We start from the raw sequence: 69,553 nt of genomic DNA, 5'->3' as shown, positions 1-69,553 counted from the left end.
TTTCTCTTCCGATCCTTTTGTTGCATACTTATATATTGCTTATGTATGTATTGTCTGTTGTTTGGCTTGTGCATAGAGATGCCGTCCTATGTCATGTACAAGGGTAAGGTTCCCGGAGTCTACGACGACTGGGAGGAGTGTCGGAGACAGGTTCACCGTTTCAGCGGTAACAGTTACAAAGGGTACACCACTAGGGCGGAGGCGGAATCTAGATACGCCCGCTATCTAGCGGGAGAGAGGAGGGAGCGTTGGAGGAACCGGATGAATACCAGTTTCATCGCGATGATGCTCATCGTGATGACCGCAGCTCTCTTCTATGTGATGGTAGTTTAGATGATCGATATCGACTTGTAATGTGAAGACAAACTCGATACTCGCGGTCTCGAAACTTGTAATGTTTTATCTTTGTTCGGTCTTTTGAATTCGGAGACTAATATGATGAATTGTATTCGAAGACTAATCTTCTATTGTATTCGATGAATCTGCTGTTGCTGTGTGCTACTGTCTATATTCTGTCAAATAATATATTTTGTAACCTGTGCAAAAATCAGAAAAGTAAAAAAAACCTAATATTCATACTAATGGCGCATCACTACAGAGTGCGCCATTAGTATGCCAAAGTATACTAATGGCGCATCACCAAACAGTGCACCATTAGTATGCCAAGCATACTAATGGCGCATCCATCCGCAGTGCGCCATTAGTGTGCCAAAGCACATGGTTAAATATGGCCCCTGGGAGGCATACTAATGGCGCATGGTGTTATATACTAATGGCGCACCAGTTGTGCGCCATTAGTAATAAATACTAGTGGCGTGATACTAATGGTGCACCAGTGATGCGCCATTAGTAGGCAAAACTGGTGCGCCATTAGTAGGCCATTTCCTAGTAGTGATAGTTATATGATCCAATTATGTTATAATTGTTGAGAGAACTCGCACTAGTGAAAGTATGAACCCTATGCCTTATTTCCTAGCATTGCAATACCGTTTACACTCACTTTTATCACTTGCTACATTTCTGTTTTTATATTTTCAGATTACAAAAACCTATATATACCATCCATATTGCGCTTGTATCACCATCTCTTCGCCGAACTAGTACACATATACAATTTACCATTGTATTGGGTGTGTTGGGGACACAAGAGACTCTTTGTTATTTGGTTGCAGGGTTGCTTGAGAGAGACCATCGTCATCCTATGCCTCCCACGGATTGATAAACCTTAGGTCATCCACTTGAGGGAAATTTTCTACTGTCCTACAAACCTCTGCACTTTGGAGGCCCAACAACGTGTACAAGAAGATGGTTGCGTAGTAGACATCAAGCTCTTTTCTGGCGCCGTTGCTGGGGAGGTGAGTGCTTGAAGGTATATCTTTAGATCTTGCAATCAAATATTTTAGTTTCTTGTTTTATCACTAGTTTAGTTTATAAAAGAAAACTACAAAAAATGGAATTGATGGTGCCTCATATGCTTCATATTTTTAATGTCTTTCGTGAAAATAAGGATTTCGATAATTGTGCCAAAGTGTTAGAAGAAGAATGCATTAAAATGTTTGGCACTAAATATTTAAATGATGAGCATGATTGCAATGTTGTTAGTATGAATTCCTTGGATATCCATGATGCTAATGATATGCAAAGCCACAAGCTTGGGGATGCTATGTTTGATGAAGATGATATTTTCCCCCCAAGTTTTGATGAGCAAATTTACTATGATGATAGCATGCCTCCTATTTGTGATGATTATTATGATGACAAGTATGCTATAAAGAATAATGATATCCATGAAAATTGTCATCATGATTTTAACTTTCAATTGGATTATGCCTCACATGATAGTTATTTTGTTGAGTTTGCTCCCACTACTATTCATGAGAAGAAATTTTCTTATGTGGAGAGTAATAAAAATTCTATGCTTGTAGATCATGAAAAGAATGCTTTATGTGATGGTTATATTGTTGAATTCATCCATGATGCTACTGAAAATTATTATGAGGGAGGAATATATACTTGTAGGAATTGCAATAATATCAAGTTTCCTCTCTATGTGCTTAAAATCTTGAAGTTATGCTTGTTTTGCTTTCCTATGCTAGTTGATTCTTGTTCCCATAATTTGTTTGCTCACAAAATCCCTATGCATATGAAGTGGGTTAGGCTTAAATGCGTTAGTCATATTCTTCACGATGCTCTGTTTATGTTTCAATTCTTATCTTTTATGTGAGCATCATTGAAATCGTCATTCCTAGCTAGAAAGGCATTAAAGAAAAGCGCTTGTTAGGAGACAACCCAGTATTTACCCCTACTGTTTTTGTGTGTCCACATGATTAAACTACTGTAGTAATCATGTTTTATAGCTTTTTTTTGAATAAAGTGCCAAGTAAAGCCTTTAGGATCTTCTTGGATGATTGTTGTTTGATCTTGCTGATAAAAACAGAAAGTATATGCTCACAAAAATAATTATCATTTTTTATCAGAGAGCGATAAAATACCGGTTCCAACTGCAGTAGATTAATATACTTTTTATCCTGGTCTTCCTAATTTTTCAGAATTTTTGGAGTGACGGAAGTATTCGAAACATCCAGATTGCTATAGGCTGTTCTGTTTTTGACAGATTCTGTTTTCTATGTGTTCTTTGCTTATTTTGATGAATCTATGAGTAGTATCGGAGGGTATGAACCATAGAGAAGTTGGAATACAGTAGATATTACACCAATATGAATTTATAATGAGTTCACAACAGTACCTAAGTGGTGATTTATTTTCTTATACTAACGGAGCTTACGAGTTTTCTGTTAAGTTTTGTGTTGTGAAGTTTTCAAGTTTTGGGTAAAGATTCGATGGACTATGGAATAAGGAGTGGCAAGAGCCTAAACTTGGGGATGCCCCAGATGGCATCCCCTCTTTCGTCTTCGTTCATCGGTAATTTTACTTGGAGCTATATTTTTATTCACCACATGATATGTGTTTTGCTTGGAGTGTCATTTTATTTTATTTTATTTTATTTTGCTTGCTGTTTGAATAATATCCCAAGATCTGAAATTCTTAAATTTTAGAGAGTCTTCACATAGCTACATAATTATTTAACTACTCATTGATCTTCACTTATATCTTTCGAAGTAGTTTGTCGTTTGCTCTAATGCTTCACTTATATCTTTTAGAGCACGGTGGTGGTATTATTTTATAGAAATAGATGATCTCTCATGCTTCACTTATATCAGTTTGAGAGTCTCTAAATAGCATGGTAATTTGCTTAGGTTATGAATTTATTTCTAATATGATGGGCATCCAAGAGGGATATAATAAAAAAAACTTTCATATAAAGTGCGTTGAATACTATGAGAAGTTTGATACTTGATGATTGTTTTCAGATATGAAGATGGTGATATTAGAGTCATGCTAGTTGAGTATTTGTGAATTTGAGAAATACTTGTGTTGGGGTTTGCAAGTCCTGTAGCATGCACGTATGGTAACCGTTGTGTAACAAATTTGAAGCATGAGGTGTTCTTTGATTGCCTTCCTTATGAGTGGCGGTCGGGGACGAGCGATGGTCTTTTCCTACCAATCTATCCCCTAAGAGCATGCGCGTAGTGCTTGGTTTTTGATGACTTGTAGATTTTTGCAATAAGTATGTGAGTTCTTTATGACTAATGTTGAGTCCATGGATTATACGCACTCTCACCCTTCCATCATTGCTAGCCTCCTCAGTACCGTGCATTGCCCTTTCTCACCTCGAGAGTTGGTGCAAACTTCGCCGGTGCATCCAAACCCCGTGATATGCTACGCTCTATCACACATAAGACTCCTTATATCTTCCTCAAAACAGCCACCATATCTACCTATTATGGCATTTCCATAGCCATTCCGAGATATATTGCCATGCAACTTTTCACCGTTCCGTTTATTATGACACGCTTCATCATTGTCATGTTGCCTTGCATGATCATGTAGTTGACATCGTATTTGTGGCAAAGCCACCGCTCATAATTTTTATACATGTCACTCTTGAATCATTGCACATCCCGGTACACCGTCGGAGGCATTCATATAGAGTCATATTTTGTTCTAGTATCGAGTTGTAATTTTTGAGTTGTAAATAAATAGAAATGTGATGATCATCATTATTAGAGCATTGTTCCGTGTGAGAAAAAAAAGAAAGGCCAAAAAATAGAAGGCCCAAAAAAACAAAAAAATGAGAAAAAAGAGAGAAGGGACAATGCTACTATCCTTTTACCACACTTGTGCTTCAAAGTAGCACCATGATCTTCATGATAGAGAGTCTCCTATGTTGTCACTTTCATATACTAATGGGAATTTTCATTATAGAACTTGGCTTGTATATTCCAACAATGGGCTTCCTCAAAATGCCCTAGGTCTTCATGAGCAAGCAAGTTGGATGCACACCCACTTAGTTTTCTTTTGTTGAGCTTTCATACATTTATAGCTCTAGTGCATCCGTTGCATGGCAATCCCTACTCCTCGCATTGACATCAATTGATGGGCATCTCCATAGCCCGTTGATTAGCTGCGTTGATGCGAGACTTTCTCCTTTTTTGTCTTCTCCACACAAACCTCCATCATCATATTCTATTCCGCCTATAGTGCTATGTCCATGGCTCGCGCTCATGTATTGCGTGAAAGTTGAAAAAGTTCGAGAATACTAAAGTATGAAACAATTGCTTGGCTTGTCATTGGGGTTGTGCATGATGGGAGCATTTTGTGTGATGAAAATGAAGCATGGACAAACTATATGATTTTGTAGGGATGAGATTTCTTTGGCTATGTTATTTTGAGAAAACATAATTACTTCGTTAGTATGCTTGAAGTATTATTATTTTGATGTCAATATTAAAATTTTGTCTTGAATCTTTCAGATCTGAACATTCATGCCACAATAAAGAAAATTACATTGATAAATATGTTAGGTAGCATTCCACATCAAAAATTCTGTTTTTATCATTTACCTACTCGAGGACGAGCAGGAATTAAGCTTAGGGATGCTTGATACGTCTCCAACGTATCTATAATTTTTGATTGTTCCATGCTATTATATTATCCATCTAGGATGTTTTATATGCATTTATATGCTATTTTATATGAATTTTGGGACTAACCTATTAACCTAGAGCCCAGTACCAGTTTCTGTTTTTTTCCTTGTTTTTGAGTTTTACAGAAAAGGAATACCAAACGGAGTCCAATTGATTTGCCAATTTTTGATGATTTTTTATGGACCAAAATAAGGCCCCGGAGTGAAAGAGTTGGGCCAAAAGAGTCCCGGCCGTCCATGAGGGTGACCCCCTGGGCGCGCCCCCCTATCTCGTGGACGACTCGGAGACCCCCCTGATGTGAGACGTATGCCAAAAATTCCTATAAATACCCAAACCTCCAGAAAATAACCTAGATCGGGAGTTCCGCCGCCGCAAGCCTCTGTAGCCACCAAAAACCAAACGGGGCTCTATTCCGGCACCCTGCCGGAGGGGGGATCCCTCACCGGTGGCTATCTTCATCATCCCGGCGCTCTCCATGACGAGGAGGGAGTAGTTCACCCTCGGGGCTGAGGGTATGTACCAGTAGCTATATGTTTGATCTCTCTCTCTCTCTCGTGTTCTTGATTTGGCACGATCTTGATGTATCGCGAGCTTTGCTATTATAGTTGGATCTTATGATGTTTGTCCCCATCTACTCTCTTGTAATGGATTGAGTTTTCCCTTTGAAGTTATCTTATCGGATTGAGTCTTTAATGATTTGAGAACATTTGATGTATGTCTTGCATGTGCTTATCTATGGTGACAATGGGATATTCACGTGATCTACTTGATGTATGTTTTGGTGACCAACTTGCGGGTTCTGTGACCTTGTGCACTTATGCATAGGGGTTGGCACACATTTTCGTCTTGACTCTCCGGTAGAAACTTTGGGGCGCTCTTTGAAGTTCTTTGTGTTGGTTGAATAGATGAATCTGAGATTGTGTGATGCATATCGTATAATCATACCCACGGATACTTGAGGTGACATTGGAGTATCTAGGTGACATTAGGGTTTTGGTTGATTTGTGTCTTAAGGTGTTATTCTAGTACGAACTCTAGGATAGATCGAACAGAAAGAATAGCTTCGTGTTATTTTACTACGAACTCTTGAATAGATCGATCGGAAAGGATAACTTTGAGGTGGTTTCGTACCCTACAATAATCTCTTCATTTGTTCTCCTCTATTAGTGACTTTGGAGTGACTCTTTGTTGCATGTTGAGGGATAATTATATGATCCAATTATGTTATTATTGTTGAGAGAACTTGCAGTAGTGAAAGTACGAACCCTAGGCCTTGTTTCCTAGCATTGCAATACCGTTTATGCTCACTTTTATCACTTGCTACCTTGCTATTTTTATATTTTCAGATTAAAAAAACCTATATCTACCATCCATATTGCACTTGTATCACCATCTCTTCGCCTAACTAGTGCACCTATACAATTTACCATTGTATTGGGTGTGTTGGGGACACAAGAGACTCTTTGCTATTTGGTTGCAGGGTTGCTTGAGAGAGACCATCGTCATCCTACGCCTCCCACGGATTGATAAACCTTAGGTCATCCACTTGAGGGAAATTTGCTACTGTCCTGCAAACCTCTGCACTTGGAGGACCAACAACGTCTACAAGAAGAAGGTTGCATAGTAGACATCAACGATCAACAGGTGGTTCTATCTCAACATCATTATCTGGCTCTTTATCATTGGTTGGTTGAGAGTCTTCATGAACCTCATCATTATCTTTTTCATTAACATTAGGTGTGTGTTCATTACCAGATTGAGTTTTAGCATCAGAGATAGAAGTTTCATTTGTATTATCAGGAGGTTTTTCTATTTCAGGTTCACTAGAAGTGTGCAAAGTCCTATAATTTTTCTTTTTCTTTTTCTTTTTCTTTCTAGAAGGACTAGGTGCACTAGTGTTGTTTCTCTGTGAATCTTGTTCAATTCTTTTTGGGTGTCCCTTAGGATAAAGTGGTTCATGAGTCATTTTACCTCCTCTAGCTGCAACTCTAACAGCAAAGTCATGCATATTATGGTTCATTTCATCAAGAAATTCTCTTTAATATTTAGCAACTTGTTCTAACTGATTTTAAACCATGGAAGCATGTTTTCCAACACCTCTAACATCATTTGAGATTCTAAACAACAAGTCACTCAAGCGAGCAATCATATCAGAATTATATTTCAACTGTTTCATAACATTTGCATTGAAGTGATCTTCTTTTCTAATATAGTTTTCAAACTCATAAAGGCATTGGCTAGGATGCATATTGTGAGGATTATCATTATCATTAAACTTCATAAGAGAATTTACCTCTACCAACTTAGGCATTGGTGGTGTATTAAGCCCATGTATTTCTTTAATAGGAGGTAAATTTTTAACATCCTCACCTTACCTTTTTCCTTCATAGATTTCTTTGCTTCTTGCATATCTTCAGGACTGAGATATAATATACCCCTCTTCTTCAGAGTGGGTTTAGCCGATGGTTCAGGAATAGTCCAATCATCATAATTTTTCAATATGTTATTCAATAATTCTTCAGCTTGAGCAATAGTTCGTTCCCTGAAAACACAACCAGCACAACTATCTAGGAAGTCCCTAGAAGCATCGGTTAGTCCATTATAGAAGATATCAAGTATTTCATTTTTCTTAATAGGATGATCAGGCAAAGCATGAAGTAACTGGAAAAGCCTCCCCCAAGCTTGTGGGAGACTCTCTTCTTTAGTTTCACAAAGTTAAATATTTTCTATAAGGCAGCTTGTTTCATATGAGCAGGAAAATATTTTTCAGAGAAGTAATAAACCATATCCTGGGGACTACGCACACAACCAGGAGCAAGAGTATTGTACCAAGCTTTAGCATCACCCTTTAATGAGAAAGGAAATAATTTAAGAATAAAGTAATAACGAGTTTTCTCATCATGAGTAAAAAGGGTGGCTATATCATTCAACTTAGTAAGATGTGCCACAATAGTTTCAGTTTCATAACCATGGAAAGGATCAGATTCAACCAAAGTAATTAACGCTGGGTTGACAAAGAATTCATAATCCTTATCAGCAATACAGATAGGTGAAGTAGCAAACTTATGATCACATTTCATTCTAGCATTCAAAGATTTTTCTTTGTACTTGCATAGTAATTTCTCTAGATCATCTCTATCATTGCAAGCAAGAATATCTCTAGTTGCTTCTTCACTCAGAACATAACCTTCCGGTACCTTAGGCAATTCATATCTAGGAAGGCTAGTTCTAGCAGGTGTTTCAGGAGTTTCAGTTTCAAGCTCATCATCAGATTCAACAACATCATGTTGTATAACTCTAGCAATTTGTTTATCAAGAAATTCACCAAGTGGCACACCATCATTATCAAGCAAGGTACTAGCATCATCATAAGCATCATTCATAGTAGAAGTAGCATCATCAATAATTTGCGACATATCAGAGATAGCATGTGGTGGTGGTGCAAATTTACTCATAATAGAAGGTGAATTTAAAGCATAATTGGATGACAATTCCTTACCTCCCCTCGTCTTTGAGGGATAAATCTTAGTCTTTGGATCCTTCAGATTCTTCATAGTGATAATATGATAATAATCCCAAGTGACTCAACAAATATAGCTATGCTCCTTGACAACGGCGCCAGAAAAAGGTCTTGATAACCCACAAGTATAGGGGATCGCAACAGTTTTCGAGGGTAAAGTATTTAACCCAAATTTATAGATTCGACACAAGGGGCGCCAAAGAATATTTGAAGGTATTAGCAGCTGAGTTGTCAATTCAACCACATTTGGAGATTAATTATCTGCAGCAAAGTGATCAGTAGCAAAGTAGTTTGATAGTTTTGATAATAGTAGCAGCAACAATAGTAACAGTAATAGTGATAGCAGTAATTTTGTAGCAAGTGTAACAGTGATGATAGCAGTTGTAACTTAGCAGAAACAATATAAGATAACTTCGTAGGCATTGGATCCGTGACTTGTTGGATGATATTCATCATGAGACAGTTATAACCTAGGGCGATACGGCACTAGCTCCAGTTCATCGATATAATGTAGGCATGTATTCCGTAAATAGTCATATGTGCTTTATTAAAAGAACTTGCATGGCATCTTTTGTCCTACCCTCCCGTGGCAGCGGGGTCCATATTGGAAACTAAGGGATATTAAGGCCTCCTTTTAATAGAGAGCCGGAACAAAGCATTAACAGATAGTGAATACATGAACTCCTCAAACTACGGTCATCACCGGGAGTGGGCCCGGTTGTTGTCACTCCGGGTTTGCCGGATCATAACCGTAGTAGGTGACTATAACTTGCAAGATCGGATCTAAAACATGGGTATAATGATGATAACATAAACGATTCAGATCTGAAATCATGGCACCCGGGCCCAAAGTGACAAGCATTAAGCATGGCAAAGTCATAGGAACATCAATCTAAGAACATAGTGGATACTAGGGATCATGCCCTAACAAAACTAACTCGATTACATGATGAGTCTCATCCAACTCCTCATCGACCAGCGAGCCTACGAAGGAATTACTCACTCCCGGTGAGGAGCATCATGGAATTGGCGATGGAGAAGGGTTGGTGATGACGAAGAACGAAGATCCCCCTCTCCGGAGCCCCAAACGGACTCCAGATCTGCCCTCCCGAAGAAGAACAGGGCCTGACGGCGGCTCCGTCTCGTGGATCGCGATAATTCTTTTTCCCTGATTTTTTCTAGAAATATGTGAATTTATAGTACCAGGGGGTCGTCAGCGGGGCCACCAGGTGGGTACAACCCACCTGGGTGCGCCAGGAGAGGGGGGCACGCCCTGGTGGGTTGTGCTCAACCAGGGGGCCCTATCTGGTGGTTGTTGGCTCCAAAAATCCTTATTTATTCCATAAAAAATCGTCAAAAAGTTTCGTTCCATTCCAAGGACTTTTATTTCTGCACAAAAATAACACCATGATAGTTCTGCTGAAAACAGCGTCAGTCTGGGGTTAGTTTCATTCAAATCATGCAAATTAGAGTCCAAAACAAGAGGAAAAGTGTGAGAAAAAGTAGATACGTTGAGACGTATCATAGGCTTGGGCATGAGGGGTGGCCACATCAAGATCAAGAAACAAAGGATGGGCATATTCCGTGTTTCGGCCATAATACTAACTTCTGCTACATCCAACAACCGACAACAAGTAAGAAGGATGGATTCTACATCATCCATCACATGCTGGAGTTCAGAAAGGATCACCAAGAACTTCACATGCCATCTACAGCTGATGCCCACATCCGCAAATGGGCCGCAACCTTAGGAGCCGAATCGGATGAAAAGCTCAAAAATGACTTTCATCGCATCCAACATGACATTGTGACTATCATCATCAAAGACGTCGTCGAAGAAAATGGGATGTTCCATGGCCTGACGTCCGAACTCGCATAGGCCTACAACGTCAGGACATGACGCCTTTCACAAAGCTAGGGTGCATCCTCCCGGATATGGACGAATGAACCTATAGTGATTGACGATGATGATGTCCACTCAATTAGTACTTTCTATAGGATGAAACTTTGAATTTATGTACGACGAAAATTTGTGATGTAAACGGTCCTCCTAAACTTGTGTAGCGCTCTAGTTAGTTTGGATACGATGAACTTCGTTAATTATGTTTACTATATGTTGCTTCTATTTGCTAACTCTTTCTCTTCGCGTTGCTTACGTATATTATGTTGCATATTATCGATGAATTCGCCTGATGAAGATGCATATCTGTCAGGGATATAGATCGATAGCGAAGAAGTGCTAGGCCATGTACATAGGGAGGATTCCAGGAGTGTACGATGGGTGGCCAGAGTGTCAGGCCCAAGTCAACCGCTTCCTAGGCAGCAGCCACAAAGGGTTTCAAAGTAGAATCCACCGAAAGCTAATTACTTGAGGTTCACGCTAGCGCGAGAGAGGAATCATAACCGGCTTAAGAACTACTTCATAATCCCGCTCTTGCTCACGGTGATCGCTCTTCTCTTGTATATCATAGTTTAGATCAGTGATGAAACACGTGTATGTGGCCATGTAGTTGCATGTGTTCGAGACTTGTAATAACGTGTATCACTATTTCGAGATGATGACGAGACATTTGTATTGGATCATTATGATGATGAGGCTATGTTGTGGTACTTCGATGATGATGATGATGATAAGACATTTTTGTCTCATATAGTTTCAATGTATGTGTATGTTGCTATTGTATAAAATCTGTATAAATACCATGTAAATATGTAGAAGAAGAAAAAAATACATAAAATCTTAGCAGTGGCACGGGGTAAGAGAATACTGCTACACAGACTTGGCAATTTCACGGCATTCATACCAGCGATGCAGATAGTTAGCAGTAGCGCTGGATGGACCCGCATTACTGCTAAGTTTGTGTAGCAGTAGCAAGGGGTTGTACCCGACGATACTGCTAAAAGTTAGTTGCAGGGCGCTAGCAATAATGCGGACACCCGCGTTATTGCTAGACCTTTACCCTGCGCTATGAATAGGTTTTTTCTAGTAGTGTTACTGGTGTATGGACACTTCATAGAAAATGATGGAGAGTTTTTTTTGCCCCAACTTTCCAGTAAACAACGGTTATTTAGAGAAAGAGGAGTTGTTGAAGTTGCTCTAAGCACAACGGGGGTCTTAAACATTTTATTTATTTTCTCGTGTACAACCGTTTTTTAACGAATTCCGGTGCACACCCACTCCATTTCACACATGGACGGCGCAATAATTTTGGGCAGAGGAGCCCTGTGCGCTGTGCGGTTCCCCAACCTTCGACGCGAAGGAAGCATCCGGCAGTTGGCATCCGGAGCATGACGCCGAGTCGCCGAGCAGACGGAGACCCACCACCGTCGCCCACGCGGTTACCGCCTTGTATATAAACCCTATCATTAGCCCCAAACGTGCCACCCAAATCCCTCTCCCAAAACAAGCGGCATAAACCACGACCTCGACCCGCTCCGTCTCCGCTCCCCCGCTTCCAGTCCACTCCCCTTCCTCCCCCTCCGCTCCGCCCCCTCAAGCGAAAGCACCGGATGGCGGCGTCCCCCACCCCCGGCGGCGGCCTCGGGGCCATCCTCGCCGCCGGCGACAGGGACTACCTCGTCCGCAACTCCGGCGAGCAGGTCGACCCCTTCCCCCTCTCTCCCCCGCACTGTGCCTGTGCGATCTCGCGATTAGTCCTTCCCCCTTGGCCCGATGCTGGTCGCGTCGCGCTCCGTGTGCGCTTGTTTAGCATCTCTCCTGTTTATTTCGTTTGATCGGTCGATTTGGAGCTCGGGCTGTAGTTATCAACAACAGCATAGCTAGCGCGAATAAGATGAGACGGGTTCTCTTTTTCAGCATGGATTCTGTCGGATTAACAGTACTAGAGTGAACGATTCGGCCTGATCGAGTTGTCAATTGATTGTTAAATAATATCTGCGATGATACCGGTGGTGTGTGACTGGCTTGTTCTAACTTGAAATAGCATCTCGCTTGTTTATTTCGTTTGATTGGTCCATTTAGAGTTCGAGCTGTATTTATCAACCGCTAGTGCAAATAAGATGAGATGGGCTCTTTTGTTTAGACGAAAGATTCTATTGAATAAATAGTACTACTAGAGTGCACGATTCGGCTTGATCGAGGTCAATTGATTATCAGATAATATCTTATATTAGTGGTATCTGATTGGCTTGAAATAGCTGCTCTATGGTCAACTTTCACGGGTGGGTTGTTGTAATTTCTGTTCCTTCGTGTCTGTCTATCTTACTTTTCTATTTCAATCTAGACTCCAAAGTTGACTCGATTTGTCTAAAGTAATATACTCACGAAACTGTAAGGTGTATTTTGATCTGTTAAGACAACTACTAGGATTTTTTACCAACAAGGCAACAACTACTAGACTAGTATGTGGTTTATGTGAAACAAAGTCGAAATCATAGGTAACTAAAATTTAATTGAAATTTAGTGATATCAGTTTTATGTCACATATATCACATATTAGCAAACAAATTGTTGGTCAAAGTCTTTCCACAACGAATCAGCATACGCTTTACATTTTGGGATGGAGGGAGTAACATGTTTTTCTTGTATGGATAGAGATTTAGTGTATATGTAATGGTATGTCTTTCGGGAATAGTTTTGTTCAATTTTCTCTTGTGTTGTGAATTTGGCAAGTTCATTAACATAACCCTGATTTGAAAAAGGAGGTCGGTTATGACATTTCATAGGAAGTACATTAAATTGATCACATAAGTGATGCAAAGTGGTCAGGTTGTAGGGGAGGAGTTAGATGGTGGATCCTCAATTTCGTTATTATTAGGCAGTGTGCATCAGATTCTTTAAATTTGTGTAAGCAAAAGCAAAGAAAGACAGTTGCATGATATGAATGAAAACATGTGTAACTAACTTTGTTCGCACGGACCAAACTGTAGTAGCTGAACCTGACGCTGTGCAACTGTTCCTTCTGTCATCTTTCAGGTGAAGATCAGCAGCATTGAGGGAGACACTGTAGCTATCTATTTCTGGGCCTCATGGTGCCCGCCATGCCAGCGGTTTACACCAAAGCTTATTGAAGCATACAAAGAACTTACCTCAAATGGCAAGAGCTTTGAGGTGATCTTTGTTTCAGGCGACCAAGATGAGGAAGCATTCAATGCCTATTTTGCAAAGATGCCGTGGTTGGCAGTTCCTTTCTCCGACTCCGAAGGCCGTAAAAGCCTTGATGAGCGGTTTGAGGTCAACGGTATTCCACACCTTGTTTTCCTTGATGCAAAAACTGGCGAAGTTCTTACTGATGAAGGAGTTGAGTTTGTGAGTGAATATGGAATAGAAGCTTATCCTTTTACAACTGAGAGGATCAATGAATTGAAGGAACAAGAAAAGGCTGCTAAGGATAACCAAACTATTCATAGTGTGCTTGCTACACCAAATCGTAACTATGTAATTTCAAACACGGGGGAGAAGGTAACTGATCAACCACAGTTCTTTTATTGTCTATATTCACGCTTTTACAGATCTAGACATTCTTATGATCTAATTTGCAATGTTACTTGTACCCAGGTACCCATTGTTGATCTTGAGGGGAAGTATGTTGGTATATGCTTTGTAGTGAACGGCTACCCTCCAGTTGAGGAATTTACCCCAGTGCTTGCCAAGATATATGCGAAACTCAAAGAAGTGGGGGAGAAGTTTGAAGTTGTAGCTGTATCCTTGGACAGTGATGAGGAATCATTCAATAACAGTTTTTCAAGCATGCCTTGGCTCGCCATTCCCCATGGCGACAAGATGTGTCAGAAGCTTGTCAGTTACTTTGAGCTTAGTGATCTTCCTACACTAGTGCTGATTGGTCCTGATGGGAAGACACTGAGCAGCAATATTGCAGACATAATCAATGAGCATGGTTTGGATGCATGGGAGGGGTTCCCCTTCAATGCAGAGAAGCTGGAAATTCTAGCTGAGAAGGCAAAGGCTAAAGCAGCCTCACAGACATTGGAGTCCCTTCTGGTTACTGGTGACGTGGACTTTGTCATCGGGAAAAATGGAGCAAAGGTATTTCTTATATATGCTTGATTCCATAGATTAAAGACTCTTTTTGTTGGCAAGAATATCAACACTATTTCTGTTTGAAGTATCTTAGAGTATTGCATCGGAGTAAATTAACCATATTGATCTGAATGTTGACTTTCATGCACAATTTTAAAGAGTAGAAATATCCAATTTTTTGTTAGTTGAATTCGTGATAAACGTTCTCACATCTGTACTTGCCTGGCCATCTTATTTATGTTACAGTTTGTATTAGGTAGACATTTAGACCCTCCATATCATCTTGACATCTTATTTATTTCAAGAGCTCTATTGGGTGGTCATTTAGACCCACCATATCATGCTCACCAAGATCTTACATTTTCTAACTAGCACTACGAAATTGAATGCATATTTGTTGCAACTAGTTGCTGCACCTCTAGTTTGTTCATCTCAATTTGTCCAAAAAAGTTGAAAAACAATCATAAATGTTCTTTGGACCAAAAGAAACAAATCATAGATATAGCGTCCAGATTTCTGAGCCATACAAAAAGGATAGATTTGAAGGACCTGTGTAGGAACAAATTATAATGGACAAATTATTTTGCTTGGGTCCAGGAACAAAGGGAATGATAGCGAGCCATTTATCAGATAGCCTAAATGTATATGATATATTGATTCTTAAATCATTGACGTTGAGCATATAGTAGTAATTTCAGAATGAGCATCTGGTTTAGACTTCTGATGTGTTATCTAAGATTGTGATAAGTATGAGAAGACTGAAATATACTTTGTAATGTATTATGTCAGGTTCCTGTAGCAGAACTTGTTGGGAAGACTGTCCTCCTCTACTTTTCAGCTAAATGGTGTGGGCCATGCAGAGCCTTCCTGCCTACACTTGTGGATGTCTACAACAAGATCAAGGAGAAGAACAGCGATTTCGAGATCGTCTTCGTCTCTAGCGACAGGGACCAGAGCTCATTCGACGACTTCTTCTCTGGCATGCCATGGCTCGCCATCCCCTTGGAAGACGAAAGGAAGGCGTACCTGAAAAAGAAGTTCAAGATCCGTGGAATCCCTTCTCTGGTCGCCATTGGCCCCGATGGGAAGACGGTCAACACGGACGCGAAGACTTCGCTGGCGGTCCATGGCGCCGACGCGTTTCCGTTCACCGACGAGAGGATCCAGGAGCTGGAGAAGAAGATCGAGGAGATGGCAAAGGGGTGGCCTGAGAAGCTGAAGCACGAGCTGCACGAGCACGAGCTCGTGCTGATCCGCCGCCCCAGGCCGTACGGCTGCGACGGGTGCGAAGAGATGGGCACCTCCTGGTCCTACAACTGCGCGGAGTGCGACTTCGATCTGCACACCAAGTGCGCGCTGGGTGAGGAGAAGAAGGGAGAGGAGGTGAATGGGCAGGAGCATGCTGCTGCCCCAGCTGGGTACGTGTGCGAGGGAGACGTCTGCAGGAAGGCCTAGGTAGCGTTTGTGTTGTGTGTGTTCCTTGCCAGCTGAGGCGTGTCTGAATCATGTGCTGTGTGGTGTGATGATAAATAAATCTTGCATCCGATGGTTAGGCTTGGGAAGTATTTGTCGTGGTGACATTTATGTGCAAAATCGGTCTAAGTTTATGGTTTCAGATCTTTGCGTTTTTGGCATTTGCTCTTTTTATTTATCTTTGTGTTCTGTTTCTGTCAGTTCACCCAGCAAGTAGAGAGATGGCTGTCCCAGTTACCCATGCCCCCATTCTTTCACCCGTCCACTGTTCTCTGATGATATTCTGGAAATTCAGAAGCGGTTTGAAAATTATAGAGAAAGCTTCCAAAATTTGGGGATGAACATTTTGGAAATTAGAACTTTCAAATTCTCATCTAGGAACACCATGAAATTTCAGAGAAGAGAGGCATATATCTTTAGCCCATTTGAAACCCCTGCAGCTTCAAGCCAACAAGAAAAGGCGAACCAAATTACGACAGGGCTATTTCTTGCCCGTTGTGAGCCGGTAGTTCCATCTCGCCTCTGCAGCGGTGCTACTGAGCCGCAAGTTTTTTCTTTCCTTTGTAGTATTCCTTTCGTTTTTTCACTGTTTGCGTCGGTTTTTATCTTTTTTTGGTTTTCTTTGTTTCTTCCTTCGGGTTTTTTATTTTTATTTTTTCTTCAATTTTCTTGGTTTTCCTCATTTTCTTTTTTTAACACATGTCTACATTTTTCATGCACAATGTACACTTTAGTATACACAAAGAACATTTTTATACACTTTTAATATTTTTCAAGTAATTATTTTTTTCCAAATATATGTTTTGATTTTTATTTTTTATACACATTGTACATTTTTTATACAAGTAAAATATTTTTATACATGTTTAAACATTTTTCAAATACATGATTAACATTTTCTCCAGTACATGTTGTGAATATTTTTTTTAATACAAGTTAAACATTTTCGAAATACACGTTGAAGCATTTTTTTGAATGATAAGTGTATTTTTATAACACACATTTTTTAAACTCGTAGCACTTTTAAAATGGAATGAAACTTTTTTTCTAAATTACACGGACATTTTCTTGACACGCGCAAGAGATGGATGACAATATGATGCTCAAGGGGCATCATGTCGTCGAGGCCGTCATTTTTGCCGCTCATGCCAAACCAAAACCCCGAGGAACATCTCGCCATCAAGGCGTCCGTTGAAGTCACTTGCGTCGACCATGTCGCGCAGGCTGCATACGTGGCCAAACAAAGAGAACAGAGAGGTTTTGGAACCACGACAAGTATTCCAAACAGATCCCCTCGCGCGGCGGGCAAGCGCCGCCGCCATGACGCCAGGCAAGCAAGCTTGAGCTGCGCCAGCTCGAGCTTGCTTGCACGGCGTCGTGGCGGTGTTGCTTGCTCACCATGCTTCCGTGCCCGCCTCGGCCTCCACCAGCCACGACCATAGGTGGATCTGCCGGCCATGGATCTGTCGTCGACGATGAAAAGGGGTAGGAGATGCGCGGTTAATTGCTCGCCGGAGCTCTTTAAACCTAGCGGCGCAGGAGTATCTTGGCGGCGGTGCTTATCCGCTTTGCTAACCCTAAAAAAACGCCGGCCTTGTATGTATAACAGTTGAGAGGCAGATTTGTGGGTTGCCTAAAAAAATTTACAGACCAGTGGACTTTTAGCAGATCTATTCAGGTCGTAAAAAGGCAAAACCTGAAAACAGTCAGAATTTTATAGTCCGACGAGGTTTTAGCGGATATGCTAGAGCTCTAAACATACCGTCTTCGCGACCAACAGCAGAACCGCCTCATCGCATGCCATGTGGTGCCTCAAAAAATTCCAGCCATTCAATGTTTCGTGCCTCTCAGGATAAATCACGTCCGTCCTACGGCTAGCCGACTCAGCAGACACATCGTAACGTTACAGTTTTTTTTTGGGAAATGTGCTGCCTTAGAGTCCGATTCTTGAAAAAAGATAGAAGAGAATTGTCCTTTTAATTAATGGAAATTCGAGCGAAAATCGTTACAACACGCCCATATGATAGGGCATCTGACCGATCTGACTACCCACAAGACCCACAGACACTCCGCTGAGAAGAGAAATCGTCAAGGATGATAGCCATGTCATCGTCATCATCTCCCCTCGGGCAAGCAAGTCCTACTCGACCCCTTGCCCCCCGAACGAACGAAAGACGAGAATCCTGTCGACCACTGCCAAACAATCGGCCACAAGCATCAAGGACAAGGCAGCTTCGATTTTGCTGATAAGCTTCATAGAAGAAAGTTGCAAGCCTCGCACCGACCTAGTCCAACATAACCTCCGAAGTGCACTGACCACTGAAACCACCCTCATGAAGTCATCATTGTTACAGCGAGAACACACGATGTCGACTGTCTGATGCGGCAATGGCAACGTTGCCCAGTTTCAGCACCATCGGAAGTTGGAACCCAATCTAATGCGTCGTGCTAGCCTAATGTCCACACCACACAGACACAGTGCACGCCCGCCCCGGCCCTCGTCACGCGGCACGTATTCCCCCATGCGCTGCCAATCAGTATGGCGCGCGATCTCGCCTGAGGCAGCGCGCGTGTGTCACTCGGCCAGTCGGCCTCGACGCCGCTCTGCGCCGACTCCCAGCGTGGATCGGTCTGTGGCAGCGGCACCACAGTCCACAGACCACACGCGCGGCCTTCACTTCACTGCCCCGCAGCCGTAGTCAGCAGCCAGCGACGCCAAAAAGTTCCACCTCTCTCCAGCTGCCACAATCCGTCACGCACGGTGACGCTTGGTGAATGCCGCAACCACAAAAGAGACCACGCACAGTCCGCATGGGTTCTGTCGTCCTACAAACAAAAGGAAAGCGGCCACAGCCCACAGCCAGGCCGGCATTCAAGACCACGAAGCACTCCGCGGATCAGATCATGCTTTTCTGCCACACAGGACGGGACGGGACGGGGCGGGGCTGGGCTGGGGCACATGGTGGCTCCCCCCAAACGTAACGTCGCTCGCTCCCTCCCTCGCTTTGGCCTCGCATATAAAGGCAGGCATAGATTCGAAAGCAATCCAACATGGGGGGACGCATGGCAGGGCCCCCATACGCATTTGCTGCCTCTGCCCTCCCGTAACAGGACGCAGTAAAATGCAGCATCCCAAACTTCAAATGCCTGTACGTTGGCCCGGAAACAATGCGAGGTAAAGAATCTATCTAAAAAAACGAATGCAAGGTAAATTTGCCTCATCGCTGGATTCGTGTACGCAGGAGGCGCCGAAGCAATTGGTTCGCGCCACGAGAGAGCGAGCCGTGCAAGTCAAAGTTCCCGCGGAGGCCCGCGTTCCGGTCCACCCGCTTCACTTCACGTCCCGCTGCCAGCCCGGCCCCGTGGGCCCCACGTGTCAGAGATCCCCGCCGTCCACCCTCTCCCTCCGTTCCCCCGCCTCGGGCCGGATCTGGGCCGTCCAGCAGGCAACTGACGGCGTGGATGCCTCCTTCCTTCCCCACCGCCGGGCGGATCCACCAGCCGCGCAGCGGAAAAAAAATCTCCCCCCCCCCTCCTCGGCTGCCGTGCGCTCTCGGGGACGGGGACGGGGACGGGGACCGGATCCAACTGGCAGAGCCCGCCACCGATCCCGGCACCAGCGGCCATGGCCTCCGCGCTCATCGCCGGCCGCCGCGCGCAGAGCCACCACTGGGGGGACAATCGCGGCCCGCTCGCGCCCCCCGCCCCGAGCCCTAACCCCGGCCACCGCGCCCTCCCGCCCGCCGACGGCTCGAGGACGCACCACCCGCTGGCCTCGCCGGGGGTCGGCTACGTCACGCTCCGGCCGTCGGGGCTCACGCACCGCGAGGCCGGCGCGCTCCGGGACCGCCTCGCCGGCGAGCTCGGCCAGGTCCGCGACCTCCTCTCCCGCATCGACGCGTGGCAGCAGGAGCTGGAGCTCGAGCAGCAGCGGCAGCCGCAGCCGCGGCGGGGCCAGCCGAGGGAGGACGGCCTCCCCGCGCCCCCGCCGAAGCTCCGGGCGGCGATGCGGAAGCGGTGCGCGCAGATCCTGTCCAAGCTGCGCAAGGACAAGCGGAGCATCTGGTTCAACGCGCCCGTCGAGGTCGAGACCCTCGGCCTCCACGACTACCACGCCGTCATCAAGAGCCCCATGGACCTCGGCACCGTCAAGGCCAACCTCGCCGCCAGGAACTACCCCTCGCACGACGCCTTCGCCGCCGACGTCCGCCTCACCTTCGCCAACGCGCTGCGGTACAACCCGGCCGGCCACACCGTCCACACCTTCGCCGGCGACCTCCTCGCCTCGTTCGAGAAGATGTACGCTGCGGCCGTCTCTTGGTTCGAGGAGGAATGCAGACGCCTTCCATCACTGGTGCCGGTGCCAGTGCTATTGCCAGTTCCAGCGGAACTGCCACCTCCGGTGGTCCCACTCCCAGCACAGGTCAAGCCGAGGGCGGTGAGGATGCCGAAACCCAAGGCGAGGGAGCTGAACAAGAGGCAGATGAGCTTGGAGGAGAAGAACATGCTTAGGGCGGGGCTGGAGAGCTTACCTGAAGAGAAGATGCATAACGTGCTGCAGATTGTGCGCAAGAGGAATGTCAATAACCCGGAGCTGCTTGGGGATGAGATTGAGCTGGATATCGATGAAATGGACATCGAGACGCAGTGGGAGCTTGATCGATTTGTCAACAACTTCAACAAGGCGCTCAAAAAGAGCCGACGAGCTGCAATGATAAATGGGGGCATTGCTGATGTCAACAATGCTGATGGAGCTGGAGCTGTGAATGGTGCTGTGCCTATTTTGGTTGACCATGCTGATGTGGTAATGGCCGTAGAGGAAACATCATGTGTTGTTCTTGTTTGCAGTTAGTGGATATGCAAATTGGACTCTCACGGGTGTTGTTTGTTTTGTTATTTACAGGAGAGCGAGAATCCTGAGAACACTGTAGTGCCTGAGCAGGTGGATGAGTATGTAGATATTGATGACGAGATGCCAACCGCAACTTACCAATCAGTGGAGATCGAGAAGGGCGCTGAGGCCACGAGTGTCTCTGGTGGTTCGGGAAGTGGTTCTTCATCATCCAGTGGTACTGCCGAACCTACTGTTTATTATTTTCCTTTTTGAGAAACATCGTTTATTCTCATGAATTAAACTTCCTACAATGTTTCCCATTCAATTTTCTTTACAGGTTCAGGGTCAGGGAGCTCAGGGGACAGCGCCTCAGAAGCTGGCGATGCTCGTTCTCTTGTTTAGAGGAGGTTGTTCTAACAGTAGGATTTGAGTAGGTGGAGGATGTGAGTACTTATTTCTGGGATGTTCATGTCTGCTTGGATTTAGTTAACTTAGTTCCTAGTGAATGGCTGGCTTTGTGGGTAATCTGATAGCTCAGCTCGACTATGTCTATAGAAGTGAAAAGTGGAGGGTACCTAGTCATGTTGTAGTTCATCTGGCCTTCTATCTGAAGGTGGCTTTTGTATTGATGTGTTTTCTCTAGCACATCTGTTGTGTACTAATGCTTATGGGCGACATAACTATCGCATCAGAGTAAGAAAATGTTGAAATCATGGTTTCCATCTTTGTCTGGTGACTTATATTGATATGAGAATGGTTTAATCTTTCTCAAAGGTATATGAGCGATAAAAATTTCAGTACCAGCAAACCTGAGTTGATTGGGACTCTTTTGTCCTGGTGACGCTTCTTGCCTCTTCTGAAATTACACCCTTGATTTCAGTTAGAGTATGTATTATTTTTAACTGGCTTGTTATTACTGGGTAAGAGAACTTCCTGTTGCTGTAAGCTTTTCCCAACATTTAATTGAAGTGCCAGTAAAACGTGTTTGGTGTGCTGGTGCGAATTTCTGAGTTAATTTTACATTCAAATATTTCTGAGTTACAGCTTGTGTTTGCCAGTGCGGCAAATTTGCCCATTGCGAATGTTCTTCTTTTCTTTGCAGGGATTGCTACTTACATGGTCGAAATGTTCAACAAGGCGCTCAAAGGAGCCGACGAGCCGTGATGATGAATGTGGACATTGCTGAGGTCAACGATGCTGTTGGAGCTGAAGCTGTGAATGGTGCTGTGCCTACATTGGTTGACAATGCTGATGTGGTAATGGCCATAGAGGAAACAACATGTGCTGTTCTTGTTTGCAGTTAGTGGGTATGCAAATTGGACTCTCACGGGTGTTGCTTGTTTTGTTATTTACAGGAGAGCGAGAATCCTGAGAACACTGTAGTGTCTGAGCAGGTGGATGAGTGTGTAAATATTGATGATGAGATGCCAACCGCAACTTACCAATCAGTGGAGATCGAAAAGGGTGCTGAGGCCATGATTGTCTCTGGTGGTTCGGGTGGTGGTTCTTCATCATCCAGTGGTACTGCTGAACCAAATGTTTATTCTTTCCCTTTTTGAGAAACATCGTTTTTAATCTTCATGAATTAAACTTCCTACAATGTATTGCATTTGACTCTGTTTACAGGATCAGAGTCAGGGAGCCCAGGGGGCAGCACCTCAGAAGCTGGCAATGCTCGTTCTCTGGTGTAGAGGAGGTTGTTTTAACAGTGGATTTGAGTAGGTGGATGATGTGATTACTTATTTCCAGGATGTTCATGTCGGCTTGGATTTAGTTAACTTGGTTCCTAGTGGATGGCTGGCTTTGTGGGTAATCTGATAGCTCAGCTCGACTATGTCTATATAAGTGAAAAGTGGAGGCTAATGAGGCATGGTCTAGTTCATCCGGCCTTCTGATCTGAAGGTGGCTTTTGTATTGATGTGTTTTCTCTAGCACATCTATTGTTACTGGTTTTATATATGCTTATGGGCGACGTAACTATGGCATGGGAGTAAGAAAATATTGAAATCATGGCTATCCTCTTTGTCTTGTGATGTATATGGACATGAGAATGGCATATGTATGATATAAATTTCAGTAGCCATGCAAACATGAGTTGAATGTGAATTTCCATCCTTGTAGTGCTGCTCGACTTTCTAAGATTATACCCACCTTTGGTTTCAACAGTTGTCTAACTATATTATTATCAGATACGTCAAGCTTAAACTGGCATATTTATTATCCTGTAACTTTATAATTTCCTGTTGCTATAAGCATTTCTTGATTATAACTGCGGAAATGTCAGTACCTGGTGCAGGTGAGCTTCTTTTGGAAAAAAGGTGCAGGCTAGCTGTTGCAATTTCTGGGAAATTAGGTTGCTTATGTTTGTCACTGTTAACACATTTTTTCCTTGCTAATGTTGAGCAATTGCTTAATGGCCGAAATGATTGATGCAGTTTCAGTGCTGGTGTGAGATGACGTGATAAGTTTCTTCTCCACGAATTGAAACAATGAGTTGATGCTTGTTCTTCTCTGATCTAATCGTGCACTCGGGTAACTAATCCTGGCCTTTACTTCTTTTTTATGAAATTTTATTTGTGTCGCACATTCCCGACCATGGCTCTAGCAAAATATCAGGTTAAGATTAAAGAAAATGACAACCGCAAGTCTGCAAAGCAAACAACCACTGAGAGAACGACTAAAGATCTGGAGCAAATTGTGTGACGATACAAGAACAGTTTGATAGTTGAAGCACCACAAAGGCAAAAATATGTGAAAAAATTGAGCTTGTTAGAACGCACCAGGATAGCATAGCACATATACATGCCGTCATGTCTGCATCACTCATTATCACCACAAAGGAAACTAGTAATCGCCGACGACAGGCTTACATATTCAAATTAAATATTTTTTTCTTTTGAAACGTCACCAGGGGGAGTGCTTCCCCACCTGAAATAATAATTTTATGAACATAATAGTTGTCTGCCGAGCCATTTGACTTCTGACTGATCATTAGAACAAGACATGAATTTAATTAAACCCAGCATATCCGTCTCATCTTGTTGCTAGTATTCCGATATCCGATATGCATTACTGTAGCTGCAGAGCATATGTGCATGGTGTAGCAAGGAATGCCTGCGTTAAACCAAGTAACCAACTTGTGTAATAAATAACATAAGACGCCTTCTGATTTATCTCCAGTAATCTCTGCACTCTGCAGTCGAGGAAATGAAAATTAATCACACCACAAAAAAGGAAGAACATTAACTATCTTTAGTTGACATGATGAGATGAATAACAAACAACAAAACATGCCAGTTTACCTGTCACTTGATGTATTCGTTCCGGAGTGATAACACTTCTATTTAAAAGCAAGCCAGCAATATTTGTTGTTGTATGTGTAGAAGAAACATGTGCTTAATATGGCGTCCAGTAACCAATTCAAGAGCATAGACTAATTTTGACTTTTAGCTTGCTTGTTTCTAGCAGCCTGCATTGATCAGCCAGCTTCTTGCTGCAAAACTTGATGTCTAGTTCTTCCAGCAAAAGTGGGAGGCCTGTTTCCGGCAGCCTTGAGACTCGCGGACAAGCGTCCATCTTCAACTTCTTGAGGGAAGGAAGGTTGTGCAGCCCCGCAGGGAGAACTACTAGATCAAAACAATAAGAAAAACCGAGCTCTTGCAGGGACTTGAGGAGCACAAGGGCTCTCTCTTGCTCATTGGTCTGTCTCCTCACTTTCTTCAAACGTGTAAGTTGTAGGCATTGCAGGGTGGTGAGGTGCTTGCTGAATGACGTGGTAAGGACAGATGGGTCATCGATCTTGAGTGTTTCCAGCTGAGAGCATAGTCTATAGCTCAGCCTTGAAAAGCTTTCCAAACATGCAGACAACTGCCTGAGGCCGTATACTGTCAAATGCCTGAGGTTGCCAAGGGAGTTCAAGCCCTCTATGGCAGCGAGCGATTCACAGTCATTGATAAACAACTCTTCCAGTGCGGTGCATGAGTGCAGCTGTAGATATTGCAAATCTGGGCTGCTCCATACCGCTAACTTTGTCAGGCTGGTACTATCTCTAGGAAAGCAGGGTTGCAGTGTTTCTTGGGAATAGCCGCTGATGTCAAATTCCCGAAGTGATATCGGGAAGAGCCATCTCCCGTTCTCCCCGTCATCACTTCCCTCTTTATGCACCAATGACGAGGGAAGCTCAGGGCAAACCCAAATCATTAGCCTCTCAAGGGAGGTGAATCCAGAGAAGCATTCGCTGCCCTGGTTAAATGTTAGACGAGGGCAATTCCAAATAAATATCTCCTTGAGAGAGGAGATGAGATCTGATGGAACGTGCAAGAGTCCATCTCGAGCTAACCAGGTCGATGTTTCATCTTGGTTTCCCGATGACGAGTCCTCCCTGGCTGAGATAATGTCTGATAGACTATTTTCTCCCGCTTCCATCGGTAACAGTACTGTTGTTATATGTTCACAATCATCTATACTCAGTTTCTCGAGGTAAGGCGCATGTTGCAGCATCAGAGATAGCCACTTCCCCGCTATTCCACATGAGTTAATAGTCAGACTTTTAAGAGATGGGAAGGCCCTGTAATTCGTAACTATCACATCTTCAAGGGTATGCTCTGGCATCACATCCGAAGAGAAAAGTTCTTTGCACATGGATATTTCCAAATTCGTTAAAGAGACGAGATTACTAAAACCTTCAAAGGAAAAAGACCTTAGATCTTGGCAATCAGATATATCCATGAATTTGAGGTTGCTAAGATTATGAAATGCCAAAATTTTGTCATCCAGTATTCTCAGCTCATCAAAAGATTCAACCAAACCATCGTCTTCATCCTTATCAAAATTCCCAATACATAACTTTTCACTAGATGATCCCTTCATACTATATGGAAGTGTTGAAACCCCACTGATGCGCAAGTCAGAACAGGCGGGTGAGGGTGGAAGAGGTTTCAACACTTTCAAATGTGGGCAATCACTCAGAATTAATATCCTAAGACCACACAACCATGACCTCTGCTCAGTTCCGAAATTATCATTGTCCTCAAACAGATCAAACTCCTTTAGTGCCTGACAATCCTCGATCTGCAGTGCTCTTAGGCTAGAGCTCATACCTTCCACAGAAGTGCATGATAATTTCTCCAACTTCGGCATTTCAACTAAAATTAGCTCCTCCAGTGAAGGAACCAATACATCTTTTACTTTCTGCAGGTTGCTCAACTTTAGCTTTGTCAGAAACGTAAACCTTCTTAGAGATGGAAGTGTTTTCCACTCTCCACAATTGTATAGCTGAAGCGTAAGCAAGGAGGTAAATGAGATATTGCTGGCAAGCCCAATGGGTGAGGTAGCATTACTGTACCCAGATATTTGGAGAATCTCTAAGTGCCGATCTGGCTGAAGACCCTCAAGCACCTCTCTTTCTGTGTCCATAGACAGCTCAGAACTTAGGCCACTTACATCCATTTGCAAGAGCTCCACGCATGTTTCCTCAGGAGATTCCTTCCAGGATAAATGCAGTTTTTCTAAGAGTTCGTTTTTTTTCTGGGCTGCCTCATAAACCTCCTTCAGAGTTTTAACATTATCTAGTTGATGCACCCAATCTTGTACAAGCTCGCTCATGGATTGTGGCTGTGTTATCTCAAAGTTGCTAGTAATTTGAAACTTAAGACCATGTAGCTCCTCAAGAGATGTCATGTTACCAATGGTAGCAATGGAAGAGTACAACCCCTTGTGTACAACAAGATTCCGTAGGCTAACAAGATTATTAATACCATCAGGTATATTAGGATTAGTGTATGACCCCACATCTAATACTTGAAGATGGTACAACTTGCTCAAAACTTGAGGGAAAGCCCCGTCCACCTCATCAGACGCACGTTTTCGAAAATCAGCGGATCTTGCAGACATGTGCAGCAGGCGTAAATTATGTGCCTCTTTGAATTTATCTTGGAACACTCTTAAGAATGAAGAGTCATAATGCCCAAGTAACACCAATGTCCTCAATCTGCTAACTGATGTAATTGCATTTCTCAGAATTTCTTCAAATTTCTCATCACGAGGAATGTTCCCATGCTGATCTTTGTTATATGCAGAACCAGTTACTATTGACAAATGTCGTATAGTTTGAGGCATTTTGTTGCACTACAGACCATCTATACTTGCACAGTCGGTCCTTGAAACCATCACCACAAAATCATGCATGAGACCGCATATGGCATAAAGAACTTGACTGCCTAGATAGGGTTCTTCTCTTTTAACTTCTTCAAAGAAGCCCAGGTTAACCAAATCAATCAGATAGCACTGCCCTATATCCTCCAATCTCTGGCTAGAGTTGCTACACTTTACAAATCCCTGTGAAATCCAAAAACCAACCAACTCACCAAGAAACTGATAACTGTCGGGGAATATGGAGCAATATGAGAAACATTGCTGTAAATGGTAGGGAAGTTGATCATAGCTAAGCTTCAGAGCAGCCATAATTCCTCCTCTGAGCTGCATGGATTTCCAGTCTTCATACTTTAGAATGTTTCTCCAATAATCGGTGTTAAGTTTCTTCCTTAATAGGTCTCCTGTAGAGACAGCTGCTAGTGGGTTGCCCTTTAACTTCTCAGCTATTTGCCGACCGATGATACTTAGACTTTGATGCTCCTCACAGTTCTCATAACCGAACGCACGTGATTTGAACAATAACCAGAAGTCATCATTTGCCAGAGCACCTAACTTGACCGGTTTGAGGGTGCCTAACCGTTGTGCAACAGACATATTTCTAGTTGTGACTAGAATCACATTACCCTTCACATGATTTGATACCAGAGGAGCCAACATTTTATCCCATTGGATATTACTGTTCATGTCATCCCAAACATCATCTAAAATAATTAAAAGTCTCTTTGAGTTGGCATGACTCTTCAAGATCTCCTGAAGCTTCGCAAGACAGTTTATTTCTTCATGCCTTTCGCCAGAAATAGAGTTTAACATCCCCCTTGTTAGTCTCACTTCGTCAAATTTGTGCGACACCCAAACCCATACCCTTTGGTCAAATTGGCGTTCCACATTTGGATCACTGTATACAAGTTGAGCAAGTGTTGTTTTCCCAACACCTGCAATGCCTACAATAGGCAAAACAACTACACCATCAGATTTTTCTTCTGTTATCATCTTTATTATTTTGGAGTTCTCTTCTGCAACTCTTCCGTACACTTCTCCTCGAACAAGACTTGATGTCCTTAGGTGCTGATCAAAGGTTGTACTCCGGTTGTGATCTGAACTGGAGGAGAAGACATGTAGCTTGAGAACCTCACTCACTTCCCCCTGGATGTCTTGTAACTGCTTAATAATTTCTCGTATCCTATTGGATAATGTATCCTTGTCCCAAATGGTGTGTGTATTAGCTGCAGTGATTTGTGTTGACTCCTCAGCTACTCTCCTTCGTTTTCTGCTAGATGAGTCACCAATTACAATAGGTGTCGGAATTGCAATAGCATCACCCGTGCTGCAGTAAGAAAAACATTGCCAATTGGCTATTAGAACCAGCGAGACATGATTTCTAAAAATGTGTCGATGCATGCTTTGCCTACCTTGATAGGTTTGGTGTCTGGTCATTTGGTCCAGGTTTCTTCTTACAAATCTTACAATGGTTGAGCATACCTGATGTCCCAGTGTTTGCCCGGCACTTGATCTCTGTGAGGCAGTATTTACATCTTGCTTTGATTGGCTTTCCGTTTTCTTCTTCTATAATAACATCAAAAGTATCCCATGCATTGGACCAACGTTTGTTTCTTTTCCTGGATGATTTGCCAATTACAATAGGCTCATCAGTGCTGCAGTAAGAAAAGAAAAATGGTGGGTAGTGCACTCAAGGAGATGCATATAAACGATATATTCAATTTTCTTTAGGTACCTTGAAGAGTTTGGTGGATGTGCTCCAGATTTTTTCATAAAAGTTACGGAATGTTCTTTCTCCAAATGTTTTCTCATAGATGTTGTACCGTTGGTCTTCGTATCACAGTTAAACTCACTGTCACAGTGTCTACATATTGCTTTGTTAAGCTTTCCGTTATCCTTTTCTGTGATCGTAAAGTGTTTCCATACCTCGGACCGTAATGTGCCACCACTGCTATTCAGTGTGTCAGCATCCCCCATTGATATCTCATCGACTGGCTCGTCCCTTGTAACTGTGCCACAAGAAAAATGGACCAGAAAAGCATGGTCGTCCTTGACCAGTTAGTATCAATTTCATTTTTTCTAAAGCAAGCTATGATCAAACCAGCAGATCTGCAGACAGCCGGGCAGTAGGCGTACCTCCACCTCCATGAACTTGCTCTTGGAGCCTGTAGTAGTCGAGTTCGTCGACCACATCGTCGGCATCGTAGAGCAGATCCTTGAGAAGAGCGAGAGATTCATCCAGCGACTCGTTCCTGATCCCCCTCTCCTTCACAGCAGAGACCACCATCTTGATGCCCCTGATCCCCGACTTGAGCTTTTCAACATCATCGGCAAGCCCGACTCGTCGAATCCACGCATCGAGTTTATCTATCAGGAGTGTTGCAAGGATGGCTTGCAGCAGCCATGCAATCGCGGCCTCCATCAGATCCGGTGGGAGCTATTCGAGCGATGGTCAATGGAGGAAAGTACAGGGAGCCAGGGATGTTGAGAGTTGAGAGCCGGCGAGCAGAGGAGAAACAATATACAATGCGAAAGTACAGGGAGCCAAATGCGGTTGACGCGTGAGTTTATTTTTTAATGTTCAATGGAGATATTTCTTTTTGGAGAGGTTAGAGCATCTATAGCCAGACCTGGCAAATCTGACCCCTCAAACACCCGCGGACGTGATTGGATGCGTCTGCGGACAGTGACCGGTCACGCCTCAAAAAATGCATTCCACGTCTAGATACCTCAAATCCATATTATTACATGCAACATGAAACCTAATCTAAACGGAGCTCGCCCGGTTCCGCTCGCCGCTCGCCCGTCTCCGCCGTGGCCATGTCCGGCGGCTGGCTGCGCTCCTCAGAATGTTGGTCCGGTCGCCGGCAAGGTAGAGTAGAGCATGGAAACGAGCTGGCCCACGGGGCTCAAGGCGTTGTCGTCTCCCATGCCCTACTCTTTCTCGTCGGAGCCCGAAACCCAAACGATGCCGGTGGACGTCAGATCGATGACGGATCCATCCTGAGACGAGTCGCAGACGTCCACCATGACGCGGTTGCGGTGGCCGGACTGATGCGTCATACAGGGCGTTGGAGAATGCGACTCCTCACCGACGTCAACCGCCGCGAGGGCTGTGGCCGTCTCCCGCGCCCGGTGCCTTGCACAGCGGGAACGTCGTGCCATGGCCTCGTCGGACGAGGCCCATGATTTGCTTCCGTGAGAGGCATAAATTTGCTTCTCGTGAAAGCAGTTTTCTTCCGTCAGAGGCATAACAGTACCTCTCGGAAAAAGAAAAAAGCGCATTTTTTCTTTCAAGAGAAACACATATTTGCTTTTGCGAGAGGCACAACTGTCCCTCTTGAAAAAAATTATGTTTTTTTCTTCCACGAGAGGCACATATTTGCTTATCATGGAGGCACACAAAAAAGAAGAAAACATGTTTATTTTCTTACGCTAGAGGTACAGATTTGCTTCGAAGAGGCACAAGGGAAAAAAGCAGGGGAAATCGTGCTTCCGGCTCGGTTATTTTCTCTTCTAGTTTTTTTCATAATAGAAATTCATCAAAACCTATTAATATGGGATCTAGTTTCAAATATTCTGAGGCGAGAAATGCAACGATGAAAATGGTTCACGGTTTGAACGGTTTAAAAGGTAAAACAATTTAAATAAATAGTATATGAAAATAAGAAAACTCTCAAATGGCACATATATGATGCACCATTTATAATGGACAGAAGAAGTGGGAGTATAACCTTTAAAAGAGGACAAGAGGTACCCAAACATTACAACACCGGGAGAAACTTCGTTCCCCTCTGATTCCGCCACAACCAACTTGACACGGATCGGAAGGCACAACAGAAGACCCATCCTCGTAATGACCCAAACATACCGTGCAGGTGGACGGAAGTGAAACACCAAGCTCAAACAGCCGGTACAAAAACACAAATGACACGAGACGCTGGTATCAGTACATCAACTATTTCATGCTCAGAATCGCAAAGCCGCCGAGCGCAACCACGAAGACGATGGGCAGCAGGCCCAGCCACAGGATCGTCTTCCCGGCGGCACGTCGTCCGACCACGTCGCCCGACACCCAGAAGCCGGCGGACGCCTGGAGGAGACCGAAGATCACAACGGCGACGAGGATGCCGTAGTACAAGAAGAAGGGTGCTCTGCCATGGTGGAGAAATATACCTCCAGGCGCCTTGGATATGATAAGGCAGAGCGCCGCGGCGGCCTCGACGACGCCGCACGAGATGAGTGCGCCCGGCAGCATCTCCGCGTCGCGGCAGGCATGGGAAATCAAGGCCGCTAGGTCCATCAAGGAGGCGAGGGAATCCATTGCGCGTCTCGCGTGTGTTGTGTGTGCTGGGCTTTGAGCTGCGAGGAAAAGATTGGATTATATAAGGACGAGAAAAACCGTAACCGGAAGAACCGAACTAGCCACATTTCGGTTTCCCGGAATGTTAGAGAGCTCTGAGCTCGCCCTGTCGTGATCATCCGCGTACGTAAGCACAAGCGGTCGTTGGTGGAAGAAAAACAGAGCAACCAAAACGAAGTGCGGTCATGTCCCTTCTTACATTATTCTTTTGTGTGTATGTATTCTCGCGAAAAACAAAAGATTATTCTTTCGGAGATGCCATTTCTTACTCGTCTCCGAAATTATTTCTCATGCACTCGCGTTGCACATATCACCAAGACTACAATTGCACAAACACATTTAGACAAATGATAACTACCTGACGTCAGGTACTTGAAGACTTCCAGCCCGAACGCTTTTCATACCGTCCGATTTACACAGCACGAATCTTAAAGCAGTAGCCCCGTCTCATTCCCCACTTCCCTGTCTGCAAATCCTGATTCCATCTCGACGGCCCCCAAATTCCAGCCGCCGGTGTGCTACGCCCCTGCTGCTCGCAACATCGCCGCTGGCGTGCTCCTCGACGCCAAGCACACCACCCCAGATCGGCACACTCCATCCCCGCCGGCGGCCCAACTCGCGGCACCGCCCCAGCTACTTCCTCCCGCCGGGCACAGCGATGCTCCTGGACGGCTCCACTCCCACCGACGCCGGCACACTACACGGACTGCACGCGCCCCTTGGCTACGACCAAGCTTCTCGCGCGCCGGTGTGTTGATCTCCTTCCATGGCCACCCTCCTTAGCTTGGCTCCACCGGTTGTGGCCTAGCTACTCTACATTGACCTGCTAGCTGCATCTTGGCAAATAACTTCAGGTTCAGAGCATGACGGCTCATCTGCTGGTTGCAACACAAGCACAAAACTATGTGCTCTGTCCATTTGCATCCTTTATTCTTCTGGATATGCTTGTGCTGAAGTTATTCTCTTATTCATTGACAGAGCATAGAAGAACCAAAAGGAAGATGATCAGCATGATGGCAAAAGGAAGACAGAAGAACCAAAAAATCTGTTGTTGTGCATGCCTCTGTAGATGAAGATTCAGTGCTTTGTAGAAATGTCCGTGCAATTTGTTTCACTCAACTAGACCAAATAATCAGGAACTCAAGTCAAGTAGCTTAGTATTGTTGATGCTTTCTTATTTTTCTTCTGAATTTTCTCCTCGAGTCAAGATAGGATAGTTGAAGCACATTGTGGAGCTTTTTATTGTACAACTGAATTTGGTGTACATGTGAATAAAAGCTCCTGATATTTGAAGCTCCTTCTAAATTTTGCAGTGTATATTTGTTACATCTGGGAGAGGCTCCTTTTTCTCAAAAAAATAAAAATCTGGGAGAGGCTCTGTTTCCTAAAAAAACATAAAATTGGGAAAGCTTCTGTCTGGTCTCGCCGTCGGCCGGATGCCTCGTCCTCCGGCCGGCGAGGCTGGCCACCGCGGTTCCAGTGCGCTCCAGGGACCCGGATCGGCCAGTTCTGCGCCCTCCTCTCCCGCGTCGATTCGTGGCATCAGGAGCATCAGCAGGGCCAGCTGAAGGAGGACCTGCCCCCGCCACCGGCGAAGCTCCGGGCAGCTACGAGGAAGCGCTGCGGCCAGATCCGTACCGCAGAAGGACATTGCCATGGTCTACGACGGTGCTACCGCGCTGAGGCTGCGAATGGTGCTGTGTCTACATTCGTTGACAATGCTGATAGGAAACAACAAGTGTTGTTCCCGTTTTCAGTTAGTGCATATGCAAATTGGGCTCTCATGTTTGTTGTGTTCTGTTTTGATATTTACAGGAGAGCGGGACGGATGTATTAGCGGCGGAGCAGGTGGATGAGTATGTAGATACTGAGGATGAGATGCCAATCAGTGGAGACAGAGAAGGGCACTGAGGCCACGGCCACGGGTGTCTCTGGTTCCGGTCCAGGCAGTGGTTCTTCATCATCCAGTCGTACTACTGTCCAACTCAGTGTTTATTCTTTCCCTTTTTGTGAAACATCGTTTATTCTTCATGTAAGTATGCCTATGTTTCTTTTGTCTTTTTTTAAGATTCCAGTTGGAGTTGGAAAAAAGCTGGACTTTTATTGGTCCCGTTTCTTTTGGCAAAGTGATGAACTAAAAAGAAAATACAGACTCGTCAAATGAGATATTACTTGTAGACCAAAAAACCAAGGGGGTCTTGGCATTGAAAATCTTGAAGTCAAAAACAGATGTCTTCTCAGCAAGTGGCTGTCTAAGTTATCTGTAGAGACAGAGGCCACTTGGGCACAAATTCTCCGTAGTAAGTATCTTCACCCCAAAACTTTGTCCCAAGTGACAGCAAGGCCGACGGATTCGCCTTTCTGGAAAGGGTTGATGAGAGTCAAATCAGCCTTTTTCAATAGGACAAAGTTTATAATCGGAAATGGCACCAACACGCGTTTCTGGTAGGATACTTGGCTAGGAGAGACACCCCTCGCGCTTCAATACCTGACTCTTTATAGTATTGTTCAACGACGCGAAGCGTCTGTTGCAACAGTATGTCAGTCCATCCCCCTCAATATTCAATTCAGGAGAACGCTAGCCAGTAATCGTTGGGAAGCTTGGCTCCATTTAGTGCGTAGACTGATAGAGGTCTAGCTGTCTCAACAACCTGATCAGTTGCGCTGGAAGCTTACTAGGACTGGGGAATTTACAGTTAAATCGATGTATCTCGATGTTATCAACTCTAGCTCCATTCCTAGTTCCAAACATGTTTGGAAAGTCAAAATTCCTTTGAAAATTAAAGTCTTTATGTGGTTTGTACATAAACAAGTCATCTTAACCAAAGACAATCTGGCAAAGCGCAACTGGACATGACCTACTAGGTGTAGTTTTTGTGATCGGAATGAAACTATCAAACACCTTTTTCTTGACTGCCCACTGGCAAAAGTGCTATGGCGGGCAGTGCACATAGCCTTTAATATTACTCCTCCGAATTCTGTCAACACGTTATTTGGAACGTGACTTAACGGGATAGAGGCCGAAACAGCGAGACACATTCGCGTAGGAGTATGTGCTTTATTGTGGGCAGTCTGGAACTGCAAAAATGATTTGGTTTTTTAATAGAACAACAAATTTTCATTTTTTGCAGGTTATCTTCCGAGCCACTGCATTGATCCGTATGTGGTCGCTACTCACTCCGACGGAGGCTAGGGAGCGTTTGGTTACTGGATCTATCCGGTGGAAGATGATAGCACGGGATATTTTCAACCGGTTTGGATGGCGGTCATGTAATAAGATAGGAAATTAGTTTCCTTATCTTGTTTATGCCGGCCGGTTATGGCGCTATGGTTACTTTTTTTATATGCTCTATGTGAGCTTTTCTTTATTTTCATTATGACTTTAAGACCTTTGTTGGACCTATTTGCTTTTTAATAAAGTTGGCCGTATGCATCGTTCTGATGCAGAGGCCGGGGAGTCCCCCTTTTCGAAAAAAAAATTAAACTTCCTGCAATGTTTCCCATTTGACTCTGTTTAAAGGTTCAGGGTCAGGGAGCTCAGGGGACAGCGCCTCAGAAGCTGGCGATGCTCGTTCTCTGGTGTAGAGGAGGTCGTTCTAATAGTAGGATTTGAGTAGGTGGATGATGTGAGTACTTATTTCTGGGATGTGCATGTTGGCTTGCATTTAGTTAACTTAGTTCCTAGTGGATGGCTGGCTTTGTGGGTAATCTCATAGCTCAGCTCGACTATGTCTATATATAAGTGAAAAGTGGAGGGTACTGAGGCATTTGGTAGTTCATCTGGCCTGCTGATCTGATGGTGGCTTTTGTATTGATGTGTTTTCTCTAGCACATCTATTGTGTCCTAGTTTTATATATGCTTATAAGCGACATAACTATTGCATTGGAGTAAGAAAATGTTGAAGTCCTGGTTATCATCTTTGTCTGGTGACATATATAGATATGAGAATGAATGGTTTAATCTGTTCTTGGAGGTATATGAATGATAAAATTTTTAGTAGCCATACAAACCTGAGTTGATAGGCACTCTTGCCCCAGTGATGCTGCTCGCCTTTTCCAAAATTATACCCCTTGATTTCAGTTAGTGTCTGTATTATTAATAACAGCCCTGCTATTACTGGGTAAGAGAACCTCCTGTCTCTGTTAGCTTTTCCTAACATATAACTGGAGTGCCAGTAAAACGTGTTTGGTGTGGTGCTGCAAATATCTGAGTTTTTTTCACATCTCAAATACTCCCCTGTAAACAAATATTACCCCTTGGGAATGTTCTTCTTTTCTTTGCAGGGATTGCTACGGCTCATCAAGTGCTTACATGGTCGAAATGATCAATGCAGCTGCAATGCTTGCGTGAGATGCGGTGATAACAGTAGGATTTGAGTAGGTGGAGGATGTGAGTACTTATTTATGGGATGTGCACGTCGGCTTGAATTTAGTTAACCTAGTTCCTAGTGGATGGATTGCTTTGTGGGTAATCTCATAGCTCAGCTCAACTATATCTATATAAGTGAAAAGTGGTTCATCTGGCCTTCTGATCTGAAGGTGGCTTTTGTAGATTTTTTTTTGAAACTATGATGATTTTTATAGCAAATTTGGAAACTATACACCCTAATGGAGAAAAATCAAAAGTATCACCCCGTCGGCCTCCTGTTGGCCGAAGAGGGACTTTTCGGCCAACCGTTGGCCAAAAAGGACTTTTCGGCCAACAGTTGGCCAAAGAGTCCCTCTTCGGCCAACACCTGCTCTACTATTTAAATTTTTTTATATCAAATAGGATTTTTAGTATTTTAATTTGATTCTTTTTGCATTAGATTAGAAATTTTATGAAGTTTCTGTAGATATCATGTTTGACTAGATTTGAAAGTTTGAATTTAATTTTTTCATGAGTTTGCTCAAATAACTAGATTGCCTATAATTTGAGTTAGGAGTATTTTTTAAGATGATTCCTTTTGCTACTGGTTCTTTGTGAATTTGTTTATCAGTAGTAATTAATTGGCGAATTTTATAATTATTTAAAATTAGGTTTTTATGAAAACAGTTCTGTTTTAGTGTTTGTTAGGTTTTATGCTATTTCTTTCAATTTTAATTGCTTTAAATTTTTTATTTAGTTTTTTGACTTATTCTTTTTGTTTCTGTTTAGTTATCAGTAGCTATTTTATTTGTATTTTATTTCTTTTATCCTACTAGAAAACTTGTTTTGAGCTTCATAGGAGTTTATATTTAAAAGTGCCTTGTAAATCCTGTACAACCATTGCCGTTTTATACATGACAAAAAAAATACTTTCCCGCAATCTTTTTCCCTCCATTTTCTTTGCCGCCATTTTATTTCCCGCCATTCTCTCCCGCCACACTAAGGAGTGCTGCATCGACGGAGGATGACGATGATGCCTTCATGTGGAGTGTGAAACACTGTGTGAGAGAAGTCATAAGTGTGAAACACTCTCCGATGATGATGACGAAGCTGCAAACACTTATGACTTCTCTCAGACAGTGTTTCACACTCCACCAGCAGCACCGACGCAGGAGACACAGACCGTGTCAGACGATGTTATCTACGATCGTGGACACCATGAGGCTCGTTTTATAAGTTGAGAAGTGAAGATGGCGAGAAAGAAGATGGCAGGAAAGAAGATGGCGGGAGAGAATGGCGGGAAAGAAAATGGAGGGAGAGAATGGCGAGAAATAAAATGGCGGGAGAAAATGGAGGGAGGGAATGACGTAAAAACCTAATTTTAAATAATCCTAAAATTCACCAATTAATTACTACTGATAAACAAAGTCACAAAGAACCAGTAGCAAAAAGAATCATCTAAAAAGAATACTCCTAGCTCAAATTATAGGCAATCTAGTGATTTGAGAAAATTCATGAAAATTCAAATTCAAACTTCCAAATCTAGTCAAACTTGATATCTACAGAAACTTCGTAAAATTTCTAATCTAATGCAAAAAGAATCAAATTAAAATACTAAAAATCCTATTTGATATGAATTTTTCTAAAAAGTAGAGCAGGTGTTGGCCGAAGAGGGACTCTTCGGCCAACTGTTGGCCGAAAAGTACTTTTTGGCCAACCGTTGGCCGAAAAGTTCTTTTTGGCCAACTGTTGGCCGAAAAGTCACTCCCTTTTCGGCCAACAAGAGGCCGACGGGGTGATACTTTTGATTTTTCTCCATTAGGATGTATAGTTTCCGAATTTGCTATAAAAATCATCATAGTTTCAAAAAAAAATCGCTTTTGTATTGATGTGTTTTGTCTAGCACATCTATTCTGTACGTGATTTTATATATGCTTATGGGCGACCTAAGTATGGCATTGGAGTAAGAAAATATTGAAATTATGGCTATCATCTTTGTCTTGTGATGTACTTATATGGGATATGAGAATGTCATATGCATGATATAATGTCAGTAGCCATGCAAGGGTGAGTGAATGCGAATTTCCATCCCTGTAGTGTTTCTCGACTTTGTAAGATTATACTCACCTTTGATTTCAGAAGTGTCTAACTATATTATTATGAGATACGTCAAGCTTAAACTGGCCTGTTACTATCCTGTAACTTGATAATTTCTTGTTGCTATAGGCTTTTCTTGATTATAACTGTCGGAATGTCAGTACCCGGTGCAGCCGTGCAGGTGAGCTTTTTTTCTTGGAAAAAATGGTGCAGCCTAGCTGTTGCAATTTCCAGGAAATTAGATTGTTTGTGTTTCTCACTAATGTTGGGCAATTGCTTAATGGTCGAATTGATTGATGCAGTTTCAATGCTGGTGTGAGATGAGGTGATAAGTTTCGTCTCCATGAATTGAAGCGATGAGTTGATGCTTCTTCTTCTCTGATCTAATCGTTCACTCGGGTAACTAATCCTGGGCTTATATTTGATAACAAATTTATTTACGTTGCACATTCATAACCTCAGCTCCAGCAAGGTTCAGGCTAAGCTTGAAGAAAACAACCACCACAAGTCCGCAAAGCAAAAACCACTGACACAGTGATTCCAAACCAGGAGAAAATTGTGTAAAGATACAAGAACAGTTTGATAGTTGAAGTATCACAAAGGCAAAAAAAAAGCGAAGAAATTAACTTGTTAGGATGTACCAGGATAGATAGCATGCACACGCACACATGTCGTCATGTCTGCATCACACATATCAGGATATCAGAACAATGGAAACTAGTAATCAGCGCCGGCACACCAGGTTGCTGACTTCTAACCGGTAATAAGAACATTTATGTAATTAAGAGTACCCCCAACATATTCTTATCGTATAAGGCGAGTGCTAGAATGCTGATCTCTAAAGTTCATTATTGCAGCTGCAGAGCACATGTGGATGGCGTAGCAAGGAAATTCCGGACTAAACTAACTTTTGTAACGAACAACATAACGAATCTTCCGGTTTATCCAATGTGGTTCTCTCTTTCCTAGTAATCATCTTTTCTAGTTGACAAGACGAGATGAATAACAAACAGCACAACATGCCGGTTTACCTGTTACATGATATATGATTTGCAGCTTGAGTGCCTGCAGAGACAGCTCGTTCTGCAATGAGCACACCGCACATTTATGAGGGTATGTCAGGTCTGAGGACATATCGCACAAGATTGCCTCAAGAGCAACCCAGCTATATATGCTGTGTGTGTAAAAATATTGCTTACATGACCTCGGAGTAATCAATTCAAAAACACAACTCAATTTTAACATTTAGCCTGCTCCGTGGTAGCATTCTGCATTGATCAGCTAGCTTCCTGCTGCAGCAACCGATTTCCAGTTCTTCCAGTGAGAGTGGGAGGCCTGTTTCGGGCAGCCTTGAGATGCCCTTACACCCACATACCTTCAAACTCTTCAGGGAAGGAAGGTTGTGCAGCACTGCAGGAAGATCTACAAGCACTTGCAGGGACTCGAGGAGCACAAGCACTTGCTCTTGCTCATCTGTTAGTCCCACTTCTTCCAACCAAGTAAGTTTTAGGTGTTGCAGGGAGGTGAGGTGCCTGCAGAATGACGTGGTAAGGATAAATGGGTCTTGGATGTCAAGCCTTTTCAGCCGAGGTAACAGCGTATAGCCCTGCCTTGAAAAGCTCTCCAGAAATGGTGGCAAGCCAGGGCAGTTGTATACTGTCAAATGCCTGAGGCTGCCAAGGAATTGCAGGCCCTGCAGTGCAGTGAGCGATCCACAGCCTCTAATCTTCAATTCTTCCAGTGCCGTGCATGAGTGCAGCTGTAGAGATTGCAAATCTTTGCTGAAACACACAGTTAACTTTTTAAGGCTGGTGATATCTCTAGGGAAGCAGAGCTGCAGCGTTCCTTGGGAATGGTCATTGCTTTCAAGTTCGCCAAGTGAGTTTGGGAGGAGCCATCTTCCGTTTGTATGCACCAACGAGGAGAGCAGGTCAGGGCGGTCTAAAATGATTAGCTTCTCAAGGGAGGTAAATCCCAAGACACCTTCCTTGCCCCAGTTAAATGTTAGATGAGGGCACCTCTCAATAGTTATCCTCTTTAGAATGGATGTGAGATTTAATGGGATGCGCAACAGTCTGTCTGGAGCTAATCTGTCATCTGGATTTCCGGATGATGTGCCCTCCCTGGTTGAGCTAAGATTTGATATACTGTTTTCTTCCTCATCTGAATTTTCTTCCTCTTGGGAAGACAAATACAATTCCTCTAGGCATGGCGCATGTTGCAGCATCAGAGATAGCCACTTCCCCACTATACCACATGAATCAATACTGAGAAATTCAAGAGATGGGAAAGCCTTGCAATTCGCAGGTGTCACATCTTCAAGGGTATGCTCTGGCATCTCATCTGAAGCAAAAAGTTTTTCACAATCTCTTATTTCCAAGCTCGTTAAAGAGACGAGGTAACTAAAACCTTTTAATGATTTTTTTTTTTAGAAAAGGAGGATGACCCCCGGCCTCTGCATCTGGGCGATGCATACGGCCACTTTATTAATTATTCTCACAAGACCTTACAAAGTAATACAACAGCAAGACTAAAGCCACCGTCTAAGCAACAACTGTCGCTACACCTATCCAAATGATGAAGGGGCGCTGATAGCCTGGGCCTAATACCAAACAGACATCGCAGCCAAACCTAAACATCGAAGACCTGAGGTCCCAACGAGGACACCTGCCTGGTATGGGGCACCTATCAGTCCGGCGCACTTCTCAACCAGGACACCTGCCGGGTATGAGGCCGCCGCAGCCACCTGCCACAAGTCCATCTTTAGAGCTGTACTGTTGCATCTACCAAGCCAGATCTCTCTGCCATCGACGTCACCACGACGCCAGACAGCGCGTCCTCCTGCGCGAGTCCATCCTCCCACATCGAACTCCGAATCTGCACTGCGCCACGCCGTCAAGATCCGTCGCCATCAATGTATGGATGAAGCACCGCTCCACCAAAGAAACCGTCCGCTGGTCCCGCGAAGCAAGGCGCGGCACCAAGTAGAAGGCCGAAACGCACCGCCACCATGCCACCAGCAGCCCCGCCACCAAGAGCTGTTCCCAGCCGCCGCCTTCAAGAAGGAGCACGACACCAGGGTGCCGTCGACGCCCAGACCAGGAGAACAAAAGCTTCCGCCATAGCTCGAGGAGGAGGCGGAAGGGAGAGGATCCACCCCAAAGCCTTCAGGAAGGGGATCGGCGCCAAAGGCGTCGACTTTGGGGAAGCTGCCGCGCCAGCCAGGGGTTTCCCCCGGAACCTCACCCGCACGCCAGATCCGCCAGGCCGGCCATAGGGGACGCCGAAGCCGCCGCCAAGGACCGGCGCCAGCACGGATCGGGACAGATCGAAGCAAGGGCGGATCTTCTACATGGAGCCATGACGGATTGCGAGGAGCCGCCACTGCGCCAGCGTCCGCAGCCCCCACGCCGCCCGCGCGGCCGTGGGAGGCTGCCCACCAGAGCCCGCCGGCACAGCCCGCCGGCTGCACCGCGCCCATCGGCCGGGGCCGCCGCCCCGGGGAGCAGGAGGCGCCAGAGAGGCACCACCCCTGCAACAAACGGATCTGGACAGGGGCCCCAGATCCGCCGCCACCGGAAGCCACGGCCGGACACCCACGCTGCCCACGCAGCCGTGGTTGCACAGCCCCGCCAAGAACCCCTGGGGCCGCCGCCCCAGCATCCGGACTCCGCCGCCCCGCATGGCGCCCAGGGGCATCGCTGCGCGCCAGCCAGAGGCCCCCTCGAGGAGAAAAGGAGGCGAGCCGACGAGCTTCGCTCGCCGGCTTCCTCCGGCGGCGGCGGGGGAAGCAAGTGGATGGGGGTCGGGGGCGGCGGCGGCTAGGGTTCGCCCGAGCCGCCCCCCTGGAGGCAGCGCGAGCGACTTTTAACGAAATGGAACTTAGATTCCGGCAACCATATATCACCATCGATTTGAGGTTTTTCAGATTATTGAACAGAAAAATTTTGTCATCCAGTATCTTCAACTCATCGGAAGATTCGTCAAAACCATAGTAGTCATACTCACTATCATACCCAATACATAACTTATTATCAGATGATCCCTTCATGTACGGAAGTGTTGAAACTCCACAAATGAGTAACTCAGAACACATGATTGAGCGTGGAAGAGGCTTCAACACTTTCAAATGGGGGCAATATTCCAGACTTAGTTCCCTGAGATTAGGAGCCCATGACCTCTGCTCGGTTTTGAATTCATCATTGTTCTCAAACAGATCAAACTCCTTCAGTGATTGACAATCCTCGATTTGCAGTGCTCTTAGTCTAGAGCTCATACCTTCCACGGAAGTGCATGAACATTTCTCCAACTTTGGCATTTTAACTAAAGCTAGCTCCTCCAGTGAAGGAACCAGTATTTCTATTACTTTGGGCAGGTTTCTCAACTCCAGCTTTGTCAAAAACTGAAATCTTTCCAAAAATGGAAGTATTTTCCATTCACTACAATTCCATATCTGAACCATCTGGGAGGAGGTAATCAAGGTAATGTTGTCAACCACAATTGGCAAAGCAAAATCATACCCAGATATCTGGAGAACCTTTAAGTCCCAATGTGGTTCCCAACCCTCAACCTCCATGACTATCTCCGCAGGAGAATCCTTCCAGGACAAGTGCAACTTTTCTGAGAGTTCATTGTTTACCAATCCTGCCTCATAAACATCTTCCAGAGTATTAACATGCATCCAATGTTCAGTGGATTGGAGTTGTGTTAACTCAAAGCCACTAGAAATATGAAACTTGAAACCATGTTGTTCCTGAAATGATAGCATATTATCAATGGTTGCAATGGAACAGTACACTCCCTTGTGTACAACAAGATGCCGTAGGCTAACCAGATTATTAATACAACCAGGCATAGTACGATCAGTGTATGAACCGACGTCTAATACTTGGAGATGGTACAATTTGCTCAAAATTTGAGGGAAAGACCCATCCACCTCCTCAAACACATGTTTGAGAAAATCAGCAGGTGCTGCAGACATTTGCAGCACACGTAAGTTATGTGCCTTTTGAAATATATCTTGGAATAATAGTAAGGAAAAGTCATAGTGCCCAAGTAACACCAATGTCCTCAGTTCACTAACTGATGTAATTGCATTTTTCAGATTTTCTTCAAACTTCTCATCACGAGAAATGTTCCCATGCTGATCTTTCTGGTACGCGGATCCAGTTACTATTGACAAATGTCGTAGAGTTCGAGGCATTTTTTTGCAGTGTCGACCATCTATACTTGCACTGTCAGTCCTTGAAACCATCATCGCAAAATCATGCATGAGACCGCATATGGCATACATAACTTGACTGCCTAGATATGGTTCTTCTCTTTTAACTTCTTCAAAGAAGCCCATGTTAACCAAATCAATCAGATATCCCTGCCCTATATCCTCCAATCTCCGACTAGAGTTGTTGCACTTTACAAATCCCTGTGATATCCAGAAACCGACCAACACCTCACTAAGAAACTGATAACTGTCGGGGAATATGGAGCAATATGAGAAACACCGCTGTAAATGGTACGGAAGTTGATCATAGCTAAGCTTCAGAGCAGCCATGATACCTCTATTGTGATGCATGTATTTCCACTCTTCGTTCTTTAGAACGATTCTCCAATAATCAGTGTTAAGTTTCTTCCGTAATAGTTCTCCTGTAGATACAGCTGCTAATGGGTTGCCCTTTAACTTCTCGGCTATTTGCCACCCGATGATACTTAAACTTGGATGCTCCTGACAGTTCTCGTAACCAAATGCACGTGATTTGAACAATAACCAAAAGTCATCATTTGCCAGAGCACCTAACTTGACTGGTTTGAGGGTGCCTAACCTTCGTGCAAGAAATATATTTCTAGTTGTGACTAGGACCACATTACCCTTCACATGACTTGATACTAGAGAATCCAACATTTCAGCCCATCGGATATTATCGTCCACGTCATCCCAGACATTATCTAAAATAATTAAAAGTCTCTTTGAGTTAGCATGACTCTTCAAGATCTCCGGAAGCTTCGCAAAACAGGTTATTTCTTCATGCCTTTCTTGAGAAATAGAGTTTAACATCTCCCTTGTGAGCCTTATTTTATCAAAGTTGCGAGACACCCAAACCCATATCCTTTGGTCAAATTGATGTTCCACATCTGGATCATTGCATACAAGTTGAGCAAGAGTTGTTTTCCCAACGCCTGCAATGCCTACAATAGGCAGAACAACCACACCATCAGATTTTTCTTCTGTTATCATCTTTATAATGTTGTTCTTTTCTGCAACTCTTCCACACACATACGGTGGAACAATACTTGATGTGCTTAGGTGCTGATCTAAGGCTGTACTCTGATGGTGATTAGAACTGGAAGATATGTCTGATCCATGCAGTTTGAGAACCTCACTCACTTGCCCTCGGATAACTTGCAACAGACTAATAATTTCTTGTATCCTATCGGATATTGTATTCTTGTCACAAGGGGTGGTGTGTGTATTAGCTGCAATGATATGTGCTGACTCCTCATCCACGCTGCTTTTTTTCCTGCTAGATGAATCACCAACTACAATATGTGTCACATTTGCAATAGCATCACCGGTGCTGCAGTAAGAAAAAGACCATGAATTGGCTATTAGAACCACAGCGAGGTCTCTTAATTAAATGACTTCAAAAAATGTGTCGGTGTAAGGTTCAGATTCGTTAGCTACCTTGGCAGGTTTGGGGGCTGCTGGTCATCTTCTCCACGTTTCTTTTCACAAATCTTGGTATGGTTATGCATACCTGATGTACCGGTCTTCCCCCCGCACTTGATCTCTTTGTGGCAGTATTTACATTTTGCCTTGATTGGCTGTGTGTTTTCATTTTCTATAGCTTCATAATTATCCCATGCCTTGGACCGTCGTTTCTTTCCTTTTCCGCCCGATGAGCTGCCAACAATAGGCTCACCAGTACTGCAGTAAGGGGGAAAATGCTGGGTTGGCTATTAGGACCACAATTAGTGGGTCTCAAGAAGATGCATATAAGCTATTTCTAAAAATATGCTCATGCAAGGTATACTCAATAGTACCTTGAAGGGTTTGGCGGATGTGCTCCGGGAGCACAAGTCACAGAATGCGCATTCTCCAGATGCTTCTTCATAGATGATGTACCGTTCGTCTTGGTATCACACTTAAACTCATTGCTGCAGTGTCTACATTCTGCTTTGACGGGTTTTCCGTTATCTCTTTCTGTGATCGTAAAGTGTTCCCATACCACGGACCGTAATTTGCCGGCATTGCTCGGCATATCAGCATCGCCCCTTGTAGCTGTGCCAGAAAAAAGAACGTGGACCAGACAAGCATAAGATCAAACTTACTTTTTCGGGGCAATATAAGATCAAACTAGTAATTATTAGCAGACTTGGATTAATTGGATCTAGAGAGATTTGCGCTTACCTCCTGGGAGTGGGAGTGGGAGTGGCTCGCTTGGATCTGCAGGTGCCGGCAGACCTTGGACTTGCTGTTGCAGCCTGTTGTAGTCGAGCTCGTCCACAAGATCGTCGGCTTCATAGAGCCGCTCTTCAAGAAGAGCGAAAGCTTCATCCAGAAGCTCGTTCCCGCCCCCCTTATCTTTCGCATCAGAGACCACTATCTTCTTGACTTCCCAGATCTCCGACTTGAGCTTCTCGATGTCATCGGCAAGTCCGACCTGGCGAATCCAGGCACCGAGCTTGTCGATCTTGAGGGTTGCAGAGATGGTCTGCACCAGCCACCCAATCGCGGCCGCCATCAGATCCGGCAGAAGCAGCTCGCTGGAGATGGTCTCTGGTCAGTGGAGAGTGTGAGGGAGGGGAGTCGAGGCTCGAGAGTGGGCGGCACGCGAGCAGAGAAGAAACAATATACAATGCGCCGCACCGAACGCGGAAGGAAGGAGGGAAGCTAGGCGGGCGCGGAGAAGCTAGACGGGCTCTCTCAGCTCAGTCGATTGTATATGTGGAGCCCACACATAAAGCTCTATGGGCTACTTTAAAGAGGAGTTCGGCCTGTCGACGGTATTCACAAGTTTGGGCCAGGCTATAGTTCTGTTGATTTATATATATCGCTGCAACTTTGGCCCAGAATTTTAATGAAATGGACAAGGCCGAGCACATTAAAGATAGTGGTCTCTGATGTATTTTTGTTCATACTATACAGGAAAAACAAAGAGATTGCTCTAAAAAAAGGAAAAAAAGAGACCATTCTCAAATTCTTAAAAAGGAGCAGGGGAGACTACATTACTAAACAATTTCACATGCATCGAAGGTGTGCGATGGCGGAAACATTTTACCCGATGAGGGCGACGTGTACGTGTTTATATAGCAGGGGCGCACCTCCCTGTACAGCGCATACAAGTTGTTGGAGATTACATCTTGGAGAGAAAGAAAGATCTCTTAGATAGAGATAAACCTTAACAACCTAGTCTATCTAACTAGGACTCCTAACAACCGAAGCAAACAAGATGGTGCGGCAGATATGATGCGTGTTTGACACCCCCCTTAATCACAACTTCATTAAGTTGAGATTATGTCTGAAGTTCTCAAAGCTCCTCACAGGTAAAGTCTTAGTAAAACCATCTGCAAGCTGATCTTTGGAATGAATGAAGCGAATATCAAGTTGCTTTTGAGCAACTCTCTCTCGAACAAAATGAAAATCTATTTCAATATGCTTTGTTCTTGCATGAAAAACTGGATTAGCAGACAAATAAGTTGCACCAAGATTGTCACACCACAGACATGGAGCTGGTGTGTTCTTTATACCCAGTTCTTTCAGCATGGATTGAACCCATATAATTTCAGCTGTAGCATTTGCAAGTGCTTTATATTCTGCCTCTGTGCTAGACCTGGAAACAGTGGCTTGTTTCGAGCACACCATGAAATCAGATTTGGTCCAAAAAATATTGCAAAGCCACCAGTGGACCGCCTGTCATCCAAGCACCCTGCCCAGTCTGAGTCGGAGAAGGCACTGACCAGATTAGAGGATGATCTGCTGAAATCTAAGCCAATACTCAAAGTTCCTTTAACATATCTCACTATGCGTTTTGCAGCAGTGAAGTGAACATTGGTAGGTGCATGAAGAAACTGGCATACTTTATTGATAGCAAAAGATGTATCAGGCCTAGTCAGGGTAAGATATTGAAGGGCTCCTACCAAGCTTCTATACTTGGTGCTATCTTCTTGACTCAAAAGATTACCTTCTGTGAGAGACAGTTTTTCTGAACTGGATAATGGAGTAGGTGTAGGCTTGCAACCTTGTAGACCAGCCTTTTTTACAAGATCAGTTGCATACTTTTTCTGAGAGAGATGAAGTCCATCTGTGTGCTTCTTCACCTCAATTCCAAGAAAGTAATGCAAGTCACCAAGATCTTTCAAAGCAAAATCTGCACTCAAATCTTTCAACAGTCCTGTGATTGCTTCATTTGATGAGCTTGTCACAATGATATCATCAACATATATTAAAACAAATATGCATGTGTTGAACTTGTTGTAGATGAACAAAGAAGTGTCAGATTTTGATGGAATAAAACCAAGTGCTTGCATTTTGTGGCAGAGTCGAGAGTACCATGCTCTCGGTGCTTGCTTTAACCCATACAGTGCCTTGTCAAGTTTACACACATAGGAGGGAGTTTTCTTGCTTTCAAACCCAGGAGGTTGCTTCATGTACACTTCCTCTTCCAGAACACCGTGAAGAAACGCGTTCTGAACGTCTAACTGTCTAAGACTCCAGCCCCTAAAAACAGCAATAGACAAAACTAGACGAATGGTTGCAGCTTTAACAACTGGACTAAAAGTATCCTCATAGTCAATACCATATCGTTGTTTAAACCCCTTTGCAACTAGCCTAGCTTTGTAACGGTCAATAGTTCCATCCGATTTCCTCTTGATCCTGAAAACCCACTTGCAATCAATTAAATTTTTACCTTGCTGTGGAGGAACTAAGTGCCATGTATTATTCTTCTTTAGAGCCATGTATTCTTCATTCATCGCTTTCTGCCATTTTTCATCACCAAGTGCTTCTTCTAGAGTAAGAGGTTCACCTGTAGAACAAACCATGCCATATTTTGTTACTCGTTTGTAGTCAACAGGTTGTATTACTCCCTTTTGTAATCTTGTACGGCATGGAGAACCAGCCAAATTTTCGGCCGCAGAGGATCCCGCAGCATGAGCAGCAATTGCTGCAGGAACCAATCCCAAGGAGGATCCACGCGCTGCAGCGGCAGGTTCTGCCTCATTCGGATTTTCTATGGCAGATTCCAGCAGCTGTGTACGTGCAGACTCTGCAGAAGATCCCGCTAGAGGAGTGGACTCATCATGGCCACATGATGGCGAATCGGCCTCGGGTCGGACGTTGGTCGGATGCGTGGGCGCGCGCGCACCGACACTGGATCCCGCGCCAGCTTCAGGCCCCACGTTGGTTGGACGAGTTGGGGTCCGCCGCTTGTAACACACGGGCTGGCTGGAGAAGCGTGCGCCGCCCGCACCAACTGAGCGATGACGCGTGGCAGATGGCGATTGGCGTGTAGGCGATGTCGTGCTGCGGCCCGCGGGTGGCGACGAGGCGCGCGTCTGGACCGAGGCGGGTGCACATGCAGGCTGCACCCCTGGTGCATCTGCCGCCACCGATCCCGAGGAGGATCCCCTGCCCTACAGGGGAACAGATCCCGAGGAGGATTTGTCCCCAGATTCCGGGCACATGAAATATGGCTTCGGCTGAGGATTTTTTTCACCATTTTCTTCTCTGTTTTCTTCGCTGTTTTCACCTGTAATATCACAAGACTCATGCATGTCATCAGTAAGAGGGTTAGTCAACAGTTGATCATTATCACAATCGTTTCCCCCCTTGATCAACACCGGATAGATGAGGAGGCAAAAGAAGAATCTCTTGATGGAGCAAAGCACCGGCGTTAGGATGAAGATCAGCAAAAGGAAACTTGGTTTCATCGAAGACAACATCACGTGAAATGTAGACAGGTCCAGTTGCAACGTCAAGGCTCTTGACACCTTTATGTTGATTGCTATACCCTAGAAAAACACATTGTTTTGAGCGAAACATGAGCTTGCGTTTGTTGTAGGGACGAAGATTGGGCCAACAGGCACACCCGAAGACACGAAGAGATTTGTAGTCGGGTTTCATGTGAAGGAGGCGTTCTAGTGGAGTTTCATTGTTAATGACTCGACTAGGGAGCATGTTTATGATATGAACAGCTGTGAGGAAAGCCTCATCCCAGAACTTGAGAGGCATTGATGCACCGGCTAGGAGGGCTAATCCAACCTCAACTATATGTCGGTGCTTACGTTCGGCAGAGCCGTTTTGCTGATGAGCGTGGGGGCATGACACATGATGTGGTATGCCAAGGGTTTGGAAAAATGAGTTTAATTTCTCGTATTCCCCTCCCCAATCAGACTGAACTGCAATGATCTTACTATCAAATTTTCGTTCAACGAGAGCTTGAAAGTTTTGAAAAACTTGGAAGACATCTGATCTTCTCCTGAGAAGATAGATCCAGGAGAATTTATTGTAGTCATCTATGAAGCTCACATAATAGGTATGTCTACGAACAGAACTGGGGGCAGGACCCCAAACATCAGAAAAGATTAATTGCAAGGGTTTGGTAGAAACACTAGTAGATATAGAATAAGGCAATTGATGACTTTTCGCTCGTTGACAAGAATCACAAATAGTTTCAAGATCACGCTCACCAACATACGGGAGCTTATTTTTCCTAAGCAATTTTTCAACTAAAGGGAAAGCAGCATGTCCTAGTCGATCGTGCCACCGTGTTGACGAAAGTTTGGCAACACCATAGGCTTGTTTATTGGATCTTCTATGCTCCGGGATCAATGGGTAGAGTCCTTGAACGCATCTACCTCGATGGAGAATTTTCTTCGTTGCCTGATCCTTGATCAAGAAAAAATAAGGATGAAACTCAAGGAAGACATGATTATCGATGGCAATTCTATGAACAGAGAGAAGATTCTTATCGGCACTAGGAACTAGCAAGATTTTCTTTAGATGAATTTTACGACGAGGGGTACTAAAAAGTGAATGACCAACGTGACTGATCCTCATACCTTCGCCGTTGGCAGTGTAGATTTGGTCTTTGCCACGGTATTTCTCCTTCATGGTGACCTTCTCGAGCTCATTGGTGATGTGATTTGTCGCCCCGCTGTCGACGTACCAGTTCGTGTCGACGCCGTAGGAGCCGTCCGCAGCCGCCGCAACCTTGTCCTCGTCTTGAGAGGAGTCATCATCTTCATCATAGCGATACCAACAGTCTTTGGCCGTGTGCCCAAGCTTGCCACAGATCTGGCAGCGTGGTGCATCTGGGCGAGACCTGCTGGAGCCGTCGCCACGACGAGACTTGGAGTTGGTGGAGCGCCCGATGCGGGAGTTGCTGGAGCCGCCACCACCGTTGCTATTGTTTCCTGACCGCCCCTTGTTGCGGGGAGATCCACGCGAGCGAGGGCCGCCGCCACGGCCACGAGATGCGGCATTTGCAGAAGACTTGAAGCCGCCGGAGGAGCCGTGGAACTGGGCCATGCGCTGGTCAAAGTTACTCAGCATGGCGTAGAGTTCGTCGATGGTGACGGGCGTGACGCGAGCGTCGAGGGCGGAGACGAGCATCTGGTAGTCGACATCGAGGCCATGGAGAATGTACGAGATGAGTTCGTCATCCTGGATGGGCTTGCCCGCAGCAGCAAGTTCATCAGCAAGGCCGCGGAGGGAGGCGAAGTAGGAGGCGACCGACTGGTTGCCCTTCTGCGCGTTGATGAGCGTAGTCCTGATGTTGTTGACGCCGCTGAGTGACTGGGACGAGAACATGCCCGCCAGCGCGACCCAGAGTTCGTGCGCCGTGGTGATCGCGGTGACCGCGACCAGCACCTCCTTGGAGAGGGTGCTCAGCAAATAGCCAAGCACCTGTTGATCCTCCCGGACCCAGAGTGGGTGGAGAGGGTTGGGCTCAGAAGTCTCCTTATCGTCCTTATCTTTCGTGACGTGGAGTCTGGCCGGCTCCGGCGCGGTGCCGTCGACGTAGCCGAAAACGCCGGCGCCCCGCAGGTGGGGTGTGACCTGCGTGCGCCATAGCACGTAGTTCGTGCGATTGAGCTTTTCGGTGACCTGGCCATTGAGGCTAGGGGTGGCGCCGGAGGATGAAGACATGGCTATGCACTAGATGCAATCGGGAGACTAGGATTGGAAGAGAAGGGCTCTGATTACCATGTGCGATGGCGGAAACGTCTTACCTGATGAGGGCGACGTGTACGTGTTTATATAGCAGGGGCGCACCTCCCTGTACAGCGCATACAAGTTGTTGGAGATTACATCTTAAAGAGAAAGAAAGATTTCTTAGATAGAGATAAACCTTAACAACCTAGTTTATCTAACTAGGACTCCTAACAACCGAAGCAAACAAAATGGTGCAGCAGATATGATGCGTGTTTAACAGAAGGCACAACACAACATCCATCCTCCGTCGTCCATCAATCCACAAAAGGCACAAACACACAGTACTAAGTGGAAGGAAATGAAACTGCGCCCACGCCAAGCGCGCGCACACACAGGGCACAAGTACTGACACGGACGAACAGAGTCCCACAACAGGGATGAACTACTATTTCACGTTCAGAATGGCAAAGCCTACAAGCGCAGCCACCAAGACGACGGGCAGGAGGCCAAGCCAGAGCATCGTCTTCCCGGCGGCACGTCTTCTGACCACGTCCCCTGACACCCAGAAGCCGGCCGACGCCTCGAGGAGCCCGAAGACGAACACGGCGACGAGGATGCCGTAGTATATAAGAAGAAGGGTGCTTTGCCGTGGTGGAGAAATATACCTCCTGGCGCCTTGGATATGACGAGACAGAGCGCCGCGGCTGCGTCGACGACACCGCAGGAGATGAGAGCAGCCGGCAGCTTCTCGGCGTTGCTACATGCGGCGGAAATCAAGGCGAGCAGTTTCAAGAAGGCGGCCAGGAACCGCGCCCATTTGGTTTTCCGGCCCTTCGTTAAGCACATGGCATGTTGCAAAGGCTTGAATGGATCGTGCTTTACTGCTTAAACAAAGCCTCAGTGCATATGACATCGTTAGTAAACAGTCTCTGTTGCTTACTGCGCGCTATGTACAGTTGCGTACCTCTGTTCTAATTAGATTATACTTTCTTTAACGAGAGAAATAAACTATTCATGTTCTTGTTCTTAAGATGTGCGTATACTTGTTTCATCTTATCATTAGATTTTATTTATAAACGTATTTCTGCACTTGAGTATATTGTTGAAAACGACCAAGAAGTAGCAATTCCAAGAAGGAACAAGGTCATTCATCTAGTACTACTACACTAATAATGAGCTACAGTAGTAGTAAAAAAGTGTCACAGAGTAAACAACCAAAACACATGGTCAATTAGTACGCAGCGAAGTATTAAGTTGAAATCACGTATCTACGTGCAATTGCAGTGTTGCTTGCAAGGTATACAAGTTCGGGAAAAGCTCTTGTTCTCTTTCTGCGGGGGAAGATTCATTCTTTTTGTGATGCTACTAGTCTCTTGATAGATTTCATCATTCCACAACCCAAACTGATTTGGTTCTTTTAATCAAGAGGGATTGAGACAACGACAGCGGCAACGACCTCGCCGTGTCAGGAGCCCGAACCATAACCGAGCCGACTCAAACCAGAATCGATCAAGGGCATTTTTGGTTTATGACGCGTGGCCAAGGATGATTGGCAGAAAGAGTGCCACGTGAGTACGACAGTCAACAATCAACAGCATCGTCACACACGCATGTATTTTCTTGAGGTAATAGCACCTCAGGTACCTAACTTGCATAGAATGTGATGATTCGGTCCTGCATTTGTAAAACTTGACTCCATCATACCCCAACTTGCACCTCATGTGTGAGATGATTTAGTCTCAGTCCAATCACAATTCTACAATTGGCAGCCAGGTGGCTGGACCGATCAGCGCACGCATTTTTGCAGAAACCCCCTGCCGTTTTCTTTAATCAATTCGCACTCAGTGTCCGAACCAACCGACCAGAATCGGCACTAACGGCGGCCCGTGCGCGTGGCCAGCATGGCGCACAACGCGATGGATGAAGCGGCGGCGCTGGTCGTGCGACGTGCGCGGGCGCAGCACGCTCTGGGTGCTCTTCCACCAGGACGACTGCGAGCGCGTCCGCAACGGCACGGCCTTCGGCGCGTTCCCCGTCTCGTCCTCCGCCGCGGCCGCGTCGCTCCCCACCGAATTCCACCAGCTGCCGTCGGCTCGACCGTGCGTCCCAGAGATCTTCTTGGAGGACGAGATCGTTATGGCCGAGAGCTCTGACGAGATAACTCCGGTGGTGGAGCGCGTCTTGGTTGTCGACACCTCGGGAGAGATGGAAACCGAAGCTTATGGGTCCGGAGAGGTCAAGGCCATGAAGGATCACATAGATCTCGAATCTTCGCAGCCCAAGAAGCCGCCGCCCATGGACCTGAAGGAGATCGCCGGGAGCTTCCGGCTCGCTGCCTCGGTCTTCAGCAAGAAGTGGCACAAGTGGAGGCGCAAGCAGAAGCTCAAGAAGGAGGAGGCGGCCGGCAGCAAGGGCAGCGGCCGCGGCAATGCCGCCGTCGGAGAAGCCATCCAAGCCCTCCTTCCTTCGGCGGAGCCGCCTTCGTAGGGAGGCAGGCTCGGTGTTCGCCGGAGGCCGTCGTTCGTGCGACACGGACCCAAGCTTCTCCCTTGATGCTGGCCGCATGTCTGTCGACGATGTAGGTCTATCCTGGGACGGGCCCCGCGCGTCCTGGGACGGCTACCCCTTCGGCGCCGGCGCCGGCATTGGCCTTGGCCGAGCGCCTCCGCCGCTGTCACGGCTCCCGCCCATCCTCTCCGCGCTCGAGGACTCACCTGCCGGCGTGGTGGAACGCTCCGACGGCCAAATTCCTGTGGAAGATGACTCGCAGCCCGAGCCTGACGGCGACGCCAACACCCCCGAGGCTCGGCGCAGACGCGAGACTACTACATGGACACGTCGAGCCGGAGGCGCCGGAGCCTGGAGCGGTCAAGCTCCGTGCTGACAAGGTCGTTCGAAGTGCCCGACCCAAAGCCAACCCCTGCAGCGGCCGCCATCACCAATGCCACGGTGCCCCGCTGACCAGCAGCTCAGAGTTCTACCACTTCCACCATGCCGAAGACCTGCTCGACCAACGGTTCAACTCCAACTCTCTCGTCAAAGACTTCCCGGTGACCCTGGACGCCGCGTTCCCGGGCCCCGCCAAGAAGCCACGGCGTCTAAGCAAGGCGTGGACCCTCTGGGGCTTCATACACTGCCGGGCCACGGGCCGCCGGGGCAGCCCGTCCGACGCCCCGGACCGCGCGTTCTCGGAGTCGTGGCCGAAGCTGCGCGTCCGCGGGGTACAACAACGCCGGGATGCAGAGGTGCAACAGCAACACCAGCGCGCGAAGCTCGTTCAGCAGCAACAGCGCCGGCCTGGGCAGCTCGCGGCGCTGCTTCGTCAACGGCCACGGCAGCGTCAAGCGGCGACAGGAAGACCAGTGCGTGCTGGAGCGGAACAGCGGCGCTCGGTACTCGCCGGGGCACCACGCCGACAACGGCATGATGCGGTTCTACCTGACCCCGCTGCGGAGCGCCAGCGGCCGGCGCGGCGCCACCGGGCTGCCGGCCAACGGCGGCCGGCATCTGCGGTCGCAGTCGTTCGCGAGGAGCATGCTCCGGCTGTACTGAGGCGTGGCATCTCGTTTTCACCTGACCAGTAGCTCGGCACTCCGGTCGAGTTGTTTCTTTGCAGCAGCAGTAGTGATTAAGGGCAATGGTATAGTCATAAATCCTTTTATTACATGCTTGTGTAGGTTTGGATGGAACGGAACGAGGTTTATCTCATGTGATCACTTGTTTGTCTCGTGCTGTTCTTCTGCCATTGCTTCTGTTCGTTGTCGGCAGCTGGTGGAATTCGGTGGGGAGCGCCGCGGCCGCAGCGGAGGACGAGACAAGGAATGCGCCGAAGGCCGTGCCGTCGCGGATGCGCTCGCGGTCGTTGTCGGTGTCAAAACCGGCGAATCTCAGATAGGGGGTTCCGAACTGTGCGTCTAAAGCGGATGGTAACAGGAGGCAGGGGATACGATGTTTTACTCAGATTCGGGCTCTCTTGATGGAGGTAAAACCCTACGTCCTGCTTGATTAATATTGATGATATGGGTAGTACAAGAGTAGATCTACCACGAGATCAAAAAGGCTAAACCCTAGAAGCTAGCCTATGGTATGATTGTATGTTGTGATTGTTGTCTTACGGACTAAAACCCTTCGGTTTATATAGACACCAGAGAGGGTTAGGGTTACACAGAGTCGGTTACAATGGTAGAAGATCTACATATCCGTATCGCCAAGCTTGCCTTCCACACCAAGAAAAGTTCCTTCCGGATACGGGACGAAGTCTTCAATCTTGTATCTTCATAGTCCAGAAGTCCGGCCGAAGGTATAGTCCGGCTATCTGGACACCCCCTAATCCAGGACTCCCTCAGTAGCCCCTGAACCAGGCTTCAATGACGATGAGTCCGGCGCGCGGATTGTCTTCGGCATTGCAAGACAGGTTCCTCCTTCAAGTACTTCATAGAAGATTTTAAACACAAAGGTAGTGTCCGGCTTTGCAAAATAAGTTTCTACATATTGCCATAGAAAGAATAATATTTACACAAATCTAATCTGCTGACGTATTCCGTAGCGTGACATCACACCACGGCCAAGTCTTTATTCGAATCGTTTTACTGTCCCACCTCAGCGCGTTTAGCGAGGCGGTTTCCTTGGCATGTCTTATCAAAGCAGAGACCGTATTCCCTTATTCCGGGATTCTCATCAATACGGGCGTGGGCAACCCAACCGTACCCGTTGGTATGTTTTCTCGATCAAAGGCGAGTCCCAAATGGTCACTGGGAGGGCCCTTGGTATTCAACCTCTTATAAAAAGACCAAGGCCTTACTCCTTTCTTTCAATCTCAAACGAGTTCGCCCTTCGCCTCGAGTTCCAACACCCAAGGCTCCAGATTTCAGGCGCTTCGGACCTTCGACAATGTCCGGTTCCGACCTTCGAGGCCGATGGATGCCCTCCTCCATCACGGAGGAGGACGTGCTGAAGTTGAGAGAGGCCAGGTTCTTGACCGGCAAAATCTCGCATAGGCTGCCTGCTCAAGGGCAAGTCATTCCCACTCCCAAGCCTGGTGAGAGTGTGGTGTTCATGTCTCACTTCCTTCGGGGGCTAGGCTTCCCGACGGATCCCTTCGTGAGGGGCTCATGTTTTATTATGGGCTGGAATTTCACGACTTAGCTCCGGAGTCCATCCTCCATATTTCCTCATTCATCGTCGTGTGTGAAGCCTTCCTCCGTATTACTCCTCACTTCGGACTATGGCTCAAGACCTTCAAAGTAGAGCCGAAGATGATCGAGGGATGGCACGCGGAGTGCGGAGGTGCTTTTATAAGCAAGAATGCTGGTGCTCCATGGCCCGAGGGCTCTTTTCAAGGGGAGTCCAACTTATGGCAACGAGAGTGGTTTTATATCACAGCTCCCAGGAGCACCAAGTGGGTGGCTGTTGGGGAACGTAGTAATTTCAAAAAAATTCCTACGCACACGCAAGATCATTGTGATGCATAGCAACGAGAGGGGAGAGTGTGATCTACATACCCTTGTAGACCGACAGCGGAAGCGTTATGACAACGCGGTTGATGTAGTCGTACGTCTTCACGGCCCGACCGATCAAGCACCGAAACTACGGCACCTCCGAGTTTTAGCACACATTCAGCTCGATGACGATCCCCGGACTCCGATCCAGCAAAGTGTCGGGGAAGAGTTCCGTCAGCACGACGGCGTGGCGACGATCTTGATGTTCTACCGTCGCAGGGCTTCGCCTAAGCACCGCTACAATATTATCGAGGAGTATGGTGGAAGGGGGCACCGCACAGGCTAAGAAAACGATCACGTGGATCAACTTGTGTGTCTAGGGGTGCCCCCTGCCCCCGTATATAAAGGAGCAAGGGGAGGAGGCCGGCCGGCCCTAGGGCGCGCCAAGGAGGAGTCCTCCTCCTCCTAGTAGGAGTAGGACTGCCCTCTTTCCTACTCCTACTAGGAGGGGGAAAGGAAGGGGGAGAGGGAGAAGGAAAGGGGGGCGCCGCCCCCCCTCTCCTAGTCCAATTCGGACCAGAGGGGGAGGGGCCCGCGGCCCACCCTGGCCGCCACTCTCTCTCCACTAGGGCCCATGAGGCCCATTACTTCTCCCGGGGGGTTTCCGGTAACCCTCCGGCACTCCGGTTTTCTCCGAAATCATCCGGAACACTTCCGGTGTCTGAATATAGCCGTCCAATATATCAATCTTTATGTCTCGACCATTTCGAGACTCCTCGTCATGTCCATGATCACATCCGGGACTCCGAACTAACTTCGGTTCATCAAAACTCATAGACTCATAATATAACTATCATTGAAACCTTAAGCGTGCGGACCCTACGGGTTCGAGAACAATGTAGACATGACCGAGACATGTCTCCGGTCAATAACCAATAGCGGAACCTGGATGCTCATATTGGCTCCCACATATTCTACGAAGATCTTTATCGGTCAGACCGCATAACAACATACGTTGCTCCCTTTGTCATCGGTATGTTACTTGCCCGAGATTCGATCGTCGGTATCTCAATACCTAGTTCAATCTCGTTATCGGCAAGTCTTTTTACTCGTTTCGTAATACATCATCTTGCAACTAACTCATTAGTTGCAATGCTTGCAAGGCTTATGTGATGTGCATTACCGAGAGGGCCCAGAGATACCTCTCCGACAATCGGAGTGACAAATCCTAATCTCGAAATACGCCAACCCAACATGTACCTTTGGAGACAATAGAGCTCCTTTATAATCACCCAGTTACGTTGTGACGTTTGGTAGCACACAAAGTGTTCCTCCGGCAAATGGGAGTTGCATAATCTCATAGTCATAGGAACATGTATAAGTCATGAAGAAAGCAATAGCAACATACTAAATGATCGGGTGCTAAGCTAATGGAATGGGTCATGTCAATCACATCATTCTCCTAATGATGTGATCCCGTTAATCAAATGACAACTCATGTCTATGGTTAGGAAACATAACCATCTTTGATCAACGAGCTAGTCAAGTAGAGGCATACTAGTGACACTCTGTTTGTCTATGTATTCACACATGTATTATGTTTCCGGTTAATACGATTCTAGCATGAATAATAAACATTTATCATGATATAAGGAAATAAATAATAACTTTATTATTGCCTCTAGGGCATATTTCCTTCAGTCTCATAAAACTATATGCTTTGATCATCTCATCAAAGCACATATTCCAACTCTGAGATGCTTGCACCAGTCCATAGATGGATCGCTGGAGCTTGCATATTTTGTTAGTACCTTTAGGATTGACAAAACCTTCTGGTTGCATCATATACAACTCTTCTTTAATAAATCCATTAAGGAATGCATTTTTGTTTATCCATTTGCCAGATTTCATAAAATGCGGCAATTGCTAACATGATTCAGACAGACTTAAGCATAGATACGAGTGAGAAACTCTCATCATAGTCAACACCTTGAACTTGTCGAAAACCTTTTGCGACAATTCTAACTTTGTAGATAGTAACACTACTATCAGCGTCCGTCTTCCTCTTGAAGATCCATTTAATCTCAATGGCTCACCGATCATTGGGCAAGTCAATCAAAGTCCATACTTTGTTCTCATACATGGATCTCATCTCAGATTTCATGGCCTCAAGCCATTTTGCGGAATCTGGGCTCATCATCGCTTCCTCATAGTTCGTAGGCTTGTCATGATCAAGTAACATGACCTCCAGAACAGGATTACCGTACCGCTCTGGTGCGGATCTCACTCTGGTTTACCTACGAGGTTCGGTAGTAACTTGATCTGAAGTTACATGATCATCATCATTAGCTTCCTCACTAATTGGTGTAGTAGTCACAAGAACAGATTTCTGTGATGAACTACTTTCTAATAAGGGAGAAGGTACAATTACCTTATCAAGTTTTCTACTTTCCTCCCACTCACTTCTTTTGAGAGAAACTTTTTCTCTGGAAAGGATCCATTCTCAGCAACGAATATATTGCCTTCGGATCTGTGATAGAAGGTGTACCCAACATTTTCTTTTGGGTATCCTATGAAGACGCACTTCTCCGATTTGGATTAGAGCTTATCAGGTTGAAACCTTTTCACATAAGCATTGCAACCTCAAACTTTAAGAAACGATAGCTTAGGTTTCAAACCATAGTTCATACGGTGTCGTCTCAACGGATTTAGATGGTGCCCTATTTAACGTGAATGTAGCTATCTTTAATGCATGACCCCAAAAACTATAGTGGTAAATCAGTAAGAAACATCATAGATCGCACCATATATAATAAAGTACGGTTACGACGTTCGGACACACTATTACAGTGTGGTGTTCCAGGTGGCGTGAGTGGTGAAACTATTTCACATTGTTTTAACTGAAGGCCAAACTCATAACTCAAATATTCTCTTCCACGATTAGATCATAGAAACTTTATTTTCTTGTTACGATGATTTTCCACTTCACTCTGAAATTCTTTGAACTTTTCAAATGTTTCAGACTTATGTTTCATCAAGTAGATATACCCATATCTGCTCAAATCATCTGTGAAGTTCAGAAAATAACGATACTTGCCGTGAGCCTTAATACTCATCGGACCGCATACATCAGTATGTATTATTTCCAATAAGTTTGTTGCTCGCTCCATTGTTTCAGAGAACGGTGTTTTTGTCATCTTACCCATAAGGCACGGTTCGCAAGTACCAAGTGATTCATAATCAAGTGGTTCCAAAATCCCATCAGCATGGAGTTTCTTCATGCGCTTTACACCAATATGACCTAAACGGCAGTGCCACAAATAAGTTGCACTATCATTATTAACTTTGCATCTTTTGGCTTTCAATATTATGAATATGTGTATCACTACGATCGAGATCCAACAAACCATATTCGTTGGTGTGTATGACCATAGAAGGTTTTATTCATGTAAACAGAACAACAATTGTTCTCTAACTTAAATGAATAACCGTATTACAATAAATATGATCAAATCATATTCATGCTCAACGCAAACACCAAATAACACTTATTTCGGTTCAACACTAATCCCGAAAGTATAGGGAGTGTGCGATGATGATTATATCAATCTTGGAACCACTTCCAACACACATCGTCACTTTACCCTTAACTAGTTTCTGTTCATTCTGCAACTCCCGTTTCAAGTTACTACTCTTAGAAACTAAACCAGTATCAAATACCGAGGGGTTGCTATGAACACTAGTAAAGCGCACATCAATAACATGTATATCCAATATACCTTTGTTCACTTTGCCATCCTTCTTATCCACCAATTACTTGTGGTAGTTCCGCTTTTAGTGACCAGTCCCTTTGCAGTAGAAGCACTCAGTCTCAGGCTTAGGTCCAGACTTGGACTTCTTCACTTGAGCAGCAACTTGCTTGTCATTCTTCTTGAAGTTCCCCTTCTTCCCTTTGCCCTTTTCTTGAAACTAGTGGTCTTGTTAACCATCAACACTTGATGTTTTTCTTGATTTCTACCTTCGTCGATTTCAGCATCACGAAGAGCTTGGGAATTACTTTCGTCATCCCTTGAATATTATAGTTCATCACGAAGTTCTACTAACTTGGTGATGGTGACTAGAGAATTCTGTCAATCACTATTTTATCTGGAAGATTAACTCCCACTTGATTCAAGCGATTGTAGTACCCAGACAATCTGAGCACATGCTCACTAGTTGAGCGATTCTCCTCCATCTTTTAGCTATAGAACTTGTTGGAAACTTCATATCTCTCAACTCGGGTATTTGCTTGAAATATTAACTTCAACTCCTGGAACATCTCATATGGTCCATGACGTTCAAAACGTCTTTGAAGTCTCGATTCTAAGCCATTAAGCATGATGCACTAAACTATCAAGTAGTCATCATATTGAGCTAGCCAAACGTTCATAACGTCTGCATCTGCTCCTGCAATAGGCCTGTCACCTAGTGGTGCATCAAGGACATAATTCTTCTGTGCAGCAATGAGGATAAACCTCAGATCACGGATCCAATCCGCATCATTGCTACTAACATCTTTCAACACAATTTTTCTCTAGGAACATATCAAAATAAACACAGGGAAGCAACAACGCGAGCTATTGATCTACAACATGATTTGCAAAATACTACCAGGACTAAGTTCATGATAAATTTAACTTCAATTAATCATATTACTTAAGAACTCCCACTTAGATAGACATCCCTCTAATCCTCTAAGTGATCACGTGATCCAAATCAACTAAACCATGTCCGATCATCATGTGAGATGGAGTAGCTTCAGTGGTGAACATCACTATGTTGATCATATCTACTATATGATTCACGCTCGACCTTTCGGTCTCCGTGTTCCGAGGCCATATCTGTATATGCTTGGCTCGTCGTATAACCTGAGTATTCCGCGTGTGCAACTGTTTTGCACCCGTTGTATTTGAATGTAGAGCCTATCACACCCGATCATCACGTGGTGTCTCAGCATGAAGAACTTTCACAACGGTGCATACTCAGGGAGAACACTTCTTGATAATTAGTGAGAGATCATCTTAAAATGCTACCGTCAAACTAAGCAAAAATAAGATGTATAAAAGATAAACATCATATGCAATCAAAATATGTGACATGATATGGCCATCATCATCTTGCGCCTCTGATCTCGATCTCCAAAGTACTGTCATGATCTATATCGTCACCGGCATGACACCATGATCTCCATCATCTTGATCTATATCAATGTGTCGTCACATGGTCATCTCGCCAACAATTGCTCTTGCAACTACTGCTATCGCATAGCGATAAAGTAAAGCAATTATTGGGCACTTGCATCTTATGCAATAGAGAGACAACCATAAGGATTTTGCCAGTTGCCGATAACTTCAACAAAACATGATCATCTCATACAACAACTTATATCTCATCACGTCTTGACCATATCACATCACAACATGCCCTGCAAAAACAAGTTAGACATCCTCTACTTTGTTGTTGCAAGTTTTACGTGGCTGCTACTGGGCTTAGCAAGAACCGTACTTACCTACGCATCAAAACACAATGATAGTTTGTCAAGTTGGTGCTGTTTTAACCTTCGCAAGGACCGGGCATAGCCACACTCGGTTCAACTAAAGTTGGAGAAACTGACACCCGCTAGCCACCTGTGTGCAAAGCACGTCGGTAGAACCAGTCTCGCGTAAGCGTACGCGTAATGTCGGTCCGGGCCGCTTCATCCAACAATACCGCCGAACCAAAGTATGACATGCTGGTAAGCAGTATGACTTATATCGCCCACAACTCACTTGTGTTCTACTCGTGCATATAACATCAACGCATAAAACCTAGGCTCGGATGCCACTGTTGGGGAACGTAGTAATTTCAAAAAAGTTCCTACGCACACGCAAGATCATGGTGATGCATAGCAACGAGAGGGGAGTGTGTGATCTACATATCCTTGTAGACCGACAGCGGAAGCGTTATGACAACGCGGTTGAGTCGTATGTCTTCACGCCTGACCGATCAAGCACCGAAACTACGGCACCTCCGAGTTTTAGCACACGTTCAGCTCGATGACGATCCCCGGACTCCGATCCAGCAAAGTGTCGGGGAAGAGTTCCATCTGCACGACGGCGTGGTGACGATCTTGATGTTCTACCGTCGCAGGGCTTCGCCTAAGCACCGCTACAATATTATCGAGGAGTATGGTGGAAGGGGGCACCGCACACGGCTAAGAAAACGATCACGTGGATCAACTTGTGTGTCTAGGGGTGCCCCTGCCCCCGTATATAAAGGAGCAAGGGGAGGAGGCCGGCCAGCCCTAGGGCGCGCCAAGGAGGAGGAGTCCTCCTCCTAGTAGGAGTAGGACTCCCCTCTTTCCTACTCCTACTAGGAGGGGGAAAGGAAGGGGGAGAGGGAGAAGGAAAGGGGGGCGCCGCCCCCCTCTCCTAGTCCAATTTGGACCAGAGGGGGAGGGGGCGCGCGGCCCACCCTGGCCGCCCCTCTCTCTCTCCACTAGGGCCCATGAGGCCCATTACTTCTCCTCGGGGGGGGGGGGGGGGGGTTCCGGTAACCCTCCGGCACTCCGGTTTCCTCCGAAATCATCCGGAACACTTCCGGTGTCCGAATATAGCCGTCCAATATATCAATCTTTATGTCTCGACCATTTCGAGACTCCTCGTCATGTCCGTGATCACATCCGGGACTCCAAACTAACTTCGGTACATCAAAACTCATAAACTCATAATATAACTGTCATTGAAACCTTAAGCGTGCGGACCCTATGGGTTCGAGAACAATGTAGACATGACCGAGACATGTCTTCGGTCAATAACCAATAGTGGAACCTGGATGCTCATATTGGCTCCCACATATTCTACGAAGATCTTTATCGGTCAGACCGCATAACAACATACATTGCTCCCTTTGTCATCGGTATGTTACTTGCCCGAGATTCGATCGTCGGTATCTCAATACCTAGTTCAATCTCGTTACTGGCAAGTCTTTTTACTCGTTTCGTAATACATCATCTTGCAACTAACTCATTAGTTGCAATGCTTGCAAGGCTTATGTGATGTGCATTACCGAGAGGGCCCAGAGATACCTCTCCGACAATCGGAGTGACAAATCCTAATCTCGAAATACGCCAACCCAACATGTACCTTTGGAGACACCTGTAGAGCTCCTTTATAATCACCCAGTTACGTTGTGACGTTTGGTAGCACACAAAGTGTTCCTCCGGCAAACGGGAGTTGCATAATCTCATAGTCATAGGAACATGTATAAGTCATGAAGAAAGCAATAACAACATACTAATTGATCGGGTGCTAAGCTAATGGAATGGGTCATGTCAATCACATCATTCTCCTAATGATGTGATCCCGTTAATCAAATGACAACTCATGTCTATGGTTAGGAAACATAACCATCTTTGATCAACGAGCTAGTCAAGTAGAGGCATACTAGTGACACTCTGTTTGTCTATGTATTCACACATGTATTATGTTTCCGGTTGATACAATTCTAGCATGAATAATAAACATTTATCATGATATAAGGAAATAAATAATAACTTTATTATTGCCTCTAGGGCATATTTCCTTCAGTGGCGCTGCCTGCTTTCCGCTCGGGTCCCCCACCACGACTGGCGTCATGGGTCAATAAGGGGCTGGACTGGGGGTCGGCAAAGGACGTGCCCCTGTTGCAGGGCCGCATCCGAGATCTCCTAGAAAGAGACATCAGTCTGGTCGTGGTGACACAGGTTATGTTAATTCGCCGAGTTCTGCCCTGCAAACGTCGCCCCCTCCGCCTGTGGGAGTTCAACCCGGAGGGACCACGAGTTCTCCAACATTTTCTTGGCATGACGCCCGTGGAGATGTGCAAATTGTTCTTCGGACCACAAGTAGTGTGCCCGGATTCTTCGGAGGACGCAGGTCTGAGCTGCAATCGTCCGGATACTCAAGTAAGTAGCCTTGTGCCCGGACTCGCTATCCGTGTATTTATCATAAAATTGCCCCTAAAAGAGATGTCCTTTAAACAGGAGTGGATAGCGAAAGCAAAGCTAATCAGGTGTCCGGCCCCCCTCCCCGAGACCATGCCAGATCCCGTGCTAGAAAGGATGTTGGAGGTTGTGCCTTCGGAGGAAATCGAGGGAGGGTACAAGGAAGCTACAGCCTCCTCGAAGGAGGTTGTCCGGAAGGGAGGAATCAAAAATTCCTCTCCTCAGGGGAAGAAGAGGACCGCCTCTGACGACCCGGAGACCATGGCCTCAAAGCGGGGGAAGAAATCTTCGTCAGAGGGTCCTGCGCTGGGGGATACTTCGGCCGAATTATGTCCTCAAGGGGATCAGCTCTCCACCGAGCCGTAAGTAGAGAGGAGTTTTTCTTTTTAAGAAATAAGAGAAATCCTTGCGTTATATCTGAGAAGAGTAATTGAAAATTTACCTTGTAGCTCGGACCTTAGCCCTTCTCAGCAGAGCTCGTCTTCGGGGGATCTTCTTCCGGAGATGATGGAGAGCGGAACGCCTCCCCCTGCCGTACCGCCTTGCGAGGCGGGCGATCCTGAGGTATCGTCGCGGAGGGTTTCTTCGAATCCAGCAGGGCCGGAAGGTAGTCATATGGCCCCCCAAAGCCCTCCGCGTCCGGCCTTCGAAAAGGGCCATCAGACAAGTCCGGACCGTCTGGTGCGCGGTCGGAGGAGCTGAAGGATCTGCTAGGGCGAGCATCTATCTCAAAGGAGCACCGTGCATTGATGGGTACGGTGATTGAGAGGATTTCATCCGCGGAGAGCGGATTGCACGAGGCCGTCAAGAGTTTACTGACAGGTTTTGAGGTACGCGAAATAATGTACCCTTTTTGGACAGTTGCGCATAAATAAGATGCGCCCTGTGTAGATAGTAGCCCCTGAGACTCTGTGCATTGTCAAAAGTGACGACGCGCAGAGGATCGTAATCCCAGGTCTAATATGCCGCCTTTATACGTAGGTGGCGAAGTGTCCGGTGGCCAGCCGGACTGATGAAGTTGCCGAGCTAAAGCGGCAACTTGACGTGGCAGATGCCGACATCGCGTTTGTCAACAAGCGGCTTGACGAGGCACAAGGTATGTAATTCCCCCGGCGGCACCTGGTAAGAGGAGCTTTATGCCAGTATCTTACAATGTGTGCGCTTGATGCAGATGGTGCTGCTGCCATGGAGAATCTTCGGGCGGAACTTGCCCGAGCCAAGGAGCAAGCCAGGAAAAGTGATGCGGCTGCCTTAAAGGCAATTGAAGAGCTGAAAGTCGAACAGGCTGCTCACTGCCGAAGCAAGAAGGAAATGGCCGAGATGGCCATGAAGCTGAAGAACGCTGCTGACCGTTGCAAGCTTCTTGAAAAAGAAGATCGGGCAGAACAGACGGACCTGGAGAAGGCCATTGCCGATGCCAAGGATGCTCGCTCTACGATGAGAGCTATGAAGGAGGAGCTGCGTCAGGCCGGAGAGATCGCGGCTGGAAAGCCCTTTATGCTGCGGAGGAAGTTCTGTGATCCTAAACATGCTCCGTTAGACCGGATGTGGAGTACGGCGGACACCTATCTAGATTTGGCAGCGAGTGCCGCAGATGCGGCCGAACACTTCCGAGATCAAGAAGATCGCGAAGTGGAAAAGCTCTTTTGGTCGCAGTTCCACAATCCGGAGCGTCCGCTGTCATTAGCCGATCGTTTGGCCGAATGGGCCGAGCTAAATAGGTTGTCCGGACTCGCCATGAAGTATGTCATGAGTCATCTGTGGCCAGAGAGGCCAGAGCCGAAAAGTTATTTCAACTTGGTGCAACAGTTCCTTGGTGCGGCGCCGCATATCAATGCGATGAAGAGGTCAGCGTGCATAGAGGGTGCGCGGATGGCTCTTCCCGTGTCAAGACATACTGAGCGGAAATGGAGGCCACCGCTGTTGCATCCCCAGACTCGGATGGAAGCCGAGTACCTGCCGAGCACTATTTTCAGGAAGTTCTGCAAGGCACTCGTTTAATAGAGACGCAGTGCTCGAAGGATACTATATTCGAATAGCATATATTATTGTAAAACAATATTTTGATAAATTGCAGAAGCTTTTTATACTTGTTCCTGCAAGTATTATAATACCTCCGGTGCGACCGTTTAACATATATGTATATATAATCTGAAAGATGGCAGTCGTCGGCTTCAGCCCCCACGCACATAATGCGGGGGTGTTCGCAGAAGGCGCATTTTCACACTTGATCCAACGTCTTGTTCCTACAAAGGAGGTGATAGGGCAGCGAACTAGGCAATCGGACTATGATGCTTTATCACTTTCACTTAGCCATAGGAGTTTGACAGTGAGGCTACTTATATAGCCCCTGGTGGCGCCTGCGCTCGCCCGAACTCGGGACGCGTATGTGCCTGGCCGGGAAGCGGCCCTTCGTTAATGCGGAGGAATCCTAAAGATTCCTGTAAGTCATCGAGTGGTTGACCAGTCTCACGCTATATCATGACAGTCAGTTTTCGGCTTTCTCTACTGAGGTGCTCGCCTGGCCGAATCGGGGCACAATCGCAGTAGTTCTCCTGGTGCCGCCTTAGCCGATAGAGCGGAACGTAAGGTAGCAAAACACAGGAGCCGGACAAACCCAACATTTGACCAAAGACATGATTCGGAGCTGATGCATATAAGGCCAAACTCGCGACGCCGAACACTCCCTAAGGTATTCGGTCTTTATGAGGGCGGGCGGGATAACGCCCTTAGTAATAAGCCCCTAGTGTCCAGATACGTGCAAAACTCTGACGTGGCCACATGCCAAAACGCCAGCCTCCTCCTTGGTTATACCAAGAAACCAGGGGATGTGTATCAACAAGAGATAGTAAAAAAGGTTTACGCAGGGTCTTAATCTGAAAAGAATCCTTGGAACGGGTCCCTGCTGCACGTCTGCGCCTGTGTCTCCGTTGTGCCGTATCCTGGACGGGCGTAGCACGGTGTTAAGCTGTAAAAGAGAGGAACTTAGTTAAAGAAAGATCGTGCCGAACATGAGTTATACTAAATAAACAAAGTATAAATCGAAATGGGTAAAATTGAGCTTTATTGTCTCTTGTTTTATATGCGCGGAGCCCCTAGTACAGGGGTATACGGCTATTAAGCCTTTATCAATTGTATGTTTATGCCGGACTCGTCTAGCCGTGTCCGTGGTCTTGACGACCTGTTTACGTGTTGTGGCTGGTGAAGCCGCTTTATTGTGGGGCTGTCAAGGCAGCCGCACTGTCTTCCGCGCGGGAGGAACACTCAATGTTTTCCCTTTAATGAGATGATGCCTCATGGACCGGGCATCTTAAGCGTAAGAGATGCATAATGCGGTATTGCGTTAAAGCGGGCGAAAGCTTCGCGTCCCAGCAGTGCTTGATAGCTACTTGAGAATGGGGCGATGTGGAAAGTGTTGGAAATATACCCTAGAGGCAATAATAAATTAGTTATTATTATATTTCCTTGTTCATGATAATCGTTTATTATCCATGCTAGAATTGTATTGATAGGAAACTCAGATACATGTGTGGATACATAGACAACACCATGTCCCTAGTAAGCCTCTAGTTGACTAGCTCATTGACCAATAGATGGTTACAGTTTCCTGATCATGGACATTGGATGTCATTGATAACGGGATCACATCATTAGGAGAATGATGTGATGGACAAAGACCCAATCCTAAGCCTAGCACAAGATCATGTAGTTCGTATGCTAAAGCTTTTCTAATGTCAAGTATCATTTCCTTAGACCATGAGATTGTGCAACTCCCGGATACCGTAGGAGTGCTTTGGGTGTGCCAAACGTCACAATGTAACTGGGTGGCTATAAAGGTACACTACAGGTATCTCCGAAAGTGTCTGTTGGGTTGGCACGAATCGAGACTGGGATTTGTCACCCCGTGTGACGGAGAGGTATCTCTGGGCCCACTCGGTAGGACATCATCATAATGTGCACAATGTGATTAAGGAGTTGATCACGGGATGATGTGTTACGAAACGAGTAAAGAGACTTGCCGGTAACGAGATTGAACAAGGTATCGGGATACCGACGATCGAATCTCGGGAAAGTATCGTACCGCTAGACAAAGGGAATTGTATACGGGATTGATTAAGTCCTTGACATCGTGGTTCATCCGATGAGATCATCGTGGAACATGTGGGAGCCAACATGGGTATCCAGATCCCGCTGTTGGTTATTGACCGGAGAGTCATCTCGGTCATGTCTACATGTCTCCCGAACCCGTAGGGTCTACACACTTAAGGTTCGGTGACGCTAGGGTTATAGAGATATTATATGCAGTAACCCGAATGTTGTTCAGAGTCCCGGATGAGATCCCAGACGTCACGAGGAGTTCCGGAATGGTCCGGAGGTAAAGAATTATATATAGGAAGTGCTATTTCGGCCATCGGGACAAGTTTCGGGGTCACCGGTATTGTACCGGGACCACCGGAAGGGTCCCGGGGGTCCACCGGGTGGGGCCACCTACCCCGGGGGGGCCACATGGGCTGTAGGGGGTGCGCCTTAGCCTATATGGGCCAAGGGCACCAGCCCCAAGAGGCCCATGCGCCAAGAGATAAGGAAGGGAAGAGTCCCGAAGGGGGAAGGCACCTCCTAGGTGCCTTGGGGAGGAGGGATTCCTCCCTTGGCCGCCGCCCCCTAGGAGATTGGATCTCCTAGGGCCGCCCCCCCTAGGCTCCCTATATATAGTGGGGGAAGGAGGGCCTCTCAACCTACGCCTTTGGTGCCTCCCTCTCCCTCTCCAACACATCCTCCTCCTCCATAGTGCTTGGCGAAGCCCTGCCGGAGTACTGCAGCTCCACCACCACCACGCCGTCGTGCTGCTGTTGGAGCCATCTCCATCAACCTCTCCTCCCCCCTTGCTGGATCAAGAAGGAGGAGACGTCGCTGCTCCGTACGTGTGTTGAACGCGGAGGTGCCGTCCGTTCGGCGCTAGGATCATCGGTGATTTGGATCACGACGAGTACGACTCCATCAACCCCGTTCTCTTGAACGCTTCCGCGCGTGATCTACAAGGGTATGTAGATCCACTCCTCCCTCGTTGCTAGATGACTCCATAGATAGATCTTGGTGACACGTAGGAAAATTTTGAATTTATGCTA

At 45.8% G+C, this 69,553-nt stretch overlaps 6 protein-coding genes and 2 pseudogenes across 8 annotated transcripts; 4 read left to right on the top strand and 4 right to left on the bottom strand.

Annotated features, from left to right (window-relative positions):
* The first annotated feature begins 11,930 nt into the window (after positions 1-11,930).
* LOC125539734 (DC1 domain-containing protein) lies at positions 11,931-16,184 on the top strand. Its single transcript, XM_048703246.2, has 4 exons — positions 11,931-12,168; positions 13,505-13,990; positions 14,087-14,575; positions 15,359-16,184. Exons 1-4 carry the CDS (start codon positions 12,079-12,081, stop codon positions 16,022-16,024), a joined length of 1,731 nt encoding a protein of 576 aa, XP_048559203.2. The 5' UTR covers positions 11,931-12,078; the 3' UTR covers positions 16,025-16,184.
* A 3,351-nt stretch (positions 16,185-19,535) lies between these two features.
* Positions 19,536-21,602, top strand: LOC125539731 (transcription factor GTE2). 2 transcript variants are annotated; one of them, XM_048703244.2, is made up of 3 exons: positions 19,536-20,846; positions 20,946-21,108; positions 21,214-21,602. In XM_048703244.2, exons 1-3 carry the CDS (start codon positions 19,668-19,670, stop codon positions 21,276-21,278), a joined length of 1,407 nt encoding a protein of 468 aa, XP_048559201.2. In that variant the 5' UTR covers positions 19,536-19,667; the 3' UTR covers positions 21,279-21,602. The 2 variants fall into 2 exon arrangements, with proteins under 2 accessions (XP_048559201.2, XP_048559200.2); XM_048703243.2 differs by having other exon boundaries at positions 19,539-20,846; positions 20,946-21,111.
* Positions 21,603-21,731: 129 nt separating this feature from the next.
* LOC125539732 (uncharacterized) lies at positions 21,732-24,483 on the top strand. The gene is made up of 5 exons (XM_048703245.2): positions 21,732-22,132; positions 22,232-22,397; positions 22,503-23,229; positions 23,312-23,408; positions 24,345-24,483. The coding sequence occupies exons 1-3, from the start codon at positions 22,040-22,042 to the stop codon at positions 22,565-22,567; spliced, it is 324 nt and encodes a 107-aa protein (XP_048559202.1). The 5' UTR covers positions 21,732-22,039; the 3' UTR covers positions 22,568-23,229; positions 23,312-23,408; positions 24,345-24,483.
* On the bottom strand, positions 23,627-29,900 carry LOC125539730 (uncharacterized; annotated as a pseudogene). Its single transcript, XR_015617409.1, has 5 exons — positions 29,163-29,900; positions 28,762-29,035; positions 28,439-28,681; positions 24,179-28,353; positions 23,627-24,069 (listed from the first exon to the last, which is right to left on the bottom strand). The product of XR_015617409.1 is annotated as an uncharacterized LOC125539730 (transcript).
* A 512-nt stretch (positions 29,901-30,412) lies between these two features.
* Positions 30,413-31,837, bottom strand: LOC147986758 (uncharacterized). Its single transcript, XM_087540139.1, has one exon. The coding sequence runs from the start codon at positions 31,348-31,350 to the stop codon at positions 30,985-30,987; it is 366 nt and encodes a 121-aa protein (XP_087396265.1). The 5' UTR covers positions 31,351-31,837; the 3' UTR covers positions 30,413-30,984.
* A 7,216-nt stretch (positions 31,838-39,053) lies between these two features.
* Positions 39,054-45,649, bottom strand: LOC125537880 (uncharacterized). Its single transcript, XM_087542137.1, has 5 exons — positions 45,240-45,649; positions 44,873-45,110; positions 44,514-44,756; positions 41,716-44,406; positions 39,054-40,260 (listed from the first exon to the last, which is right to left on the bottom strand). Exons 1-5 carry the CDS (start codon positions 45,571-45,573, stop codon positions 39,054-39,056), a joined length of 4,713 nt encoding a protein of 1,570 aa, XP_087398263.1. The 5' UTR covers positions 45,574-45,649.
* A 939-nt stretch (positions 45,650-46,588) lies between these two features.
* LOC147986757 (uncharacterized) lies at positions 46,589-51,833 on the bottom strand. The gene is made up of 5 exons (XM_087542136.1): positions 51,653-51,833; positions 51,065-51,145; positions 49,892-50,983; positions 48,305-48,463; positions 46,589-47,856 (listed from the first exon to the last, which is right to left on the bottom strand). The coding sequence occupies exons 1-5, from the start codon at positions 51,831-51,833 to the stop codon at positions 46,589-46,591; spliced, it is 2,781 nt and encodes a 926-aa protein (XP_087398262.1).
* Positions 51,834-52,907: 1,074 nt separating this feature from the next.
* On the top strand, positions 52,908-54,575 carry LOC125534099 (protein OCTOPUS-like; annotated as a pseudogene).
* The last annotated feature ends 14,978 nt before the right edge of the window (positions 54,576-69,553 follow it).

This window comes from Triticum urartu, chromosome 2A (assembly GCF_056163025.1).
Source record: "Triticum urartu cultivar PI428250 chromosome 2A, HENAU_Tu73, whole genome shotgun sequence".
Classification (NCBI taxonomy): domain Eukaryota; kingdom Viridiplantae; phylum Streptophyta; class Magnoliopsida; order Poales; family Poaceae; genus Triticum; species Triticum urartu.
The sequence above is the reverse complement of the archived record's forward strand: the minus strand, read 5'-3'. Positions and strand labels throughout refer to the sequence as shown.

What these genes read in the sequence shown, in the direction of transcription:
- LOC125539734 (XM_048703246.2), top strand. Translation starts at nt 12,079, where the DNA reads ATGGCGGCGTCCCCCACCCCCGGCGGCGGCCTCGGGGCCATCCTCGCC. An exon ending in TCCGCAACTCCGGCGAGCAG is followed by an intron (nt 12,169 to 13,504) that starts GTCGACCCCTTC and finishes GTCATCTTTCAG; the next exon opens with GTGAAGATCAGCAGCATTGA. An exon ending in TCGGGAAAAATGGAGCAAAG is followed by an intron (nt 14,576 to 15,358) that starts GTATTTCTTATA and finishes GTATTATGTCAG; the next exon opens with GTTCCTGTAGCAGAACTTGT.
- LOC125539731 (XM_048703243.2), top strand. Translation starts at nt 19,668, where the DNA reads ATGGCCTCCGCGCTCATCGCCGGCCGCCGCGCGCAGAGCCACCACTGG. An exon ending in TGGTTGACCATGCTGATGTG is followed by an intron (nt 20,847 to 20,945) that starts GTAATGGCCGTA and finishes TGTTATTTACAG; the next exon opens with GAGAGCGAGAATCCTGAGAA. An exon ending in TGGTTCTTCATCATCCAGTG is followed by an intron (nt 21,112 to 21,213) that starts GTACTGCCGAAC and finishes TTTTCTTTACAG; the next exon opens with GTTCAGGGTCAGGGAGCTCA.
- LOC125539732 (XM_048703245.2), top strand. Translation starts at nt 22,040, where the DNA reads ATGATGAATGTGGACATTGCTGAGGTCAACGATGCTGTTGGAGCTGAA. An exon ending in TGGTTGACAATGCTGATGTG is followed by an intron (nt 22,133 to 22,231) that starts GTAATGGCCATA and finishes TGTTATTTACAG; the next exon opens with GAGAGCGAGAATCCTGAGAA. An exon ending in TGGTTCTTCATCATCCAGTG is followed by an intron (nt 22,398 to 22,502) that starts GTACTGCTGAAC and finishes CTCTGTTTACAG; the next exon opens with GATCAGAGTCAGGGAGCCCA.
- LOC147986758 (XM_087540139.1), bottom strand. Translation starts at nt 31,350, where the DNA reads ATGGATTCCCTCGCCTCCTTGATGGACCTAGCGGCCTTGATTTCCCAT.
- LOC125537880 (XM_087542137.1), bottom strand. Translation starts at nt 45,573, where the DNA reads ATGGCGGCCGCGATTGGGTGGCTGGTGCAGACCATCTCTGCAACCCTC. An exon ending in CATCCGCCAAACCCTTCAAG is followed by an intron (nt 44,757 to 44,872) that starts GTACTATTGAGT and finishes CCCTTACTGCAG; the next exon opens with TACTGGTGAGCCTATTGTTG. An exon ending in CAGCCCCCAAACCTGCCAAG is followed by an intron (nt 44,407 to 44,513) that starts GTAGCTAACGAA and finishes TTCTTACTGCAG; the next exon opens with CACCGGTGATGCTATTGCAA.
- LOC147986757 (XM_087542136.1), bottom strand. Translation starts at nt 51,833, where the DNA reads ATGTGCTTAACGAAGGGCCGGAAAACCAAATGGGCGCGGTTCCTGGCC. An exon ending in CTACACTGCCAACGGCGAAG is followed by an intron (nt 48,464 to 49,891) that starts GTATGAGGATCA and finishes GTTCCCCTGTAG; the next exon opens with GGCAGGGGATCCTCCTCGGG. An exon ending in CTGCCACGCGTCATCGCTCA is followed by an intron (nt 47,857 to 48,304) that starts GTTGGTGCGGGC and finishes TTTGTTCTACAG; the next exon opens with GTGAACCTCTTACTCTAGAA.